The sequence below is a fragment of the Desmodus rotundus genome, chromosome 2 (assembly GCF_022682495.2).
Source record: "Desmodus rotundus isolate HL8 chromosome 2, HLdesRot8A.1, whole genome shotgun sequence".
NCBI lineage: Eukaryota > Metazoa > Chordata > Mammalia > Chiroptera > Phyllostomidae > Desmodus > Desmodus rotundus.
The window spans coordinates 145,470,881-145,542,969 of NC_071388.1; the positions used below are offsets into that span (position 1 = coordinate 145,470,881).

The 72,089-nt window shown below is 37.1% G+C and overlaps 1 long non-coding RNA gene across 1 annotated transcript; it reads right to left on the reverse strand.

Moving 5' to 3' along the window:
* Positions 1 to 20,932: 20,932 nt before the first annotated feature.
* On the reverse strand, positions 20,933 to 43,955 carry LOC112322252 (uncharacterized). The gene is made up of 3 exons (XR_002976617.3): positions 43,833 to 43,955; positions 33,685 to 33,733; positions 20,933 to 26,446 (listed from the first exon to the last, which is right to left on the reverse strand). It is a non-coding gene; the product is annotated as an uncharacterized lncRNA (long non-coding RNA).
* Positions 43,956 to 72,089: the final 28,134 nt, after the last annotated feature.

Sequence of the window (72,089 nt, forward strand, 5' to 3'; positions counted from 1 at the left end):
CTATGGTATATTTACACAGTGGAATTCTATGCAGCAGAGAGAAAGAAGGAGCTTATACCCTTTGCAACAGCATGGATGAAACTGGAGAGCATTATGCTAAGTGAAATAAGCCAGGCGGTGAGGGACAAGTACCATATGATCTCACCTTTAATTGGAACATAATCAATAGAAGAAAAAAGCAAACAAAATATAACCAGAGTCATTGAAGTTAAGAACAATCTAACAATAGCTGGGGGGAGGGGGGGCAGTGGGAAGAGGGGATTACAGGAACTACTATAAAGGACACATGGACAAAACCAAGGGGGAGGGTGGAGGTGGGGGAGGGAGGTGGGTTCAGCTGGGGTGGGGTGGAGGGATGGGGAGAAAAGGCATACAACTGTAATCGAATAACAATAAAAATTAAAAAAATAATAAAAATTAAAAAAAAAGAAATCCTGTCGATTCTGGTTTCCCAAAAGTTAAAAGTTATAAGGAAAACCAAAGAACATAGAGGATTTACTCAGTAAGAGCTGAGCTTAAAAAATAACAGTTCTAGAGATAACATGATGTATTATAATATACACGTAAGTCTACACGCTAAAATACAGTAGGGCAAAAGTAGGTTTACAGTTGTGAGTATACAAAATAGTTTACTATTGTATTGTTATTTATTAATTGTTGTATTATTTTCCATACAAACCACTGTAAACCTACTTTTGCCACACCCTGTATAACATAAAGTGGTAATAAAACCTATAAAAGAGAAGCCTAATGAAAAGAATTAACATGTAATAACACCTTCATTCTTCAACTTAGCTTATCTCCCTCCTACTTATTGTATTTTCTTAAGAGTATGCCATCTAATAATTCTCCTTATAAAGTCCTCTCTGCTAAACTTTTGAGCGAAGTTTTCAACAAAGAATTAGGAATGTCTTCATACCAACTGCTTACAAAGTTTTTAGTGTAAGGCCAAGATTATAGCCAGGAATGTTTTATGAAAGGAAAACATTAAAGGAAAAATAACAGAAAGCTCAAAGAAATCAGTAACTTACAGACCAATGAAAATAGGGAAAGATTTTACAGTAAGAAAAATAACAAACATATATGATGCCCAAATTCATTTACAATTAAATAATTAAATTGGATATTAATTAACAGGATATTAAGGTTATTATTTTTTATCTATCAGGTAGTTTATTTTAAATTTAATGATAACTAGGGTGTGAGGGAATGGAGATTCCCATATTCTATTGATGAGCATATAAATCAGTGTCACCTTTTAAGAGTAATTTGACAATATTCTTAAAATTAAAAAATGTAGGGGGGAAGTAGAAGAAAGTATAGGGGGATAAATGCTGACAAAAGGAGACATGACTTGGGGTGGTAAACACACAATACAATATACAGATGATATATTATTCAATTGCACATCTGAAACCTATGTAACCTTATTAGCCAATGTCGCCCCAATAAATTCAATAAAAAATAAAAATAAGTAATATAAAATTGTATTTACTACTAGATAGGAAATCTACTGTAAGAATTTGCAACATATTTATACAAAAATATACATATAAAGGTGTGCCCAACGGATTATAATATTGCAGCTAATTTTGTAAAATCAAAAAACCAAAAACAGTGAAAACATGTCAATCAGTAAAAGACTGGATACCTAATGTGACACATCCATACAATGAGATACACTTTTTAAAAAAAATCTTTACCCAAGAATATTTTTATTGATTTTAGAGAGAGAGGAAGGGAGAGTGAGAGACTGAGAAACATGGATGTGAGAGAGAACTACTGATCAGTTGCCTGCGGTAGGCGCCCCAACTGAGGATGAAACCCACAGCCTTTTGGAGCACAGGACGATGCTCCAACCAGCTGCCACCATACCAGGGCCAATTGCTTTCTTAAGAGTGAAATTGAAAAACATACATTTATGCAAATTTGCATATTTTATAGTGATTACTGATAAAATTTAAATTTTATTTAAGAAAAGCTCTCTGGTTTACAAAAAATGATAATGCTTGGTTAAATTGAGTAAATAAGTCTTTTTAGAGTAGCAATTTTCAATTTGTAGTGAGAAGGCCAGTTTTCTATTTTTATTTTCATTTCTGAACCATTTTAATTTTCTAAATATACTCTATTATTTAGAATTTTAATAAAACAATGATTATTTAGACATTATTATAGCATTTGTTCCCTTTCCTCCTGAAAAACCTGCATCTAAATGCTTTTTAAGAAAACTAATAAATAGGGGTGGGGAGAAAATGCAGACAACTGTAATTAAACAATAAATATATATGTATACAAAAAAGAAAACTAATAAATATTATATACATACAGAGTATAAATGAAAACCAAAAAGATCATCTATATAATCAAAGATTTAACTGAGAAACATGCACATACAGTTTTTTATGTATGGATGCACACGTCTCTGTGTGTATCCCTCCAACATCTCTGGATCAACACAAATGGAGATATTGATAGAGTATCATCAGTTATCAGTTTTTCCATTAAAAATTGGCTTTAACTGACATGTCTCTTTTTTATCGTGGCATTCAAAATATGTCCCCTTCTCTTTAAATACTTAAGTTAATATTTTTCCACACCCCCCTTCCTCATATAGGAGAGACACAATAGCGCAGTGAGTTAAAAATGCAGGTTCTAGAGTGGGCATCAGCTCCTTAGTAGATACAGGACCTTGGGCAAGTTTTCCTGTGCATTTGTCTCTCTTCTGGAGAGTGAGTAACATTTTCTACCTCTCATTTCGGATGTTGTGAGGATAGCATGGGTTAATATAAGTAAAGCCCTTAGAAGAGCAAATCGTTATACAAGCGTTAGCTAAGATTAGCACTCCCCCTCCAGATGCTCCCAAAGATTCCCAGGGTTGTTTAGTCAGTCCAGTTCAACCTGATCTTGTTACCTATGGAAAGTCTGGTCAGTCCACAAAGAAACCCATTTTCTCAGTGAAGCTGTTGTCACCATCACAGTATCACCAGCAAATATGGTCAGTCTCGGCAAGTAAAGGAACATGTGTTCATCTGATAAATATATGTTGTGTGCTTTCAATGTTCAAACATTCTCCTATGCAATGAGACTGCAGCAGTGAAAAAAACCAAGCGACCACTCATATGGAGTTTACATATATTTTATGAACCAAGCTTAGTCAAACCCCATGATACAGCAGTTGAAAACTGAGGTCACCAAGTAGGTTGATTTATCTCATACGATTCTTAATTTTGAATGCTGTCATAATGGGAAGAGACAGGAAGAAACACTAAATAGTTTTGTGACAGTACTTCCCCCAAGAAATATCTTAAATTACTTTAATTTCTATTGAAAGTGCCTCATGTTAAAAAACCAAGAAAAGATTATTACAGGTGTGACTATGTATATATGTGTGTGTTGTGTGAGAAAATATAGGGTCAGTAGTATGTGTTAGATGAGATTGTACCCGCCAGCAACAAAGTGCAAGAATTTGCCTTTTATTTAGTTTTTCTTTTATTTAGAATTTAAACTTAAGTCTTCTAATTCCATATGTCCACTCCTTGAGGAAAAAGGACATTTAAATGCATTCAGGTAGCAATAGAAATATTTTTTTAATTTATGTATTTTTTATTGTTGTTCAGGTACAGTGTCTCCATTTTCACACCTCCCTCCCCACCCATCACCACTTCGCACCCTTGAAACTACCCCTCTTTCGCTTTGTGCATGTGTCCTTTATACATGTTCTTTGATGACTCTTCCCTCATTACCTCTTTCCCCTATTATTCCCCATTATATCTTTCCCCCCTCCCCTCTGGCTACTGTCAGTTTGTTCTTTATTTCAGTGTCTCTAGTTATATTTTGCTTCCTTGTTTAATCAAGATAAATATTTTGTAATTGACACCAAAGCCTTAAGCCTATACACAAATATATACCTACATAAGGTTTTACCCCAAGAAATATGTCCACTGTACTCTTTGTCCATTGCAGCTATCCTTGAAAAACTGATTCTACATGCCAGTGATGTAATTTCACAGAATTCAAGGAACAACGCTGTTCGGCAAACTCACCTGCACAAGTATAGCCCAGCAAGTTGTTCCATGATTCCATCACCATAGAAAAATGAAGCATACAAAATATCAACGCATAGTTATCCTCATCAAATTTGCCTTCCTTGCAAGGAAAAGTTTCAGTTCTATAAAAGAGAAAATCCCAAGCAATGGGAAAGGGGTGTCCACCTATTTGCTAAATGGAAAATTCTTTATGAACGCAACCAGGCTGATTATTCACATGCTTATATACTTGCAATATTTTCCTAAGTAGGATTACATTTTCTGTTTGAAAAAAAGAGAAACATAGGACTTATTTACCTGGAAAATAGTACATTCTGATTTATCCTACTGCCTCAAATGGGAGTTACTTCAACATGCAGTTGCCTATTCCATACATTTCAAAACAAGTGTTTTTGTACTCTATATCAAATATTTTAGGAATTATCTGTACTTATGGTGAGAAATATTAGCAACTCAAACTCAAATTATGCAAATTTTACTGCTTTTGAATACCAAATTTATATGTCCATATAATATGTATTCATTTATTCAAGATATTATTGAACAGACATGCTAGACACAATTCATATAATAGTGTATAAAACATATGTGAGCCTTACCTTCATGTAGCTTGAAGTATTATAGGGGGGAAAGTAAATACAATAATAAATATTTCATTATAAATTCTAATAGATACAATAAAAATCATAGGGAGCCATGATGGAAGAGGCCCATTTCAGACTATGTGGTCAAAAGATGTTTATAGGAGGAAGACTGTCTGGAAATGAGACCAGAAAGATGAGTGTCTTTTTAGCAAACTGGGGGACAAAGGCATGTATGAAGGCCTCACTGGGAGATTATTTGACATATTTATGGCACTAAGAGGTCAGTAGTAGAAGCTTGGTGAGAAATAGGGAGAAAATTCCAAAAGAAAAGGGCCAGGCAAGTAGCAGCTCCTTGAGGCCAACTGTTTTAATCAGATAAATGACCTTTCCAAGTGTATGATATCAAACCATCACATCCGAGAAAGTTTAGAGGAGGGAAAGAGTAGAAGGGGTACCAATAGGAAACAATATAAACAATGCACAAAATCGCTATTAAAGTCTTGTTTTTTTCTTCTACTGGCAACTTTTCTAGATACCTGTCTTGGATTGTTTTCTGTACAATAAGTGGAAATGAAAATTTATTTTCTTTTGAAACCTTATTCTGAAACTTATACTGTTGCTTTGGAAACCTTATTCTGAATTTCTGTCAACAATAAACAAAACCAGAGTCCATATTTCAAGTATGTTGGTTTATATGGGTTGGCTTGGGACCCTAACTGACATCAATAACCTTTTCATATGGGAGATATGTTTCATTTGAATGTTGGCGGTCATGGCTAACCAGGAACATGTGCTCCATCCAAAAGGGAACTTCGCTCCTCACATTCACCTAATTCTTGTTTTAAAGAAATGAGGATTCAGTCTTGATAAATTTCTAGTTTTCCAAGATAAGATGGAAATCTGAATTATGGTGTGAAAACTTCCAATGTTTTATATTGGCTCAATTAAAAAAAAAAAAACTTTTATGTTAACTTCTAGACCTGGTCTTTAACTAGACTCTTAACCATTATAAGCTTTGCCTGGCTTGTGTGGTGACCTGACTAATGATCTTTTCATAAATATAAGAGGAGAAATTTGATTAAGTAGTTGGTAATCCACAAAGTACCTTTTCTAATATTGAATTAGTTTCCAAGAAATCCTCAACATTTCCCCCCCCAAAAAACTTGACTTTTCTACAAATGAATTCTATGAAAAATTTTGGCAAGTAACCATTCTCAAAAATGCCCACTGTAGCCCTGGCTGGATGGCCCAGCTGTTGGACCATGGTCCCGTACACCAAAAGGTCGCAGGCTCAATTCCTGGTCAGGACACACACCTAGATTTTGTGTTTGATCTTTGCATGGGGCACATTTGGAAGGCAGCTGATGGATGTTTCTGATGTCAATGTTTCTCTCTCTCACTTGCCTCCCTCCCTTCCCTTCCTCTCTCTCTTAAATCAATAAAAACATATCCTCAGTGATTATTAATTTTTTAAATGCCCACTGTACCTAATCACTTGGAATAAATATTAAAATGTTTTGGGATAACCAATCATTCACTTTCTCAACAAATGCAATGGGTGAAGCATTGTGTTTGGCACTGGCACAAATAGGATACAAGATAAAATTCTTTTCCTCGTGAGGCTTGGAGTCAGTGGGTGGTGAAGGTAAGTCAATAGCGTGTTGAGTGCTTTACAATGGGAGAATATAGAGTGCTGTGGAACTAGGTAGAAGGAGCACATACTCCACACTTGGAAGTGAAGGATGGGGGAATGGGCCAGAGAATGTTCCTTTAGAAGTGCTCATAGCGTAAGGATAAGTGTGAATTGCCTAGGTATGCATGAAGAATGAGCATGTTTAAAGGCCCAGTCACTGTATAGAGTATAATATTTTCAACAAGTGTTGAATGGCAAAGAGAAATAGACCAAGAACAAGAAAGAGGAAAGCAGAGCACGTGTCACATGCATAAGTAATAGATTCAAAAGCATGACATTTGAGCAAGTAGCAGCTCTAAAAAAACAGGTTTTGTCATTAAAACCAGGTTTTTCTCTTTTCTCTGCTTTCTAGTTTGTGGGTGTCATTCACTAGGCATAACTTGGTGACTTTTGATAGCCTCAGACCTTCCCTTGAGAGAGTGAGATGCTTAATTTTTATTTTTAGTTTTATGACTTTATTTTAGCATTTTTATTCTGCTCTTATTTGACCTCTTCCTTTTTTCCAATTTATTTTTAAGATGCTATTTATTAATTTTTTATATATTTTTAAGAGTTTTTTCTTTTTTTTCTACCCACCCAATCAAGCCCACCCCTTAGTAGCTGTCAGCCTGCTATCCATGAGTCTGTCTTTATTATGCTTGTTAGTTCATTTTGATCATTAGATTCCACATATAAGTGAAATCATATGGTAATTGTCTTTCTCTAACTGGCTTATTTCACTTAATATAATACTCTCCAGGCTTATCCATGCTGTCACAAAGGGTAAGATTTCCTCCTTTTTTACAGCTTAGTAATATTCCATTATATAAATATGCCATAACTTTTTTTATCCACTCATCTACTGATAGACACTTGGGCTGCTTCCAATCTTGGCTGTTGTAAATAACACTGCGGTGAATATAGGGGTGTATATATTCTTTCAAATTAGTGTTTCAGGTTTCTTTGGGTAAATGTTGAGAAGTGGAATCACTGGGTCATAAGGCAGTTCTGTTTTTAATATTTTGAGGTATCTCCACACTGCTTTTCACAGTGGCTGCATCAGTCTCTATTCCCACCAACAGTGCACCAGGGTTCCCTGTTCTCCACATTCTCTCCAACACTTGTTGTTTGTTGATTTTTTGATGATAGGCATTCTGACAGGTGTGAGATGATATCTCCTTGTGGTTTTAATTTGCATTAAAATGCACTAATTTGCATTAGTGACATTGAGCATCTTTTCATATGTCTATTGGCCATCTGTATGTACTTTTTGGAGAAGTGTCTATTCAGGTCCTTTGCCCATTATTAATTGGCTTGTTTGGAATTTGGGTATTGAGTTCTATATATTCTTTATAAATTATGGATATTAACCCCTTATCAGATGTATCAGTGAATATGTTGTCCCATTCAGTGGATTCTTTTTATTTTGTTGATGATTTCCTTTGCTGTGCAAAAACTTTTTACTTTGATGTAGTACCATTTGTTTATTTTATCTTTTTCTTTTGTTTCCCTTGTCTGAGGAGATATATGAGAAAAAAAATATTGTTACAAGAAATGTTTGAGATTTTACTGCTTGTCTTTTCTTCTAGAGTTTTTATGAGTTTAAGTCTAACATCTACTTCTTTAATCCATTTTTAGTTTATTCTTGTGTATGGTATGAGAAAGTGGTCTAGTTTTATTTTTTTCCAAATTTTTATTGTGATAGAATACACATAACACAAAATTTACCATCTTAACCATTTTAACTGTATAGTTCAGTGGTATTAAACACATTCTTAATGGTGTGCTACCATCACCACCAACCATCTCCAGAACTTTTTTTTTCTTGTAAAACTGAAACTTTATACCCAGTAATTAGTAAATCTGTATCCCCCCTCTTCTCCCATCCCCTAGCAACCACAATTACTTTTTGGTCTATGATATTGACTACTTGAAGTATCTCATAAGTGCAATAACACATTACTTATCTTTTTGTGACCAGCTTAATTGTCCTCCGTGTTCATCCATGTTGTAACATATATCAGAATTACTTTCTTTTTTAAGTCTGAATAATAATTTATTGTATGTACATGCCACCGTTTGCTTATCCATTTATCTATCAATGGGCATTTAGGTTGCTTCCACAGTTCACTTATTGTGACTAATGCTTTCATAAACATGGGTATACAAATATCTTTTCAACACCCTGCTTTCAGTTCTTTGGAGTATAGAAATAGAAGTGGAATTGCTGGATTATATGATAATTATATTTTTAATTTTTTGAGGAACTACCATATCATTTTCCACAGCTATACCACTTTAAAATTTTACATTCCCAAAAACAGTACACAAGTTTCCATTTCCTTCACATTCTCACCAACACTTGTTATTTTTTGGTAAATTTTTTACAGTAACTATCCTAACGGAGTGAGGTGATATCTCACTGTAGTTTTGATTTGCACTCCCCTAATGATTAGTGTTGCTGATCATTTTTTCATGTAGTTTTTGGCCATTTGTATATCTCCTTTGAAGAAATTTCTTTGGAAGTCCTTTGCTCATTTTTTTAATCAGTGTTTTTTGTTGTTGTTATTGAGTTTTAGGAGTTCTCTATATATTATTGGTATTAATTCGTGATCAGGTATGTAATTTGCAAATATTTTCTTCCATTCTGTAGGTTGCCTTTTTACTCTGTTGATAGTATGTATCTTTTAATGCACAATATGTTACAATTTTTATGAAGTCCAATTGTCTAATTTTTCCCTTGTTTGTGTTTTTGGTGTTGTAGATGTTTAATTTTAATGTAAAAAAAGTAACAAATTCTTTTCCAGGATTTTCAAAATATGATTCATTGTCTCCCTGGCTCTGTTTAAGGGTCACACACTTAACTAAAGCAATCTCTGTGTCCAGACCTATTCTTAGAATGTATAGTGAAATAGAAAATACTGGAAAGAAGAAAAGACTTGGGGGTCGGGGGGGAACAGAGAATATCCCTTATCTGAAAAGTTCTGGAATGGTAATGCAATATACAACCCACAAGATTTCACAGACTTTCAAATCAGGTCTTCAGCCTTTCTTTTATATGAGTCTTGTGAACATCTTAGCAAAAAAGACATACTAACAGCAAAGCCATCCTCTGCAGCTACAGCCTGAAATGTACTCACTATGGTACACCTTGCTCAACAGGTCAGTGCGCATGAAGAGGCACTAAAACAAAACACAAACACTTAAGTCATGTTGAAGACTCTTCTAGAACATTCTTTTCACTCCAAGAATTATGTGGTGAAATCAGGATAGTTTCAAAAATTAATTAAGAGACAGATTGAAATGGGGGAAAGAAACCTGTCTTAATCTATTCAGGTTGCTTTGACAGAATACCATTGACTGATTAGCTTATATACAACAGAAATTTATTTCTCACAGATTTAGAGGCTGGGAATTCCAAGATCAAAGTGCCAGCAGATTAGGTGTATTGAGAGGCCCACTTTCTGATGCATGGATAGCCATATTCTTGTTGTGTCCTCACATGGCAGAAAGGACAAAGTAGGTCTTTGGGGTCTTTTTTATAAAGCCGCTAATTGTATTCATGAAGGCTCTACCCTTTCAACCTATTTGCTTCCCAAAGACCCTGTCTCCAAACACCACCAGGTAGAAGATAGGGTTTCAACATATGAATTGTAGGGAGATACATTCAGCCTATAGGAAACATTCAGTCCATAGTAAAACAAAACTAAAAGAATTACACAATTTTGATTGGATAAGTGACTAAAAATATTGACTAATAAAATCTATTAACTCATAAAAGATATAAATAAATATAGATTTAATAAGTACAAGCCATAGGCTTTGTTGAAAAATAGTGTGCAGAAGAGAGAAAATATAAACAATTCTAATTTGAGAGATTAGTTGATGGTAATGACCTTTGAACAATTCAGAACTAATAGAGCATGAGCTATCCATTGAAATTGGAGCCCATTAAAATTAGAGCAAACTAGAAAGGAATTCCATTTACCTCAGTAAATAATAAATATAATGAAATCATTAGAAGTTAAAGTGGTAAATCTGAAAGCCTAAATTAACCCAAAAATATTTTTAAATTATGAATTATAGACCACTAAGTGAGACTGGCATTGCTAGAACATTAAGCGTTTCATAGTAAAATGTGCCCTATTTTATGTCCATCAATGTATTTGTCATTATTTAGCAAGGGAGTGTATTCTATTATAGAACAACTCTTACGGTTGTAAGACCTTCTTTCATTTGAACTAAAACTACTGGTTACTTCCATCCTATCTCAGAATCACTCAGGGGGAAAAAGCCCTCTTTAAAGAGTTATACTCACAATTAAACCCACTATTCTCTATGTGATCTAAGCAATGTAGACTGGAACAGAAAATGGCTTTCTTTGTTTAGGAGACATATGTTCTATTAATGCCCAAAGATCCAAATCCATTAATTTTATTGAAAACTTAATGCTATTGAACTCTGTGCTGGATATTGATTGTTTGAGAACCAGCATTTATATTCACTTCCTTGTATATTCTTTCTTGTATTTTTGAATAATAACTTCTACCCCAACCCTTATCCCACCACCCCCCCAAATATTCAGCTCCTAATATTTGGTACTTGTGACTATTACCTTATAATGCAACAGAAACTTTGTAGATGCTATTAAATTAAGAATATTGATATATCCTGAATTATTCAGGTTGACCCTAAAAGCAATATATTCATACACATCCTTATAAAAAGGATGCTGAGGGAAATTTGAGACACAAGGAGAAAGCAGATTGACAAAAGAAAACAGAAAGAGGGAAAATGCAATGTCATGCAAGGTCTTGAACCAAGAAATAGGGATACCCTCCAGACACTGGAAAACTCACATAAATAGCTTTGCCCCTAGAAGCTCTGCAGGAATCGTGGACCTGCCAACGTGTAGATGTCAGCCCACTGACAACTATTTCAGATACTGGCCTCAAGAACTATAAGAGAATAACGTATATTGTTTTAAACTAAAACATGATTGATAAATTGTTACAGCAGCCACAGGAAACTGAAACACCGTGTTTTAATGAGGGGCACTCCCAGCAGGCACAAGGGATTTGGTGGTGACTTCTAAGATTTCTGTTATATCTCAACCCTTTCATGCTGGAAGCAATTGAGTCCATTAACAGTAGGTATCTGCAACTCCTACAAACTTCTGACATCTTGAAATCTATCAACAGTTTTCCATGAATTCTACAGGATCTTTAGCTTTTCCAACTGATTTTAAGCTTCTGAAACCCTTTCTAAAAACTTATGTTTAATTCATTTTATTGATTATGCTACTACAGTTGTCCCAAATTTCTGCCTTTGCCCTTCTCCACCCAGTACTCCTCCATTCCCTCCAGCAATCTCTCCCTTAGTTCATGTCTATGGGTCATGCATATATGTTCTTTGGCTACTCCGTTTCCTATACTGTTCTTAATATCCCCCTGTCTATTCTGTACCTACCAATTTGTACTTCATAATCCCTGTACATTTTCCCCCATTCTCTCCCTTTCCCCTCCCAACTAATAACCCTCCAAATGATCTCCATATCTATGGTTCTGTTTCTACTCTGCTTGCTTAGTTTGTTTTTAGATTCAATTATTGATAGTCGTGGATTTATTGCAATTTTAATGTTCATAGTTTTGATCTTCTTTTTCTTAGTATGTTCCCTTAACATTTCATATAATACAGGCTTGGTGGTGATGAACTCATTTAACTTTACCTTATCTGGGAAGCACTTTATCTGCCCCTCAATTCTAAATAATAGCTTTGCTGGATAGATTAATCCAGGTTGTAGGTCCTTGCTTTTCCTCACTTTGAATACTTCTTTCCAGTCCCTTCTAGCTTACAAAGTGTCTTTTGAGAAATCAGCTGACAGTCCTATGGGAACTCCTTTGTAGGTAGCTATCTGCTTTTTCTCTTGCTGCTTTTAAGATTCTCTCTTTACCTGTTCTTGCATTTGGGCCATATTCCTTTGTCTCCTCATTTTGGCAGACTCCCTGTGTTTGTTTCTGTGTATTAGGTAGAGCTGCTTTGACTCCTTTGTTGTAATAGCACAGCCTATTGTAGAAAAGTATACTGGTAAGTTGGATGGGTCAGAGCCTTCGGTAGTCACCACCACAGAAGGGCAATGTGAGTCACTGCCCACTGACTTTGTGTGGGGGATGGCTCAAATGGTGGACAATGCTGCTGCCTGGTCTCTGGGGTTTTATCCAGAAGGAGCTGTCTCCCAGCACTTGCTCTGATACCAGTCACTTCAGTTCCTCCCCATTTGCCATTGGTGCACTGCCAGCTGTTGCCCTGGTACTGAAGCCCAGAGAGAGTGAGTCTGCATAAATCCTAAATTCATTGAGGGCCCTTTATTAATCCCACAGTTCTTATGCTGCCCCAACCCCTATTGGTTTTAACAACCAGAAGTTATGGGGACTTATCTTCCTGACACTGAAACCCTGGGCTTAGTGATGTGGTGTGAGGCTAGGATCACTTCTTCCCGAGGTATCCCTCCCAATTTTTATCCACCACTGATGGGTACAGGACCACTGGTTCCACATCTCCATGCCTCTCAGCACCTTGCCAAGCCTCCCCATCTGAATGAATGTGGCTTCTTTAATTCCATGGTTGTTGGACTTCCAAATAGCTCAATTTTCTGATGATTCTGGGTGATATTTGTTTTGTAGTCTACTTGTAATTTTTGCTGTGGTTGTATGAGGAGGCAAGCCATGTTTACCTATGCCTCCATCTTGACTGGCTAGAAAATTATTTTAATAAATAAATAAACCCTTCCTTTTGAAACACCTAGAGCGATATTTTCTTAGCGAAACCTTGACTAATAACATACAAACTCAAAATGTCTGACAACTTACTCAGAATGAAAATAAAATATTTTGTTTCCAAAAGTCTCACAGTTTTTCATTTCTATAATTAAGAGTCATGAGGACTTCTGGCCAAGATGGAGGCATAGGTGGACACACTGTGCCTCTTCGCACAACCAAAAAGGACACCAACAAATTTCAAAACAAAAAAACAACCAGAACTGACAGAAAATTGAACTGTATGGAAGCCCATAAACTAAGGAGTTAAAGAAGAAACATTCATCCAGACCAGTAGGAGGACTGGAGACAGGCAGCCAGGCAGAGAGGATGCCCAGAAAGGCAGCGGCGGGAGGACCAGGGCAGGTGAGGCAGTAGAGCAGGTGAGGAGGACGCTGGAAAAGCAGGGAGTCCCACAGATAAAACAGGAGGAAAAACTGGGAAGTGACCCAAGTTTCCAGCATGGGGAAATAAAGCCTCAAAATCTCTGATTAAAAAACCCTGGGAGCCAGGCAGTAGGAGAAACTCCCAGCCTCACAGGAAAGTTCGTTGGAGAGACCCACAGGGTCTTAGAACGTACACAAACCCACCCACCTGGGAATCAGCACCACATGGGCCCAATTTGCTTGAGGGTAGTGGGGGAGTGACTGAAAACCAGCAGAGAGCAGAGCAAGCACCATTGCTCCCTATCAGACCCCTCCCCCACATACAGCACCACAACACTGCGATGTGGGTTGCCCCACCCTGGTGAACACCTACAGCTCCCCTCCTTACTATGTAGCAGGCACATTGAGACAAAACAAAATGACCCAAATGAAAGAACAGACCAAAGCTCCAGAGGAAATACAAATAGGCAATGAAGAGACAGCCAACCTATCAGATGCAGAGTTCAAAACACTGGTAATCAGGATGCTCACAGAATGGGTTGAGTATGGTCACAAAATAGATGAAAAAATGAAGGCTATGCTAAGTGAAATAAAGGAAGATGTACAGGAAACCAATAGTGATGGGAAGGAAATTGGGACTCAAATCAACATTTTGGACCAAAAGAAAGAAATAAACATCCATCCAGATCAAAACAAAGAAACAAGAATTCAAAAAAAATGAGGAGAGATTTAGGAACCTCCAGGACAAGTTTAAACGTTCCAACATCCAAATCATAAGGGTGCCAGAAGGAGAAGAAGAAGAGCAAGAAATTGAAAATTTATTTGAAAACATAATGAAGGAGAACATCCCTAATCTGGCAAAAGAAACAGACTTTCAGGAAGTCCAGGAAGCCCAGAGAGTCCCAAACAAGTTGGACCCAAGGAAGCACAAACCAAGGCACATCCTAATTGCATTACCCAAGATTAAAGATAAGGACAGAATAGTACAAAAGTAGCAAGAGAAAAGGAGACAGTTACCTACAAAGGAGTGCCCATAAGACTGTCAGCTGATTTCTCCAAAGAAAACTTGCAGGTAAGAAGGGGCTGGAAAGCAGTATTCAAAGTCATGAGAGGCAAGGATCTACATCCAAGATTACTCTATCCAGCAAAGCTATCATTTAGAATGGAAGGGCAGATAAAGTGCTTCCCAGATAAGATCAAGTTAAAGGATTTCATCATCACCAAGCCCTTATTATATGAAATGTTAAAGGGATTTATCTAAGAAAAAGATAAAAAATATAAACAGTAAAATGACAACAAACTCACAACTATCAACAACCAAACCTAAAAATACAAAAACAAACTAAGCAAACAACTAGAACAGGAACAGATTCACAGAAATAGAGATCACATGGAGGGTGAACAGCAGGGAGGTGGAGGGGGGAGAATGGGGGAAAAGGTACAGGGAGTAAGAAGCATAAATGATAAGTTAAAAAGTCAGGGGGAGGTTAAGAATAGTATGGGAAATGGAGAAGCCGAAGAACTTATATGTATGATCCATAGACATGAACTAAGGAGGGTGAAAGGAGGATAGTTTATAGGGTGGAGGGAGCAAATGGGGGGAAAAATGGGACAACTTTAATACTACAATCAATAAAATATATTTAAAAATACTTTTAATATAGAAAAAGAAGATAAGAAAAGCAATTGGATAGAGTTTAATATTCTATAAAAGGGTAAACACAAGATGTCACAGAAATATACAAACACAGCAGGACCAAGGAATGCTTCTTGAAGGAAGTTACATCTAGGCCAAGATCAAAAGCATAAAAGGCACTACTAAGGAATATGTATATAGAAGATGAAACAATCTTTTCCTCAACTTGCTACATCTGCCATATTTCCCTCCTCCTACTTCTATGAATTCCCGTGTGAGTCAAGCCATGTCCTTCTTTTTTCCAAGCCCAGTTACACATAGAAAATTATACAGCTAATAAAAGAAAATATTATAAGGCAATAAGTAGTTCCTGCAGTTAGAAGTTCCTGAAACAAAGATCTAGAAAACAGGGCAATCATTTAAAGGGAGAGTTTGGCATAAAACAGGGGTCACCCCAAATGTGAAAAATGGGTCCCACAACTGTTTTTGCTTTCATTGCTGCTGCTGTTGCTATTGCTGTTATTTGAATTTTATTATTGGCAAGCACAGGATTTTTAACATTTCTGAAGTCAAATGTCTTTATTCAGAATTCTGCTATTTCCCGAAGTCACATTGTTTAGACTGAGTACTTCACACACCTATTTCATTTGCCAGGCCTTTCAAAGTTTTTACTCATGAGTCCTAGTATAAAAGAAAGGATATGTCAACTAAAGACAGACAAACCTGGGTTTAAATCTCAGTTCAGCACTGACTGCAAGCAATCTAGGGCAAGGTACTTAATTTATTCAGTCTTTCTTTATATGTAAAGTCAATATAATAATATCTAACTTAGATAGAAATGATGCTTGTGAAATACCTAGCTCATTAGCTGACCTATTTCTTTCCATCCTTCCTTCCTTCCTTTTCTCTTTTAAGACAATTTTATAATTGAGTTTCAATAATTATGTGCTAGACTTTCAGATACAGATTAAAATATTTTTCCAGCTTGAATATAAACTTATAATTAGCAAAATTTCAAGATTTTAAATTTGAAACAACCTGTGAAATGAATCAAATAAATGGGGACGCTTGGGCCCCTACTTCCATCCTCAGAGAAACATCTCATTTAACATGGTCCTCTTTTTTGAATTATTAATGGTGACAGAAAAATATTCTTCCTGGTTATATCAGTGAACCAAATTTCCTACTTCCTACTTCAAATATTAATTCAAGTTCTAAATAATGATGGTATTATAGGAAAGTAATGGACAAATAGTCTATATAATGAAAATTAAAATGTGAATTAATTTCCAAAGAAAAAATATTTTAAGTAATATTAGTTTTTTTCACTGTTATTGCCTACTGGGGATGAAAAGAACTATTCTCAATCATCTGATGGATTGGTCCCAGAGAAAGCTGTAAGAGCTAATTCACCAATTAAGCTTTGAAAAAAATTCAAGGAACTGAGCGAGCATGTCTAATAAAAGGAACATGGATCCCTGAAGGGAAGTAGAAGGAAGAGAAGGAGAAGGAGGAGGAAAAGCAGAGAGATGACACTAGGGAGCAAATAAAAAAGGCTGTGAGGTCTAGTGAATGAAACATTGCACTGAGTATAGGAGGCAATGGCTCCATTACCACGTGGGGTTGGAGAAGGCATGTGCTGTTCATGTGCCAGGGTCTGAAAAGTAAAACTGAATATAAATGAAGTATCAAGAAATATATAGAGAACTCTGAGATTTTGTTGAGACTATATAAAAGTGACATCATTTTCATTTTCACAATCGGCCTGGTTTTGGAACTACCTTTCTTTGTCACTCACTAGATCACGAGAAACCAGTGGGAAAACACGACCCCTTTTTCTATGTTGTGCCCTGACAGATTTCCTAGCAAAATGTTTCAGACAAACACATGTAATGGGATCAAAAGCCACAGACAATCACATGACTCCTTGCACATCACTGAGTTACATAAAATTTTGTCAATTGTCCATTATTTGGGCAATATGTTTGTTCAGGAAAATTTTTCTTAAGGTTAGTAAATATTTATTTTCTTTAAACAAAATCATAAATGACAAAGAAACAAAGTAGGTCCCAGATTCTGGACTGTGCAGCCAGATAGAGATGGAAAGTTGTTGCGTAGAAGAGCAGAGAGGGGGAGAGAGCTCTGTATGACCTACGACAGTCACAGAAAGATGGGCTGCAGAACCCTTGGAAATGGCATTAAGGCAGCAGAAAGAGGCCACAGTGCCATGATGAGGCTACCAGAAGAGAGCAAATATTGAGGACGGGGCTGTACCATTTATACAAGACTGACAGGGAAACTGAAAATAGTGAATGATGAAAGTAAACTATGAACACCATAGCTATGCAGCATTAGGATAATTTTTCTCCAGTGTGAGGCTGGGGAAAATAGCAACCTGGAGGATTCTTCAGAAACAACTGTTTCAACTCAAGTTACCATGAGATATTCATTTCCCCAGATTAGTTAGGATGCCTGATGAATAATCAGTACCCTTTTCTCCCCATTTGTAGCATTCAACCTCTGGGATGCAGGAAAGGAAGTACATGTGCCAGGTTTTCAAGCAACTTTGACACTTCAGTCTATCAAATGATAGGAAATATTTATTTGAATATATGGAAACATAGCTTTAGTTTGGGGGATTTGTGTTTTGGTTGTTTTTATTTGTTTGTTTTGGTTTGGGAATTTTGTTTATTTTTTTGTTTTTATGTGACTTTACTACAGCAAGAACTCCTTGAGAATTGGGACTTCGGTATGGATGTCTTTTTTTTTTCAATTCTTATCTTGGTTCCTGGCATGCAGAAGATATTCAATATATGCAGATATATAATATGTGTTAGGTGGGTGGATAGGTAGAAAGATGAATAGAGATGAATAGGGTCAGTAGATACTCATGGATGGGCAGTAGCAATGAGAGATACATAGAAATATCCTGTAATTAAGAGAAATATCTTATGTTCTTAAGTTTCCGGGCAAACTTTCTTACTTGAAGCATGGAAATCCCTAACACATTTTTTTTTTATTGAAGGATGGAAAGTCTGGACCAACCCATAGAATACCTAGAGCCAGAGTATGAAAAATACCAGGACCCAATACATCAAAATGAAGGTTCTAAAATATGGTGAGAGGGTACAATCTGTAAAACTGAGCTAAAAAAGTAGAACAGTTCTATCAAGATTAAGTGCAAAGAAATACAGTTAAATAAAGTAAAAATAAAAGGATTGAGACCTTTGATTTGGGTTCCCAATGCCCCTGCCTTCATCAAGAATCAAGTCTTTCTCCCTCACACGAGAAAAACAGAATATTTAGGTTTAGTAATTGCCCTTCTGTGGAAGATGCAAGGTTTAGGTTTTATATCTTAAAAAGATTTAGTCTCACATCAGCTTGGAAAATTTCTTTCTAGAAAAATAAAGTTAACAGGAAACTAAATGTGCAATATCTCATGTGAAAAGAGAACACATATAAATATATTGGCCTTTTAAAGCTGATGAATTAAAATGAGATCAACATTAAACTTTAGGCTTTTTAAAGCACAAAATTATCAAATTTTACCGAAGGAGTGACTGTGTGCAGGGCTTCACATTCACGTTTAAATATACACTGTCACGTGGTCACACCCCACTGAAGATGTCACTTAGATCCATCCTGCTTAATCTTGCTAATTATGGTTACATACCAGAGACAATGAAGGAAGAAAATTATTCTAAAGAGCTAATCAAAATATAAAAGCCACGTGCCATTAAAAATGCAAATTTAACACATAAGTAGCTATTCTTAGAGTTGGAAAAAAATTGTTCTAAAGATAGTCATTTGCTTCACATTTCAAAGAAATATCACCATGACCATTGGAATGTCAGCAGAGAGAAGGCTGACTGTAACATGGAAAGTGGAGCCATTGTTTTCTTCCTTAGACTCGACGAACTTCAGAGTAATCTCTAAAATAATTAGTTGAGTGGATTTATTTCTAATCAGGCTGGCATGAGTTTTTCTTCCTTAAAAATATTGCCATGCCATCCTGAAACTTTTTCAGGAGTTCATGGCTTTCATGCTTATTACAAAGACACACATTTAAGAATCATTTTCTCTTAATAGTAAACATAATCACTTTTTCTTTTATTACAATTATTGAAATATGTTCTTCTATCGGTAAAGATGGCTCAGGAAAATGACTGACCTTTTCAAACAAAATTTATAATTTTAGAAATGTAAAACTTAACATTCTTTATTCCAATATTAAAATACATTTAGGTTGATCCATAAAATACTATGATTTCAACTATTCTTTTTTGAGCATGCAATAGAAAAACATTAACAATGTGTGTGGTTTAGAAAAATTCATTTATAGAGCCGTTTGCTATGTCATGATGTATTTTAAACAAAAGAGGTACAGACAAAGGTATTGATTTTAGGGACTTAACTAAATAAACAGTATGTAAATTGTCTCTTTTTCTATAAAATTAGATCAGGATACACATATTACACTGCCTTTTTCTATAAGAATGACAGCTATTGAATTTGGCAGACATTGGAATTTGGTTAAAGAGTTACAGACCTTTGATCTTTGGATTACAATGAAATGAAAGCATTGTAAAAGGACAGTAGTGGACCAGCCAATTTCTCAAGCATACAGTAGCACCCAGGAGGCGTTATCGCTTAGTGCTGTCAGCAAATCCACACTGCATGCAGTCCCGTCTCCAACTGCCACGTCTTCTGGTAGGTGACGAGGACCGTGATGATAACCTTGTTAGAATACACAGTAACACCTTGAGAACACAATTTGGTGTGTTTCTTCCCTTTTAGTTTCGACCAGATAGTCATGGTGATCCAAGTAATGATATCGTACTCGGCAGAGTACTTCACTCATTTATATATATTTTTTCTTAAGACTCTCCATGGGGTTATTTTTAGAGGGAATGGAGAGAAACCCTAAATTACAGATTCAAATTCATTGGAGTTTTAAGGAAAGCAAATGTCGCTCTATTTTTTCCCTCATTTGTGGGAATTTTTGTTTTGGTTTTTCTTGTCCTTTTTTATGTATAACACTTTCTTAATCAACCTGGCTGCTAAACAAATTAACTTTCATAGTTATACCCAAGGGAGTTGTCCCTCTCAGGTCTTTGTTTCTTAAGCTAAATTCTCCAAGTTACTAGTAATTCCACTATACCTGAGACAACATTTGACCACCATTTTTAAAAAGAGATTTATTGATAACCTTTTGAATAAGAAGAAAGATATTAATTCATTCTTCCCCTATAATTATTATTACTTTTAGCAAGAAGTGTCCTAATAAACTGACAAAAAAGAGTGACTTAGCAAGTTTTCTTAATCTAAAATTATATATTCATAGCAACAAATAGGCAAGTTAGATCTCTCTTAGGTCTTTTTATCCAGCCCACCAGATCTGTGCTTTTTTTTAAACCTTCTTTGTTATGTCACTCTGCAGACAGAGCTCAGGCTGTTTCCTGTCACCCACTGGAGCAAACTGCTCAACAGAAAGCACAGTTGGACAGCCCTTAATTAGTGGTACTTGTGATAGTCAGTGTGTGAGCTTGTGTCAGCATCTCACTTAAACAGGAATAGAGCAGTGAGAATCAGCTGACAGTTTGAAATGCAAGACACCAGGTCTTCCACTTCCACCTACAGTCATACGCTGTAAGCTGCGTGCCTGGGAATGTTATAAAAAATGTTGGAAATAGTGTTCTGTACGTAAATTGGAGTCAAATTACTCCATCACATTTTACAGGGTGTTTATTTCTTTAAGTTAACCAGGTACATATTCTCCAATCAAAACCTAATGTGCAAAAATAAAATAAATCCTGAAATTACTTTTCTGACAATTTTTTAAAATTAACTAGACCTGGCACAATTTTTTTATTTTTAAAAGAAAATAGAGTATAGCACTTTGTGGTTATTTAAAAGGAGCAACAGAATGCAAATAACTTGAAATCAAGCGAACAGTAGCCTTAGAATTTGTATTTTATTTCACATTGGCATTAAATGCCTTAAAATGATCATAATTATGATATCAAAACCATATTTGTAACTTAAACAACAGGAACCAAATTATATGCAGCTAAACTTCATAAGTAACACACGCTTTGCCAACATCTGAGTGGAAGAGATGCCTTATAAACTTAAGCTTTTCATATCCATGAACAATAAAGGAAGATTTGCACCTTGACAAAGCTCTTGTGGGTTGAAAACTTGAACACGGAACTCTATCATCTACTTGCGCCCCTACAGTTAGGTGACTAGCTATTCTGCTATTTTATTATAATTCCATTTCTATAGCCAAAAACAAAATTCGAGACAGAATTTGGTTCATCTCTGTGATAGTGGGGTTTTCTTTGTTACCGAGCAGACACTGTTTAGTCTGGTGAAAAATGAGATCAATATATTCTAAACCTGTAACTTACTATAAATATAACCTCCCCCCAAAGCGTTTTAAATTAATATTTTTCTAGTGGCTAATAGAGTCCCTTTAGGTTAAATGTGAAGGGAGTCTGCCATGTATGTTTTCAGAGAGTAAATAGCCACCACTTTTTTTTTAATTCTCTGGGAAGTAGTTAGTGTACTTTATATGGTAGACATTTTTAGAAAATGCTTTTTGCTTTTTGTTGTTGCAGTTCAGAGGTACGGTGGCATTTCGGGGCTAGAGGCAGTACAGCCTCCTTTATAAGGATGAATGAAGATGAAAAGCAAGACAAATAGAAGCGAGTGAGACACTGCTTTATGTGATTCATGATAGCTTGCCGTAAGCCTGTTAGCCTCTGCCTGGCTCCCTTCTCTGAGAAAATAATGGATAGTTACAATGTGTATAGTGACATTGTCAAACCATCAGGAATTGCTGATTATAGTGCTAAATATTGATCTCTGCTTCACATGTGTCAAAATTCTTTCTTCCCTTAATTAGAACTTCCCTAAGCACCATACAAGAACAAACTGAATATATCAGATCTCTGTGAAAGGGAGTGTGATACTAGAATATAATTGTGACCTCTTGTCTTCTTCTTTTCTCTTGAGTTCTGAGATGACTTCGGCTGTCTCTCCTGCCCTTCCCAGCACATGTGATCATCATGCTCATTTTTCCCAATCTAACCACAGGAAGATTTCTCCCAGCCTCTGCTTTTCATCATTCTGAACCACTAGGGTAGTCGTCAGATGGCAGTGAGACTTAAAGTGCCAGAAGGTGCCTCTTTCTATTTGTTTGTTTCATGGTACACCGCACCAGGCAATGACCTGTGGCAACAATGTCATACAAAACGGAGACAGGTTCACCCAATCAAAGGGAGGTTTAAAATTAATACAGATCCCTTCACTTCTTCTTGCAAGATCTGGGAAGGGCAATTTCAGGGTGCCATAGTCTTCCTGACTATCAGTTGCATTCACTTACACAACATTTTTAAGAAACTTTGGTTATGGAAATAATCCCTCTTTAGCACCATCAACTGAAGCAGGGTAAAGCGCCCTGTTAATCTGATATTACCATTCAATCAGTTTCCACAGTCTGTACTCTAGAAGTAATGGAATATAATGAAAAGTTGTGATATATGGTTTCAATTTGCCCTGCAAACTGAGCACTTAACTCATTTATCTTAGTTTACCTGTAATATAGTGTTGTTTTTAATTTTTTTAAGTTTTATTTATTATTGATTTTTAGAAAGAGAGAGAGAGAAAAAGAAACATCGATTTGCTCTTCCACTTATTTATGCATTCATTGGTTGCTTCTTGTATGCGTCCTGACCTGGGATCGAACCTGCAACCTCAGCATATCAGAACAATCCTCTAACCAACTGAGCTACCCAGCCAGGGTTACATTGTTATTTTTTAAATCATGACACCATGATACATTCACCTTTAGTTTAATGTGCTTGATAAAATCAATATTTCATTAAAAGATTTTCAAAAATTGTTTATTTCAAACACAGAGCCAGACCAGTTTGGCAGGTGGTTTCTTAGAGGCATCATTTTGCCCGACTCAGCAGGTAATGTCTCCATGAGCACCCACTCACCTCACAAATACCTTGTGTGGGGATCTTGGTCTGCCGTTACCTTTCTGGCAAATTGGCAAGGTCCTTATTCATAATATGTGGTTCAGAGGGGCTATAAATAGCAAATTCCAATTTTGACCTTTACATGATAAGTCTGGAAGAGGATGATGAAGGAAAGGTTATTAAGCCTCCCCACTTTTTTTCTAAAAAGTTCAAACAAATCTTTGTCCCCATAGAGAGAAATCTCCAAGTGTCCTTCCTGAATGTAGGCCCCTTCCCATTGCTACCCAAGCCACCTGGCTACATCGCACTACAGGTGATCAGCATCCTTGGTAATGATCAGGTTAGCAAAGTACAGAAGAACAAGAGTTTAAATTGGGCTGGAAAGCCTCAGACTGCAATGGAGAGGTGCCAGAGTTTCTAACATCCTGGTGCACAATGGTGACACTGAACGCTTGTTTTAACGTGGCATAATGTGCGAGTAGAGCTACTTACATGAGAAATGTTAACTAACGGCAACCGGTCGACTTTTTCTTCACTCGCTTGGATGTAGGAAGAAAAATGATCATTGGGCTGCCTGGTAAAAACACACATTACCCATTCTCTTGAAGCCATTCAGCTCACAGAAGCAACACTTTTGCCTGTTTCCCCTTCCATGTTACAAATAAAATATACATTCATCACTATAAATCAATATCAAGCTGTCTTCACAGGCTACATTTATGCCCTTTGGAGATAAATGTAGAATATGATAACTGAAGCCACTGTAACATCTGTAAATAGTCATATAACTATTACACAAGTACCAGGAATATAATGAAATATCAGATTATGTTTGTAAACTTAAATAAGTTTGTTCTATATGACAATAAAAGAAGAAAATGTTCTTTGATAAAACTACACATGATTATGGAATTTTGTTCATTCTACTTTAAGGTGACAACAATTTTGTAAATACCAAAAAATGATGACTAGCATGATGACATTGACAATTACATACAGAGCTTTCCATCAAAAGCAATTACAGGTTGAAACGACTAAATTGCCTTCTTTGGTAATAATTGGATGGAGTAGGATTTGCGAGGGCAGGTGCACATAACACTTTATTAGCCAATGGCATCTAAGGACTCCTAGGTTTTCTTTAATATCACAACTGTGTACAACCAGAAACCTGGAATAAATTAGCCATTCTTCTAGCTAAAAGAAATATTCATGACAATTCACATCTGAGGCAGAAAGGATTTGATCAATAAAAAGCCTACTAGCCTTTCGCACTTATGTTCTTCCCATGAATCTTAACCAAAAGAAGTAATAAATAAGTGGCACATACGAATAGTACCTTTAAATAAGCAAGTGAGCCTTCTTCAGCAATAAGCAACATTCTCTGGATAGCAAAAATAATAACTGGTTTTGCAGCAATGCAGCATGGAAACACGAGGGTATAAGATATACTGTACTTTAAGCTCTGTTTGATGAATCTGAGCACAGTTCCTGGGGGATAGATTACTTTAAACCATGCTCTTTTACTTTCTAATCCTGACTTGATTTGATTTGTACTTTAATACAGCTGCCTGGCAATTCAACAGCAAATAGAGACTATTTATGTAATCAGATTGTAAGTAGTGGGACAAAAAGAAACTCTCTAGAACCTTTTTGGAAAATAGTTTGTTGTACTTTTTATTTATTGAACAGCAGGGCTCCAGGCTTTCCAGTGCTCATTATAATTGGTTTTCTGCTTGAACTTTCAAAAACTGTCATGTCAATACTCAAACAGAATTTTTTTGCTTACTCTGTGGCTGTGGGCTCTATTTTCTCATGTGCAAGTTGACAAAGTTCTTGTAATACCTTAGAGGCAAAGTTCTAGAGTTTCTTTTGCTATTTAAGAAACCCAGGCATCAGAGGTCTTTAGTGTTTTGCACACTTACATCCTAGTTTTGCAATTAAATGCCTTGGACTAAGATATTGCTTCCTTTTATGCCCGCCCCCGCCTGTTCATGTGTCTCCATTGTTCTGTGGGAGGAGTTCCTCTGCATTTGTTCCACCATGCAACCACATGCTCTTAATTCTACTACCTAGCAACACCCCACTTTAAGTAAGGCTGTTTTTCCATTAATGTGTTCGTCATAACATTTCATACTCTAGTTACCACTTATTAAAGAATTTGCCCTTTCCCTAAAGTTCTCTTTCCTGTACCACTACCAAGAGTGCAATGTGAATGTGATACTCACCAGCCCTTTCTTCTCAGAACCACTTATGTACAACAAAAACTTCAAATGAATTAAAGACAAAGGAAAACATTTGTCCACAGTGGAAATTAATTCTTAAATTCCAGACTTGGAAATAACCTCTTTGGGGTAATGTGAATATTTATATTTTTAAAGAGGTTAGCCTTATCATATTCTATTTTTTAACTAGAGCGAGATCACTTGTGAGTTGTTGGTTATTGGTAATAATTTTCTGTGTGGCCAGAAGAGAGAAAAATGCAAAACAAAGGGTTTGTGCTAGAAATTAATACTCTATGTTTTATTTTGTTTTCTATTATTTTTCACTTCTACCTATTTAAAGCAATCACCTCTTACAAACTATGCAATAAGTGGCTGTTATCTCTTAAAGTTAAAAACACAGTACTAAATAAATAAAAAAGTAGCATCAAATTGCATCTAATTTTTGATAACAGCTTTTGAGGTGTCAAAACAACCATTGCTTCAGCTGGACAGCAAAGAATATAGATTCCCCAGTATTTCAGAAAGAAGTTCACTTTTTTTAATGCTGTTGTCAATTACGTGGTCTTTTTTAAAGATTATGTAAGAGAGACATTGTGCTTTTAAACAAATACTGTGCATTTGATTTGGTTCTATTTCATCCTAATTTTGTTGTGGTGCTGGGTAAACATGTGATTATGAAGTTAAAAGCATTTTTCTCTCAAAACCAACCCAGGTGTTGCATTTTCAAAATCCAAATGTTCACTGATAAAGCAGTCATCCATAAACACAAACCTGACTTTAAACTGAATCAAAGAAACGCATCTGCGGGATAAAATGGGCATCGTTGCAATGCTATAGCTGCTGATCGTGTTTGCAGCCGTATTCTCCAGTACGATCCTCATGGAACTGACGGAGTGATCCAAGCTGCAGGTTGCCTTTAAAACACATTTGTGCTCTTTTAACACTTGCACAGAAAAAGCATGGGCACCTCTGGGGCTAGGTGAATCTTAATGCAGTGTGGAATAGATCGGTTCCCTCCAATACCATGCACTTGAAACTTTCACATTCGGCATCCAAAAAAGACTTCCAAAACATCGGTGTGAACTCAGCTGCAGCTAAGAATAAAAGTGCAGTTCAAAATAATTAATGGGACGAGGAATGAAAATTTTCGAGAAGTTCATAAATTAGAGAAATACCTGACAGCGCTTACGTGGAACAGCAGTAGATGCGGAGGTTCTTGCTGGACTCTATTATTTATTTCAAATATTTAACTGGAGTGGATTTGTATATTTATACAATCATATCTGTGATGGTAGTCATGTTTGACTACAGTATGACTTGCAGCTTGATCCTGGAAATATAAGTTTGCTGTGCTATCGTACAGTTTAAGGTGACCATTGGAATCAAATAAAAATAGGAAATGCATTAAATTCTTAGGGTAAAACTCATTCCCTGCATCTCAAACAGGAAATTGCTTGTGTATGCCAGGGTTTTACTTTCATAATTGTATGTCGATGCTGTTCCCTGTGTGAGTGAATATGTAATTCCAGTTATGTGCAAACTGAAAATATCTCTATCTGAATTCTCTGAGAAAATATATTGAAAGACATATACACATTTTATGTATGCATACACATATATTTATACACATATAAACTAACAAATCTGGCTTGCTGATTATTAGCAAAAGGATTCATGTTATGTTTTCCTTATGGAATATGCTCAGCTCTTTAAGGAATTGTATTATTGTATTATCTGTTCTATTATCTATTTTACTCTCAGACTGAGGAGATGGACCAGTGTGTTTGTCTCGCCACAGGAAACAGCTGGACAAGAATTGCTGTACGCTAAACTCAGAAGACAGATCTGATTCTGTGCCTTTAACTCCCAAAACTACATCAAGGCTACTCTTTGAGTCAACTTGGAAATTTATATACTATACACTAACCCTCCTTTAATATCCTCTCTCTCTTTCCTCTGGGCATTTATTGCTGTTCTTTCTAGTTCAGTAACCAGTGAGCAGAAGGTTCATTAAAACTAATTGAATTGGAAACTTGTCTGCCCTGGGAAATATTAACTCTTTGTTGTTATCTGTAGGAAATTCCTTTTGTTATGTTCCTTTGAATTGAATTATTAGACCTTAATGTGACAAACACTGTGTTAAAAGCGATTTCCATCTTTTTGATGATCTAGACAGCAAGTTTCAGGAAAATGTCCTCATATGGAATGGGATTTTACAAAATAAAGCAGCATTTTCTTCAATGACGTAAACAGCAATATTGCACAATGTTCAAAAACTGGAATGATGCTGCCCTGTTAACTCTTGTAGTTCTACTCGCTGCTACACAGACTGGAAATTAAAAAAAAAAAAGATGGAGACAGGGCTTTCTATTATAGCTTATTCTCACTTGGTAAAACAAATAACAAAACTGCAGCTTAGCAAATCAATGTTAGTGGAATATAGATTATCAAAGAACATTAATCCCACAATTACTGCCATTCCATCCATTTGAACAAATGTCAAAATGGAAAAATTATAATTATTCTTAATGATACAGGGAATCTCACTTTAACTTGTCATTTATAATCATTTGGAATTGTGCTGAAAAAAAATACATTTGAAATAAAGGTTTAGAAGACTGTGTGTTTTGGAATTGTTTAGAGCAGGGAAATATTGACAAAATTGGGAACATTTGATAATATCACAGTGGTAGACTTTTGCCAGCTTTAAAAATCAATGGAAAATAACAGGCAACCCACTGTTGCTAATAAAAGTAAATATTTATGACTGATTTGACTGTGCTTCAATACCAGTCAATCACTTTCTAAAGGATCTTTGCAATTCATTAACCTCTTTTTACTGGGCTTGTCCCTGTTGGTATTAGCCATTAAAAAAGAATAAGGGCGGGGGTTTTGATTCTTCTGTTCTCATCATTCATAGCTTATTTGTTCCTTCCCTTCATTCCCACACATTGCCGCTAAATTGATTGTCTGTTTAGTCATATGAATGATGAAGTAGCAGTGCCAGCAAGATTGAAAGCCTCCATTAATTTCTGAGGAAGGTGAGTTCCTCTGCCTCAAACACAACTGAAAACAAACCTACTCCTCATAGTGTCTCCTCTCACTAGCAGTTCTTGCTGTGATGAGGTCCACAGAACTGTCAGGCCTCCAGTTTAGACTTCTCCTTGGGCAAACTTTAAGAAAACAGATATGTATTGATATCATCTCCAAATTATCCGCCTTATTGTGCTTTAGTCTGGCCACAGTTTTTGTATACAAATAAGCCAATATCTGCAAGTTTTCATTGAAAGTAATGCTTAATATGTATTAGTTTTAATGCTATGTAATTCTATCCATTCAGTCATCAGGGTGCTCATAGGTAAATCTTTCATGCAGTGAGAGACATCTTTCTTTATTAAAAGAGCTTTTTAGAGCTCTTCCATACCACGGTTTTACATTTCTGAGATCTCTGTTTAAAAATAATAGCCATATACCTATGAATGGACTTCTTTTACTTCTTAAAATATTCATAAAATCATAACCATCTAAAATTATCTACAGCAACTGTGTTTCCTTACAGAGGTACGATATTCTGTGATGTATCACGGTGCTACTTTAAGGTGCCTTAATTGCTGTTGTAAGTACATATTTTGTCACTGAAAAACGGACTAAGCAGATGTGTAAAACCTGCATAACTTACCAATCTGCATAGGTTAAAGCCACCTGAAATTATAATCCTCTATGGAGATAGGTTTCTTTAACTCTTTCAGTCACATGTGCGTTTTATCTTCCTTATATTCCCATGGGACTGTGTTTATAATGATAGCTAACATTTATTGGGCCATAAGGCTTGTTGGTTGGCAGAAACAGTGTTTTAAAAAAAGGAACTTTAACATAAACTATCATATTTAACCCTCTCAATGACTCCAGGAGGTAGGTCCCATTTTAACTGTAATTTCTCAGATAAAGAAACTGAGGTTCTAGAGATTAAATAATTTTCCCAAGATCACAGTATGTTAAGCAGTAAAAACTGGATTTGCACAGAAGTCTGAGACAAGAGCCTATGTCCTTCATCCTGTACCTCACAGCTAAACAGATCATTTAGCATGGTCCAGCCTGCACAAGAAATAGTTATAGATTTGCTTGTTATCTCCCCACCCCAGATTATAATACCCACAAGGGCAGGGATGCCCTATTCCCATTTGAACCCCAACACTTGTCTGGGCATATTGCATGTAGTGGGTGATTTTGAAAGCCAGAGTGTGCATACTATACAGGGGCAAATTCTAAGTATTTAGAATTCTTAGGGGTTTTTTCCCCTTTGTAATGGCTCCAGGCACTATACAAATAATACTTAATAATAATTAATAATAATAATAATAATAATAATAATAGAGGATAGTTTCAGAGAAAGAAATAGCAATACACATGCACCCACACCAGGACACAAGAGGGAGGTTGTGAGTGTGGCCCACCAACAATACGGGAATAGCAGCAACTTGAAGCCCTGTCCCTAAGCCTATCCCAACTACTTTCACATTTAGGATTATGTCTGTGGCCTGAGGCATAAGATCTGATCTAAATGTACAATTGTTTCTGCATAAAAAGGAAAAGGCCTACATTATTGATTTCATCCAAACAGGCACCTTGGCCTTCCATTTGAATCAACATTTCTGAATGCCTCATCATCAGCACTTTTGAAGTTAATTAGAAATGGGAACATGTTCACTTTTTTTAATCCTAGTAGAATTTGGTCTTTGTCAGTACTAAGTGTGGAAACTTCCTTTTCATGGAGTGACATTTTAAAACACTTTAGTAGCAAAGACCCATCTTCTGTTGTTTTCAGTGTTGGACACATAGAATGTTGTATTCTTATGCTTCTAACAGAGTACAGCAAGATCTTATGTGCAGGAGCTAATCCACAGCATTAGACCTCACATGGCTCCACACACATTACAAGATACTGGATAAAAGATGATGACTTCAAGGAAAGCAATATAAATATAAAGTAACACAAGCACATTTCACTAGTGGCCAGAATAGAAGAGGGACGATCCTTCCTCATAGATATGGACCTAAAGCAGCAAGTTAATGGCCTTATTTGACAAGCTGTATTGGTTTTTTTCATTGTATGAACTTGTCTTTTCAAATAATATCCATTCCATAAAAAAATACTTTCTTAAAGATGACTGCTGAAAATGAGTACCAAAATTGCTCAAAGGATGCAAATGGCAGATGACATGTAAGCATAGCAAGTAAAATAGTTTCTATGTGAAGTGACATCTCCTAAACCACTGCAGTTGGGAAGAGAAAAAGGTGTGAATGGTGAACATGGCAAATGCAAGGGGCCTGAGTGTACTGGTTCTCCATTAAGGATTATGTTAACCAATAGTTTATATACTGGTTTTTAAGAAATAGATCATTAAAAATGTGTATGAACCAATCAATAAATTATAAAGAGTCATGTACTCAGCTGATGTTTAATATTTCCTTTAGTGTTAAATTAGTGTGTGTCATTGTTTTAAGAATGTTTTTAATTACTTATAGAAAATATTTTTAACACTTACTTAAAAAAATAATATTTGACATCTAGGAGGAGATGTGATAAGTTCACAAAAGATACATTATTTTTATTTATTTTAGCACTATAATATGTTATTGGAAAATATATCCATGGATGTATTATTTACCGAAAAAACTAACAAGTTTTTCCACAATAAAATTGTATCAGGACTCTCTTTCACATAGTTAACAAAATAAACTTGAGAAGAAAAATTCAGCAAGTTGCAAAACCTTTACATTGGGAAAAAGAACAAGGAGAAGGGAAATCATAAACAGTGATGCCAACATGTTGATGATAAAAAAAATTCTATTGAGGTTGGCTTGTTCATAAGATTTCCCACATTAGTGGTTTCACAGAAGAGCTGAAGTTTATCTGGCAGGTGGAATCCCCTCAAACCATTTTGCATCAAGCAGTATTACAAAAAACTTGAGGTCATGGTAGTAGCTGTCTTGGGCAAGACTTACAGTGCTTTCCTCTGCCTTCCAGTCTATTCATCCTTTCATAGCGGTCCTGAGAAGACTGACTTACATGCTTACCCTGAGAAGCAAGCAACCTTGACTTTTGCAGGAGTATACCTGACACTTGTCTTCAGACTCCACAATATTCGAATCGCTAAAGTCTCATTAACATTGGCACACAAACTGATTTTCCACTACCTCTTCCTTTTTAGATCTGTACTCTTTAACTGGAAGCCAATTTTTATTTCCATAGCTGAAAATAATTTCCAAATTCATAGAAAATAGCTCTTGTATCCCAAAAGCTTTTTCCTAAGAATTTTTAAAAATGAATGATGAGATGAATTACATATTTAATAATATTTGAATTGTCTTGAAACACACCTGCATGGACACTTGAATACCTGGAAGTGATAGGTGGCACAAATGAAAATTTTGGAGACCTACAGGTGACACCAATTAATAATGATTCTCCTAACATCTGTAACTCAGATGTTTTATATTGAAATCACCAAGACAATTTAAAAGAATATCTTTAGGGAAGTCACCTAACCCCTTTGGATCTTACCCCTTCAGAAGTTTTCTCTTCTGAAACTAAAAAGGTTGAATGATTTGATTGCTTAAATCCCTAACAATCCCAAACACTTTGACATAAATTTCTACAAAGAATGAAGGAGGAGGACTTGAGCTACCAAATGGGCAGGTAAAAAGGGAAGATTGGAAAGGTCAGTGATGACAAAATTCATAATTTGGTGCTAAGACTTGGCCTGGTAAGCAGTGTTGAGAACTGGTAAGTGTTCTGAGTTTATCTTCAAGATTAGGAGACAGAGTCAATCAAAAGGATTAATTTTTGTAAGTTTGAAGGCCCCTAAAGAGTGGCAGAAAATTCAACCCACTGATCTTGAGCCCCCTATTGCCCTGTGATGGTATCTATCTCAGATGAGGGGCCAACTCCGACCTTTTGTAGAGGAATCTTCCCTGCATGCTTCTCTCCTATAGCAGACCTTTGAATTTCAGGAGAAATGGGACCTCTGGCCTTAAAGGGGCCATCCTGAGAGTGCAGCCACGGATTTCTGCAGCATGCATCAACTTCTCACGCAAAGAATAAGCCCCTCGCTAATGCCTCTTTGTACATGGGAGAAGCAAACTTGGTTTGAAATTTTTACAAAGAGTAAATGGGAATCTTACTTTTTCTTAATCCCTCTTATCCCTTTCAACTCATAATATGGAAGTAAGAGCCTTGAGTTTGCCAGGTTCACTCAGGAAGTAATAGAAATATGGTAACACATCAATCCATTATTAGATATGTTGGAGAAATTCGTATGACCTTTAACGCCTAGGAAGCTTTTTTTGCCAAAGCCAATGTCATCTAGAATTTCTCTCTTAAATGAGTTTCATAAAAGTAATCTTGTTCTCCCACCCCTTCCCCTAACCTGCGAGAGACTTTGCTGTTTGGATCATCTATCTAAAATGTTTGGCACTCCCTTCAATTTCCCAGAGAGGAAAGATGGACATTGCAATCAAAATTCCCATTCAGAAGATTTCTTCTTTAATATACCTGGTGGGCTCTAGATAAATTTCTCTCTCACTTTTAAATATATTTATTATCTATTTCTCATCTTTCCAATGCCTAGGTAGAATTATTATATTATTATAATATAATATAATATAATATAATATAAAATAGAATTCTCAAAGTTTATTCATTTATATCCTCTGTGATTAGGAGTAATTATCAATATTTATTCAATGTTAAGACTGGAAAAGGCCTGAGCCATTATAAATTATAATTCCTAATTTTCAGAGGAAGAAACTGAAACTTGAAAAGTTAACTGACATCCAAGTTTGTTAATAACAAAAGACTTGATCATTTGATACTTAGTCCAATGCTGTTTCATTACAACAAACTGCCTTATTTTTAGATGAAATCATAGATTGCCAATGCTAATAGGAACCTTGGAGTTTAATTATGTCATGCTCTCCCACCCCAGGAAGAAAGCTGAGGACTCCCTAGTATACTTTGGACCCCCTTTGCTGTTCACTTGTTCACTAGGCAAGACCTATCTGACTAGAGGAGGAGATACAGACCTTGAGTAAAATATGACATGTGACTAAAGGAGACCTGCTTCATAATCCATATTGGCCCTAACATCACCCTAAAAATGCACCCCTCTGTAGTGTACCTTTCCTTTAAAAGGAGCATTTTATTTAACTGTGGTAATTCTGGCACAGTATGGAACAATGGGGTAGAGATACATAAGGTAAGTGATACCTTAAGATTATTCATAGCATCTCACATAAACCACAACTCATTCCATCTTTGCAAAAGTCCTACCTGAATACAGCCAGTGGTGTCCCAGCCCTGAACCATGACAAAAACAATCCTAAAACAATCAAAATAAATATCATCAATGTTAATATATAAATCGTGACTGCTTGCAGATAAATGTCTAGAGACAAACTTAACTGTTTTTATTAGGTCATAGATAATGCTTCTAAAATACAAATGGTCTACAGTATAAAACTGATTTCTATTAATACATAGTATAAGTCCAGTTTTCTCATTTTCCCCTTTGCGGCTATGTTACTTTCCTCCATTTGCTGAAGAAAGGAATATACATTAATTGCCCATCCACTAAGCTCAGTAGTAAGCCCTGGAATAGAGTTTTGGGAGAAAGCTGTGCTCACCACTATACCACCAACACGGCACCTGGAGTACAGTGTTGAATGAGACAAATATGACCCCTGACATATCTATTATAGGGAGAATTTCAGGGCGAGAAGAAAGTATATTATAGGAGGATGAAATTACTGGGGATACAAGGAAGACCTCTCCAAACACACAACATTTTAACTGAAAATTTGAAAGAATTAATGGGCATTAGCATGCCCCTGAACAGGATGAAAAGTGTTCTGAGCAAATGGAATAGTATGTGCACGAGTCCAGAAATAGAAGGGAATGTGGGGACTGTGGTGTGTTTAAGGAGCTAGAAAAGAACAGTGCAATTTGAGTGTCCATAAAACACCCATGGATTATGATTACTTAGAAGAAATATTTTTTAGGAGAAAGGAACCTAAATGCGCAGTTAGAATCAATTCTGCTGATTGAGCTAAATGAAGCTTTTGGAGTTGCCCGTGCACAAGTGCTGGTGCTCCCTGGGACACAGGTGAGTGCCTTGAGGTAGCAGGGGTACAGCTCAACGAGGCCTGATATGGGAGACTCGCCCTGGCTTGACTTCCTCTAACCCACTGCGGAGGCTTCCTCCCGACTTCCCGCAGCAGGATTGCTCATCCAGTCCCCACAGGTGGGTCTTCAGCAGGTTGGGTTAGGTCTGGCCATTTTGTGCCAACTGCAGAGACTCAGAGGAACCAACCACATTCGTGCCACACCAAGCAGTCAGATTCTGGGCTGTTCGGCTTCTCTTCTCTCTGCCTAACAGTTCTCTCCAAGTCTCTTCTCCTGCCCAAGCAGTCACAGGGATGAGACTAGCAGAAGTCTAAATGAGGACCAGAATGCCAATCTCTGTTTCATGCAGGCACCTCCAATTTCCACAAATAGTTATATTGATGGTCTCTTACTTAACTTGGATGAAGACTATTTCCCTTTCCTCTCTCATGGGAAAAGAAAGGGAATAAAACCCTCAATTCTCCTCCTCAGATTAATGAATGACTCTACTTCCACACATTTCCCCTCTCCCATTACCAAAAGATGAATTTATCAAACATCTGTCCTTTAATCCTCAAACTCTGCAGGCGACAGCACTTAACAATAAGTTGTTGCCCTAAAATCTCTTGTCTCGGGAACTACCGAGACCCATGCTCAGCCATTTTAAAGCAATCTTGATTCCAGAAGATGCTGACCCCTGGAATTAGTTTCCTTTTTAATTCTCCTTCTTCTGCCCCCTCATTTGCCTCTGATGTTTCCTGACTTTGATGTGTCTTCAGGATTCCAATTCTGGCATTCACGCCATTATGCTCCTGGTATCTTCTGTCCTGACACCCTATAATTGAACTTGGCTTAACCCTGCAACTTTTCTCCTGCCTCCCAAGCTTCATGTTGATCTTCTCTTTCCCTGGTACTGGCCCCCAGGGTACCTTTGGTTTACATTATAGCATTAAAGATTTCTAGGAGGAGCAACCGGGGGGGGGGGGGGGCGGGGAATAGAGACAAATGTAATTGAACAATAAAAAAAAATTTTAAGATTTGTAATAGTATTAATCTTTAGGATTAGGCCACAAAAAATTCTCTGAAATTCCCAAAATCACAGCATTTTGTATCTTTCATAATACTTTATGTATTTTTAAATAAAAATGACTATAATAAATAAACAGCAAATCATTTTTCTTATAGAGGTTTTCTATTAAACTTTCAGAGGTTTTATGTTTAAGAATGTAATAATGAATTCATGATGTGTTACTACTATGAAATAATACATACTATAAAATTTGATAACATATAGAAATAACCTAAACATTTGATAATTGAAAACATTAAAATGAATCATTAGTATAAGAATGTCAATTAAAATCATTTAAATAATCAAAAGATAACATCATAAAAATTTAATATTGAAAAATTTGTACCCTTAAAATGAAATTTTAATTACACAAAGCATTAATTACCCTATCCAATAGTCTTGATCTTTGTTCTGTGACAGATATTCCAGTTATAGAAAAGACTCTTTCATTTTGCATTGCTCAAAATGTTTCCAAAAGTACATTCGAGCTGGTGTTAAGGTGCATATTACCTCATATCAACTAATTCTTTTTTTAACAATGAAAATATTTTCTCTGCTTGCTCTGACTTTAAGTTTGCTATTGAACATGATATTGCTTTTGCTAATTTAAATTTTAGATTGGTATTTACTTTCTTTCTGAATGTTGAATTCATTTCTTCTTTTTGTGGTATTTTTTCTGTTAAAGTACTTACAAAGAGCTGTAGCCACCAGTAAATATTCAAACACTGGAAAACTCCATTGAACATTATTTGGTAATATTCAAATAAGGTAACATTCAAATTTCCTATCAAAGTTAACAGCATTACACAGACTCACACGTCAAAATTTCCAATTTAAAGAGTTCTTTTCTTCCAAACCTTGTTATCTCATGGAACACCACTCATAAGACTTGTGTAAAATATACTACGTGCATAAACTCATTTTTTTTACAAGAACGGCTATCACCACAACAGACAGAACCACAAACACACCCTTGTAAACAGGAAGCAACCGCAAGCAAGACTGACTGATTCGATGGTGATCTCCTTGCTCCAGTTCCAGTTTCTGGAACCTTCAACCCCCTTGTCAGTGTCCCCTGCTCTTGCTTTTGACTTAACATCAGGGGACTCCTTCAAACCAATAACTGTTGATGTTGTTTATTAATCTCTAATTCTCACAGGAGAATTATAATGTCTTTTCCCATTTTTCTGCATTCTCAACTGATTTTTCTGAGGACTCAGGATTCAAAAACAAAAATTTTCTAAGAAATGTCAAAAATGAATTTCTTCATGGAAATTAGGTCACATTATGGCCCAAAATATAATCAATATATGTCAAGGATTAAGTGATAAAATAAAATACATTGTTTTGTTTCCTAGTAAATGGTATTTTCTAAGTAGATATAATATTTTATATTGCACATATTTTCACAAATCAGAAAAATAATCCAGTTTCAGATGTGAAAACATACCTCCTAACTTTTTCATGTGGTGGGACACATAGAAAATAATCGTATTTCCAACACATTGCGGGGTACCCAGAGAAAGCTGGCCTGTGGAGCTGGCCTGTGGGGCTGCCCTAAGGAGGCCATGCAGCCTCCCTGGGGGCTGAGGAGATCAAAATCTCAGTTGACCCCTCTGCCATGTGACCTGGGTTTTGCTTACAAGAAGCATGACACTGAGAAGTGTCAGGGACCAGACTAAGAAAAACAAGTCACAGACACACTCGGAACCAAAATCGGAGCCTTAAAAAAGAATTTAACAGCACTGGCAGAAGAAAGGCAGTGATTTCACAAGAGCAGCTCTGATGTAAATGATCCATCCACTTACTTATCCAAATGTATATTACTGAGGTGTTAATGGATTGCAAGGGATTTTCTTTTTGTTTTGTTTTTTTGTATATAAACTCATTATACTGTTGTTAGTAATTTATGATGTTGGTATAACATACCTCTATGTTCAACTGGCCAACTACCAGTAGATATTGCTCAGGACCCAAAGAGGCCCTGGAGAACTAAATGAGTGGCCTGGGCCCTGTGGCTATAGAAAGAAAGAGCTGCAGGTATGTGAATGAAGAGGCAGGGCAGATCCATGGATTCTTTTCTCCTGACTCTGCTCCAACTGCTAAAGCCTGTGGCAGTCCAAAATGAGTTCACTTTTCTTGGTAACCTGAAGCCCAGAGAACAGTAGCCTCAGGATAATCACAGGCATCTGTTTTTCTATGAAATGACTTAACCAACTGCTTGGGTCAACCCTTGGCTCCGAACACAGCAGTTGTCACATACCGCAAGGTGTGCCTTGGGGAATTAAAGTCTCAGGAGCTCATAGTAATTCCTCAGGACATCACCCGGAAGCAGAGAAATCCAAGTATTTGGCACCAATTTACACCCACAAAGAAAATCATCACAAATAAGTTAATACTTCACTAATTGTATTCTCAGCTCTGGGTGTACATTTGAATTTCTGGACAAAAAAAATTAATGCTGATGTCTGGGCCTCATATCCTTTTGCTTCTCAGAGATTTTGATTTACCTAGTTTGGGTGGGATCACAGCATCACAATTTTTTAAAGTACTCCATTGGTTCTACTATACAGCCAGGATTACGAACTGCCAAACTTTATCTGATTGGCTTATTTCACTTAGCATAATATTCTCAAGTCCCTCCATGCTATTGCAAATGGTAAAATTTTCTTCCTTTTTACACCCGAGTAGAATCTCATTGTGTAAATGTCCCATAGTTGTTTTATCCACTCATCCACTGATGAATGCTTGGGCTGCTTCCAGATCTTGGAGATTGTAAATAACACTGCAATGTACATAGGAGTGCATGTATTCTTTCAAAATAGTGTTTCAGGTTTTTTTGGATAAAATCCCAGAAGCAGAATTGCTGGGTCATAAGGCAGTTCCATTTTTCTTTATATGGAATCTAATGAACAAATGAAATAACAAGCAAAATAGAGGTAAACTAAACTTACAGATAGCAGGCTGACAGCTCTGGGTGGTGGGGGGTAGAGGGATCAAGCAAAAAAGAAAAAGGACTCATGGACATGGACAACAGTGTGGGGGTTCTGTGGGGGGGGATGGGTGAAGGTGGAAGAGGATATAAGGGAGATAAACGGTAATGGAAAAATACAATAAAAATAAATTTTTTAAACAAAGAAAAGAAAAAAAAAAACAGAATTGTCAAGCTAAGGCATAGGGTCTTTACAAAAAGATGCTGGCCTTTCCTATTACCCAGGCAGCAAAATATATAATAAGAGTGTTCTATTTTTTATTTGATTCACACCACCCTACTCATAGAAGTACTGATATTAGTCACATATTTAATGCATGTCAACATGTCACACAGTCACATAAAGATGCATCCTCTTCCCTCAAGAAACTAATAATCTAAATAATAGAATTGAATCAATGACAAATTAGAGTCAATAATTGGCTCCAAAATAGGGATTGCTTAGGTTAAATGTCAGAATTTCTAGTCAGCAAGTTTTCAATGATGCCAGAATATATTACAAAAAGAGCCCACGGAAACTTCTTTCCCCAAGTTGTGGTGGTGTACACTTTTTATTTTTACCTAGTTAGAGGGTAGGTCCACATGAAAAAAAAATAAGGGCATAAAAAGTTCAAATATGCAGCACTTCCTAAAATGATTTGGCCATGGAATCTTTCTTTTCGCCTAGAATATCCCAAGAGCTGATCTGTAGATATTCAGAGAAAGGTGTTAAGTCTGTGATGGTGGATAAACTGCCAGACTTCCTTATACCTCCAATTAAGAGGCCCTCTGCCTTCAGAAAGCAGAGTCCCTGAAGTTATGGTTCTATGTGGAACACCAGAAATTGTTGAGATGTTAAATTTCAAGTGACTAGTGCAATTTTGTGCAGAATCAGACCTCATTGCACAAATTCAAGCAAGATCAGCTGATGTAAGTTTAAGGAATATTTATAGAAGAAAACTTGAATTGAGAAAGGCTATCTATACTTATCACTTTTCTGACTACCTATTGATGGGAAAAAAGTCTGGAAATTTACTAAGCGTAAAAGCAAAGGTTTGCTGCCCTGGCTGCTGTAGCTCAGTTGCTTGGAGCATCCTCCCATAAACAGAAAGATTACAGGTTTGATTCCTGGTCAGGGCACATACCTAGGGTGTGGGTTTGATCCCCAGTCAGGTCACCTATGGAAGGCAACCAATCAATGTTTCTCTCTCTTTTCTCTCTCTCTCTCTCTCGCTCTCTCTCTCTCTCCTCTCTCTCCTCCTTCCTTTCTCTCGAATAAATGAAAAAATGCCCTCTGGTGAGGATAAAAATAAAAAGCAGAGGAATGCTGGAAATTTTAAGGTTGACATAGAGCTCTTGGAGAAGAAAACAGAGATCTGGAATGACTCCCCAGGGTTAAGGAATAAAGGGCATAATTTCATACCAGAAGTAAGCTGAGAGCCTTCAAGTGTATTTTCAGTTTTATATATTTGTTTTAAAAAAACTTTATTGACATATTTGAAGAACCCAGGTTTACACAAATGATTTGTATTAAATGATTTGGTCCTAAATAACAGGGCTGTGGAGATAGGGTCAACCTATAGATGCTTTATATAACGGGATGTATGGCTGAAGCAGGAGGGGGACTTGGAAGGTAAAAAAAAGCTTTAATATTTTATGAGGAAAAGTCTGGATCCTGTGAAAGAGCCCGAGCAGAGTCTACAAGGATGATAAAGGTGGAGAGATGCAGGCGGTCAGTCTAGAGCCATGGGTCGGGGGGCGTCTGGTCAGGACGGACTCACTGAGGAGAAGGATGACATGCACTCATGTCCCAGACGCCAGCGTCCGAAGGACTCTCATCTGTACCCGAAGCACCAAGAACAATTGCAGGTTTTATGTAAAATATTACTTTGGAGTTTCAGGGAAAGAGAGGAATATGATGCAAGTTGAAAACTTTCTGCTTCAAACATATTTACTGAAAAGTATATTTATGAACTTTGGTGCTAAAAAGAAAGAATCATTGCTCCGATTGAAATGACTACTTTATTTCACATCACATATGATAATTTTCACTCATCTACACTGTTGCTATCTATATTAGAGCATCAAACAATTAATACCCTTCTCTGGAATCCAGCAGAATTGTGATTAATGGCAAAAATTCAAGATATTTGGACTTGTTAATAAAATTTTCTTTAATTACAGGAAATATCTGTGGAGCCAAATAGAAATTGGAAATCAGCATGTTTCAGATCTATTTCTGAAGCTAAAAAAGCTATGTAAATTTGCATTTCTTAAGATCCTAATCTATAAAATTGTGAGAATCACATATGCCTCCCTCTTACCTGCCTGGGAGGGTGAAAAGTAGGAAGTTATGTCTACAGTGCTCTGTAAGGTTTCTGAAAATCATTGATTCGTTTCTAACAAACTAAAACCAAAACTCTCACCTATATCTGAAACAGACACACACATCCATGTCAACACATATCTTTATGTGTGGAGAGACAATAAGAAGAGGAAGAGGAGAAATAATTTTCCTTCCATAAACTCCTCACCCAAGCTTTAGTTCAGTTCAGTTACAGAAGCTTTCACAAAATGAGGCATCTCGACATTCTCATCATCGCCCTATTAATCTATCTGAAAGGATGTGGAACTGCTGAACTCAGAAGTTCAGGGAATGTTGAGTCTTTTGCTCATCTGGTTCCTACTTACCTTGACAAATAAGAAATACAAGGATCCTACAGAGGACCCAAGGTCACAATAAATGGGACAAGGCTGTTTAATCAATGCCTTTTTCATTTTCCGTACCAATTTGCTCACAGTTCTGATACAGGAGCTATGGTCATCACAATATTAATACGTAGCACCTGTTACAGTAAATCAGGTCTGTGTTGTAAATCCCTCATTGCACATTTCCTTCACAAACATCTACCTGAGGAATTACGCTAGAGCGAATTCATATCAGGACACTAGGAATGCACTGGTGTCACATTTCTAAATGGTGTTATTTTAAAAGGTGTCCTTTCATTTTATTTTGTCCATCATTAATTTTAAGGTGCTTATCTAAGGGGTAAAAGTTTTCAATCTTATATCTTTTAGCCTTATGACACCACTCATCAGTAAACGCTCCCGCTTCTTTGAAATAATGAAATACACTTAATTCAGCTTTGTATCTTGCACTGAGCCCAAGAAAGTGCTTGGCACATAATAGGTAATAAACATAATCTTTAAAAATAACTGTCATTAATGAGCATCTGTAATAGTGTGGGTTCTCCATGAAGCAGACACCGGGGTACTTCAGGAGAAATATCTGTGACAGAATATGAAGAGGCAGCCAAGAAAGGCTGGGAGAGTTTTCAGACCATAATTCAAGTGAAAGAAAGCCACTGAAGGGCTATCTAGGAAAGTGTCCTAGATAGCCCTGCAGTGTAAGGAAGATCCAACGGGACAAGGCTGTTAAGTTGTCCTTGAGCCAAAGCAACCACACTGAGGAGGCCCCTGTTGTCCAGGAGTAAACCTGCCTTACTATCGCTGATGTACCCAGTCATTGGCTGGGAGCAGCCTCATCACCAATACATTGGTGGATTTCAGGTCACAGAATGTGACGCCCTTAGTCAGACCTGCTACCTGGAGCTGGAGGGCTGCAGGTCACCTTTTCATGGCCGCTGTAGCACCTGTCAGATGGCAGGCCCTTGATCAGGTAGTTTACATATAAGTGTCCTTCTGCACCACAACGACCTTGTAAGATAGTATGATCATCCCACTTTCACCTGTGAGCAAATTCACATTCAGCAAGGTTCACCAACTTTCCCAAGAGAATGTTAGCATGGAGCAGAACTAAGATTTAACTCCAGGTCTGTCTGGATCCAAATCTTAGATGTTTATTGAATAAGTTAACTAATGCATAAATAAATAAGAGATTAGCCTAAACATAGATGATTTTTAAAAAGTGCATTGAGCATTTAAAACTGGTATACCAAAAAGTAAAGCAACAAGTCATGTAGCTAGTATGTAATAAAAATGTATTTTTTAAAGATTTTATTTATTTATTTTTTAAAGAAGAGAAGGAAAGGAGAAAGAGAGGGAGAGAAATATCAATGTGTGGTTGCTTCTTGCACAACCCTTGCTGAGGACCTAGCCCACAACCCAGGCATGTGCCCTAGACTGGGAATTGAACCAGTGCCCTTTGGTTCACAGGCCAGCACTCAATCCACTGAGCCACACCAGCCAGGGCTAAAAATGTATTTAAAAAAAAAACTTTCCCTCTGGTTTTTCATTCTACTAAGTTCTAATGTTTTTATGTAGCTTGAGCCTTTATTACACTATTTATTCATATTTCGTGAGGGAAAGTGAAGGTCTACCTCACAAAAACTCAACTTTGCTCACGGTTTCAGTGCTACTTATAAAACTGAATAATTAAAATTATATGCAAATTCACCTGTGTACTTCAAGAAAGGAAGAGTTCCTTACTCTATGACCTATATTTGTTCAGCTCCATGGAAACCATTTCATTCCATTATCCACACACAATTTACATAAAACTAAGGGGAAAAAAGGTAAGAGATATGAAGTGGCACAACCCGAAAGGAAACAATAGGGCAGCCAGCACTCATTACTGAGAAGTGGAGGGGAACCCAGAGGTATTAACTAAGCCTGTGCATGTAAAAAATAATAATAATAATAACAATAATAAATAATCCATTCATCTGTAATCATGAACCTGTCTTTAATAGCATAAGACAGATGGAAAGAAAAATCCACATTTCATTTCAAAACAAGCACTTGGGCAATTTGGGTCTTCTTTATCAAGATACTGAATCTTGTTTCCACAAAAATAAACTGTGTTGAGCTGCAAAATAATAATAGCAATAACATATGAAATTATCTAACTGGTACTTATTCCAACAAAAGAAAATAAGAAAGAAGGAATCATCTAAATTCCTATCAGTCCCCCAACCCTACTGCTGCTTGAAATACTGTAATTGAAGAAAATTCATGGAATACGGTTACTTATTTCAATCGTTCACTACCTTATGCCATAGCAATCTGGCCACTCGGCAACAAGGCTGTACAGGCAGGTAAACCTAGGCTGCCAACCCCTCCCTCACACACACATTTGATTATCTAGCCCGTAAGCACTGATTATATAACACCTTCTCTTTTAAAAAGAATGGTTCTTTGAACAATTTTTTTTTCATGGAGTTTACTGTTCTGAAGCATGAATGAGTACTACGCCTCTTTCTGAACAAGGAAAATGGTTCTGGCAGTGGAAAAATAAAGAATATGTATACAGACCTTGAGAATGTGTGTATTCCACTTGAAGTAAAATGGTCTTGGACTTGGGTATCAGAGTTGAGAGACACAGGCACACCGTGCCCTCAGAGTAAAGCTGATTTAGCGCTGACACTTCCCTATTTGCCAAGCCAGAGCCGTGGCACAAATCACCCTTCTGTAAAGCAGAAGGGAAAAAACTGCTCCATCCAGTTTTTCGGCCTCAGGGCTGAATCAGACACACCTCGGCTTGGCTTCAAGTGCAAACTCTCCCAGGATGTGAACTCCTGTCCGTGACATCAGCAACCTTGTCTAGGACAAGTACATTTTCAAGAAGTGACAGCTTGAGACAAATATTCCAACCCATTTACCAAAAAGCATAGTGAATTAAATATTTCATGTAGTTTACTTAAACAGGGATTTCTTTCCAGATTATATTTCCAGTTTCGTCTCATTAGGAAATTTGATGGGTACGAGGGTACAAAAACTGTTGAAGTAATAATGATTGTTATGTTTTCCAATTGACCTCTATAAGCGCCCACTTTCAAAATAAACTGGCGATGAAGATTGTGTGCGTCTATAAACATTTTCTAGTTTTCGGATTAGTGGATTCTTATGTGCTGATAGGGCACTTACCGAAATCATAATTTATTATAACTGGTAGAAAAATTATCTGATTGTAATTTGAGTATCATTTATTACTTTCATCATTGTTAATTCTCCTGGAAAGACAATAATCGGCTCAGCTGTGGTTTTCATTTCAATGAAGACAACCATCCTAACTAGAGCAAAGAATGGTTTGTTCTTATACTTTGAAAGGAATTGAAATAGTTTCTATGGCAATTGACAACAAATAGTAAGAAAAGTTATCTATCTAAACTTACAAATACTGAAGATCTCTACCAAACTGACATCAATTGCAAATAAAATCTATAACCAAAGGTTTTATAAAGTATTTCACAGCATAATTTCAACAATCGCTCCACATGAGTGAGGAGAGCAAACAGTCTCAGTCAACTCAACTGTTATTTTCCTGATTTCACAGTGGACCAGTTAATCTCCTAAGGACACTTAGGAAGTGTTATTCTCTCCCACCATAGCGAGAAAAGACAACTTTAATGCCAAGTTAAGGAGTTTTCAATTATATTCAGTGTGCAGCAAATGTCCATGGAAACTCAGGGTGTAGCAGATGTCCATTGAAACAATGACATAGAAATCTAATGTGATAAGACTGAAAAACTAAATTGGAAGGAAAAGAATATAGAACAAGGTCCTTCCTGAGGTGAATGGAAATTTCACTGGAATAGTCTTTTCACTCTCCACCCCCAGGATGTCTGTCATGACATGCATTCTGGAAAAAGCAAACATATAGAGTAACCTCAAGAAGGTGATAATTATTGAAGGTGTGAGGTATCAGAGGGCCCTTTGAAGAACATTTTGGCCTACACAGAGGACCAGGTTCCCTCCTCTGAGTTTAACAGAGACACTTATTCCTCTGTCTTTGATGTTTGGGCCAGCACTGCCCTCAATGATCACACTGTGAGGTTCATTTAATAGTCTGACAATAAATTAGGCTATAGAACCACATGCAATAAATATGGGGAGAAGGTAAAAAGACCATTTAGAGAACAGTGGAATAGGACCAAGTTTAATTAAGAAAGCACCAAGAAATGTGAAAAAAAGTAATGGAAGAGACAGTGGATGTAAACTTTTGAGAACATCACAAATGAGGGATTTGGGAATATGATGAGGTTTGGGGAGATGGTTACAGAAGAAATTGCATTTTTGTTTGGAAAATGCTGCACTTAGAGATTTGCAGCAGGCAGTTGACAATGTAAAGCAGAATCTCTAGTAAAATGTAAAGCATGTGGCAATAGCATCACCCACTACCCATGTGGAGGAGAGCGTTGAATGTGCATAATATTGCCAATATGGAGAAGGTTGGAGACGGATGATGACCAAGGACTGAAGCTTGGAAAACTCCTACTTTTAGAAGGTTTGAAGAGGAGAATGAAAAACAGAATGGCTGACAGGTGAATGGAAAATCTAGACTGGTACCTTATAAAACTTTATTTACAAAAGACTAAGGAATTATTGAATGATGAGTTACTGGGGATCGCAGACTTCAAGAAAGGAGTGAGAAAGAAGGAAAGGCAGCTTGAAACTCTGCTTAGAAGATGTGGGGGAAAGGGTAGGGGGATCTTCCACATCCCATCCTGAAGGCTGGGTGAAGACCATTGAAAACAAGTTAATAGTACCAGTGTCCTGGCGGATACACTAAACATGGCACTGGTGACAGAAATAAAGGAGGAAGGGATGGACTTGTTTCTCACAACCAGAAAAGATGGGGGAAAGAATAAGACAAACGTCAAGAGTACAAAACTCAGAGAGCTTGAAGTGGAACGTCTAAAGTAATCTGCAGAGAAAACAGAGTTGGGGAAACGCACAGGGCATAGGCTGGGGTGTTGAAATATGTAAAAAGCTCGGACCATGCACTGTGGGAAGAGGAATACTATAATCACTTTAACTCAGTACTTTGATATCACTACATCTTCCCACCATTAGGAAGGTACTTTCTCCCATGTGATTCCTTCCTTCATTTAAGATCCTAGTTTGCGTTCAAAACCAATGAGTAATTAATATCGTAGATAATAAATTAACCCACAGAAATTGTACTCTGCAACTATATACTAACTTGTGTCCATTTTTCTTCTACAAATTAAGAAATTAAATACTCTAACCAGTTGCTACATTTAAAGTAAAGAAAAATCTAAAGTCTTTACTTCTTACTTTAATTAACCCTGCTACCATTGTATCAGGAAAACCAGTGATGTTCGGCAAATTACATTTGGCCCCTTCAGATTGTTTCTATCATGTCAAACTCTGTTTCGTACAATATACACCTTTGTTTTCTTGCCCTAAATTGTTACATCCTGTTGCTTTACATGAGTTTGCAAGTGCCAAGTTACGCCCTAGAGAGGGATGTTTTTCAATGGTGGGTCTCTGGCACAGTTTCCTAGCAAGAATCTTAGTTCCAGATGAAAGCTCAGATCTAGGAAGTAGGCTTCTACAATGAGCAAATTGCCAAAGAGAACATACTAAGTTAAAAATGGAATTGAGGTGGATTTCAAAGTTCTGGCACATGATTATATAAGCATGTGTGATATTAAATCTTTCTTGGGAAATGTACAATGCAACCACTTTAGCCAGAATTTAAATCCTTAACATTAAAAAGACACCAAATGTTTAGTTAAGAGTGTGCTATAACCTACCTGATGAAAATATTCAGAATAAGAAGGTTCCATTAATATCAAAAAAATCTGGACTGGAATTTCTTTCTTTTTAATTTTTATTGAATTTATTGGGGTGACATTGGTTAATAAAATTATATAGGTTTCAGGTGTACAATTCTACAATGATCTGTATATTGTATTGTGTGTTCACAACTCAAAGACAAATCTCCTTCTGTCACTATTTATCTCCCCTTTACCATCTTCTACACCCCCACCATGGGGATTGACTGGAATTTCTTGAAGGAAAAATCTATCTCCACGTACCCTTGTGGGAAAGCACAGGAACCCCACTAAATCCCTCAGGATATTCAGGGCTATCCAGCACTTTTTTGTTCTCCCATACAAGTACTAACAAGGCCTGACCCTGCTTATCTTCTGAGATAAGATGAGATCTGGCTGTTTGGGCTATAGACTATCCAACATGTCTTTTCTCAAAGAAACCTGCTCTTGGAATTACTACAAGGGCTAGAATGGAGATATTAGTTTCACTCAGTTTCAAGTCACCATATATGTGCCGTATTCATACTAGGAAGGTAGAAAGAATACGGAAGAGTGATCTGACTCAGTCCCACCTTCATGAACAGTTAAACATACCACCAAGGAGACATGTCTCCTTTCCTTTCTCCTCCTTCTTCCTTCTTTCCTCTTCCTCCTCCTCCTTCTGCTGCTGGAGTCTGGTGATGAGAGGCCAGGGATGCTGCTAAACATCCCAAAACAATGTCAGTAGTGTCAAGGTTGAGGACTGTACTGTAGGGAATGACAGAACTACACTCTATGAGCCCAGGTCTTAGGACAACTGCATAGAGCAGAGCCACCCTGCCTGCCTGAACACTGCCGAGGATCATTATCAGAATTGGACATAAATTTCTACTGTGTTAAATCTAAGAAATTTTGAGGCCATTTGTTACCACAAACCAATTCATCCTAAAAAGGAGGCTAAATAACATACAATTTTCGATATACAAATGATCTTGAGCTACGACACAGAATAGGCCTCTATCAACATTTTTCCTATTCCATTTTTGGTTCCTTCCTAGCTATATTGGCATTTTTACACTCTTCTGTGTTGTCACGTGTCTACTTCTACAGGGCGTGCTCACCGCTTCTTTGTGTGGTTCTGCCTGGGTGCATTGCTCCTCATGACACAAAAGCCCTATGAGGACGGGGACAGGCCTCTCTTGCACAACAGGTTATACAGATCTTTGCATTGTGTCTGGCGTGCAATTAGACTGATAAATAGTTGTTGCTTACATAAATGAATTGCAGGAAAGAAGATCTGAATAAGAGAAAACGGGCTACAAAATCAGTCTTAGATAAGCTGTTTCTAGTAAATTAGCTGAAAGTGATCAGGAGTTCACCTTCCAACCACACAAAATTACAAAGGAATGAGTCTTTCTAGAATTTTATTTAGAAGTAATCTTATAGCCACGAGATTATAATCTGTAGGAATACTTTCTTGTTTTTTGAAAAATCAGACATTAAGTGATGAGATCACCTGGTCCCTGTAATTAGGAAAATACCAGCTCTCCTATTTTAAGGAGATATATTGCAAACTCTTACAAATGGAATTGTACTCCTGAACAACAGCAACAATCCTTGACTCTTTCAAATTAGGCGGCAAGTCTGAAAAAGAATGTAATAGTCCATAGTCAAAATCTTTTTATAGCTCTAAACAAGGACTTTCACCTGTGAAAAAGGGGGAGAAATAACATATATGCCACTTTCAGAAGACCTTTAAATGCAATTAAGGAACACACCTATGACTGATGATTGATGGCAGGCGCAATGTGCAGTTAACTGTGGGATAAAACAAACACCTCAACCAGCCCTGTGTACACAGGAGACGTCGGTGAATGGAGTAGGGGGTTTAGACAGTGATTGCTGGAGAACAGTGTAGCCATAGTTAGAGCTCTTTCCTGAGAAATACACACTATCAAGTGTTTCAGATTAGGAAAAGTAATTTTGTTGTTGCTTGCTGACACGGAATCTTAACTTCATGTAGCTTAGTGATTCTTGTACTTTCTCCGGGCCTACATTCCAATACCAAAACGAAACATTGATATACATAAGGTCACCAAAAGAACACCAGTGGGCAGAAGACATTTGAATAATCTCCCATGGCTCAGAATTGAATAGAAACTATACTGCAAACTCCTTTGCTTGTCACTCAAGATCTTCTATAGTCAGAATCCAACCTACCTTGGCTGAATTAGCTTCACAAATTTTTCGCCACAATTAACTCCTTTCTTCACTGGCCTCCAACCACACCTCACAATGTCCTTTGCACAGGTTGCTCTAGAATAGAAAGGCTACTCTTTTCTACTTCCCACAGTAAGAGTCCACAGTCCTTCCTCCCCATACCAATAAAATCTTCATCATCAGAGCCTGAAGCTCTCTCTCTTTCCATCCCCTGAAATTCCATAACAATTAAAAGTTTTCTTTTGTCACATTTCTTGCATTGTCATCTTAAAACCTACGGTCTTAAATAGCACTCCAAAATGCTTCTTCAGTCAGCTCTTCATGGTGTGTGCTTTGTCTCCCCAAATTCTTTATTAGTTGTGAAAGAGCAAGTTCCATGTGCTACTGTGATCTATGTAGCCTGTACACAGAGTGAGTAATCAGTAAATACTGAGAGAATTTATTGGAATTAAAACATTAAAGAGGAAAGATTACAAAAAGGTTTTTCTTTGGTTGGTGTAATTTACGAATAATACAATTTGAAAGAACATGTTTTTAAATCCCTTAGTAGGGAGTTTAAATCCTACTAAGGGATTTAAAATGTGAACTACTACTATTGCTACAATTCTTTTATGTTATCGGTGTACTGCTTTTATTGATAGAAATTATACTTCAAATGAGTATGTTCTGACTGTAAGTAGATAATTTGGTATGGCTTTTATTGTGTTTGTTTAACCAACTTGGTACTACGCCCAGTGGAACAACCAGTAGGATGTGAAGCCTTAATACCTGCTTCCTGAGGCTGATGCAGCTACAACCTTTGTTCCCAAGTGCTTCCTCCACTGCAGAAGTTGGACTAAGTTCTCTCCAGAGTTCCAATGTTGTCTTAAGCCAAAGTCACTTTCAAACACGGCAGTCTTCCTATACTTTATATGAGCCATAAAGTGTTCTGAGTCATGGCCCTTATAAGTAAAATGAATGAATAAATAAACAAATTTTAAAGATATTTAAATTAAAATGAAAGGGCGCATCTAATTTCCTATGCTAATGTCCTATACACAACTCTCAGTTTCAGGTTAGACCACTGAATGGTATATACTTGACCTCCCAATATCCTCAGAAGAAACCTTCTTAATAAAGTATTGAAGACAATAGAGCTCTATACTAGTACCATCAATTAATATTTATATTTGTCTACCTCAGCACAGGTCAAACATTATAAACCTATGATTTACAGTCAGGAGCTAATACTAAGAAAAACTTCACTGAATATAACTCATAGTAGAATGCATTCATTTCAAAATATTTAGGGCCTTTTCATAGTCATCTTGTTTTAAAGAAAGTTTGCCACCTTTTCTTTTCTGATGATCAGAGTTTACCTAGTCTAGGAGTCCTCACTGAATTGTGACTATAAAAATGTAAATCACATAATCCTTTCTCAAGGACACAGAAATGTGGAGGGTAGGAAAATATTTTATTAATAACACAGCAGCCCCTCCGTCTTACCCCACCCCACTGCCGGCTGCCTAGAGAACATGACTGTTCAAAGAGTAGGAGAGTAGAGCATCAGTCTGGCAACTTCTAAAGAAAGAGAACTTGAGGATTAGGACACGTCTGGTTATTGCGAACTTTTACAAAGGAGAAAGCAAATGTTTTCTCCTTTCCATGTTTTCAAGGTAAACTACAGGAGTTCATGTTGCCTTCCTGCTCAATCCACATGTAGGCTGATGATGTATAGAGACAGTGGTGCACCTGAAGGCCCCAGGAAGCTAGAAGGAGACCAGCTTAATCCTTCAAGGGGCACGTACATGAACCTCAGGCCAACAATGTCAGCAAGACCAGACGAAAATTCCCTCCTATATAAAGAACAAACGAAGCTGCACTGCTCTCTTTTTTCTTATATACAAATTTCACTTATATTTATCCCAAACTACATTGTATCTCATATAAAAATAAAAGATATGTGTTAATTTAAATGAAGTCATTTCCAAGGCTAAAAAATCAGATGAAAACAGGGCTGAGCGAATCAAGAGAGTTGCAACTAATCTGAGGTAAATCACAGGAGTCACCTATCTGGGTAGAGATTACAAGCCTCTCAGCCCATGTGTGTGGTAAGAGAATTAAAAGAACGTAGCAAATCCTACATGTCAGGCATTCCATACCAGGTCTAAAAATCAGGAAGTGACTGGGGACTCCATTCGTGAGTAAGCAGCTCCCTTTTGAACATCCTACACCTTCTTCTAAAGCCACACAAATGTTAAAATTCCTTTTTTAGTAGGTGTGATTTCCTAAAATACTGTCTTAAACTTTTTAAGGCATGGTACTTTTAGAATTCTGATAAAACTGCAACCACCTCTTATCAGAACAATTATTAAATGTGCATACATACCATGCTTATATACATTTCCAGTGATACACAAACTCCCTGAAATTCCACATGTGGACCCATAGATCTATGATACCTAGTCAAGAATCTGTCCCTTACACAATTTACGATAGCCAAGTGCTGGAAGCAACCTAAGTGCCCATCAGAAAATGAATGGACCAAAAAACTGTGGCACATTTACACAATGGAATACTATGCAGCAGAAAGAAAGAAGGAGCTCCTACCCTTTGCAACAGCATGGATGGAACTGGAGAGCATTATGCTAAGTGAAATAAGTCAGGGGTGAAAGACAAATACCATATGATCTCATCAGTAAATGGAACCTAATCAACAAAACAAACAAGCAAAATATAACCACAGACATTGAAATTAAGAACAAACTGGGAGTTCTGGTCAACATGGAGACATAGGTAGAGACCCTCCGCTTCCTCGCACAACCAAAAGGAGGACAACCACCAATCTGAAATCAATAAACAACCAAAAGTGCCAGAAAACCAAACTGCATGGAACTCCAACAACCAAGGAATTAAAGAAAAAATCAACCAGAACAACCAGACCGGTAAGGCGGCGGACCCAGCTGGCCAACTCAGAAGAACTGCAGCAATTCGAGGACACTGGGGGCAGGGCTGGCTGCCCAACTCAGCAGGCTGGGAGGGAGGGGCTGACTTAAGGAGACTCAGAGGTGGCTGTAGGCAAAGGCTGGGGTTACTGCGGGAGGAGAAGCTCCCAGTTTCACGGGAGAGTCCGAGAGTTCCTTGAAATGTGCACTAGAGAGGCACATGCAAGCCACACCATTTCCTCTCTGGCCCCTCCCCCACAAGCAGCTCTGCAGTGCAGCAAAGAGGGTTGCCCTGCCCTAGTGAATGCCTAAGGCCCCACCCTCTTACAACCTAGTAGCTGTGCCAAGACAAAGAAATATGACCCAAATGAAAGAACAGAGTAGAGCCTCAGGAAGAGAGCTAAGCAATGAGGAGATAGCCAACCTATCTGATGGAGAATTTAAGGCCCTGGTAATCAAAATGCTCACAGAAGTGATTGAGCTTAGTCGAAAAATGAAAAAACAAGTGAAGGATAACCAAAGTGAAATAAAGCAGGATGTTCAGGGAACCAACAGTGACAGGAAGGAAACCAGGACTCAAGGCAACGATTTAGAACAAAAGGAAAAAATAAACATCCATCCAGATCAAAATGAAGAAATAAGAATTCGAAGAAGTGAAGAGACTCTTACAAACCTCTGGGACAGCCTAAAACATTCTAATATCTGAATTATAGGGGTGCCAGAAGGAGAAGAACAGCAAGAAATTGAAAACTTATTTGAACAAATAATGAAGGAAAACTTCCCCAATCTGGAGAAGGAAATAGACTTCTAGGAAGTTGAGGAAGCCGAGAGAGTCCCAAGGAAGTTGGACCCAAAGAGGAACACACCAAGGCACATCATAATTACATTACCCAAGATTAAAGACAAGGAGAGGATCTTAAAAGCTGCAAGAGAAAAGGAGACAGTTACCTACAGAGGAGTTTCCATAAGACTATGAGCTGATTTCTCAAAAGAAACCTTGCAGGCAAGAAGGGGCTGGAAAGAAGTATTTGAAGTCATGAAAGGCAAGGACCTACATCCAAGATTACTGTATCCAGCAAAGCTATCATTTAGAATGGAAGGGCAGATAAAGTGCTTCCCAGATAAGGTCAAGTTAAAGGATTTCATCATCACCAAGCCATTATTAGATGAAATATTAAAGGGACTTATCTAAGAAAAAGAAGATCAAAAATATGAGCAGTAAAATGACAAAAACTCACAACTATCAACAAATGAACCTAAAAGAAAAGAAAAACCATGGAAACAAAAACTAAGCAAACAGCCAGAACAGGAACAAAATCAGAGAAATGGACATCACACAGAGGGAATTCAGTGGGGAGGGGGAAGGGAGGAATAGGGAAAATGTACAGGAAAGAAGAAGCATGGTTAGTAGGCATAAGGTAGACTGGGAGAGATAAAAAATGGTATGGGAAACACAGGACTCAAAGAACTTATATGTACAACCCATGGACATGAACTATGAGGGGGGGAATGCTGGAGGGTTGGGGGGGGACCAGGGCAGAGGGGGGATAGAGGGGAGAAAATTGGCAAAACTGTAACAGCATAATCAGTAAAAAATATTTTTTAAAAAAGAATAAACATGTACAAAGAAGAAGAAGAAAAAAGAACAAACTGACAGTAACCAGAGGGGAGGTGGGAGGAGATAATGGAGGGAAAGGGGGAAAGAGTTGTCAGGAACATGTATAAAGGACATATGGGCAAAGCCAAAGCGGGGTAGGATCCAGGGTGGGAGGTGGGGATGGCTGCAGTGGGGGAGACTGGTGGGGAGGAAATGGAGACAACTGTACTTGAACAACAATAAAAATAAAAAGAAAGGAGCAACAACAACAACAAAAAACACTTAAAAAAAAAGAACCAGTGCCTTACAGGGTGATAGACATGGAAAATGAAGGACTATAATAGGACTATTGGTCATGAACAGAATAAATTATTCTCTTGAAAGAAAGTAAAGTCTTTAGAGCCTCATGAATTTTCTCCATTTCCCACTTTCACTCATTAGCTTCCTCATTCCTTGAAGTGAAAGTGAAAGACTCAGACACTGCACTTTCCAGGAATTACCTGGAGAAACCACTGCACCTTTATCTGCCAGAGGGGGTCACTATGCAGCTAATTGCTCACTTACAAAAATAAAGCCAACCTTTGTTCTTTTCCATAACTGTGCCCAGAAGAATTACTTTCAAATGCATTTTCCACAGTATAAAGTGTGTCCTAACAAAACACAGTAAACTCAACAGCAATGTGATTACTGTACTTGTAAAACAGTTGGTGTTTTAGCAATATGCCCTTAAAAAAAGTATGCCTGGAAAAATGGATTCTGTTTCAACAGTTAAAAGGACATAATTATTTTTCTGCTGCATAACAATTTTTAAATGTTAATGAGTTAAAATGCAGCACCAAAACAGCTCCCATGCAATAATACAGAGTATCATTTGGTTGCCTGTTTCTCTTCCTTTGTTTTTCCTTCAATGGTTGAATAATAACAATCGGAAAAGACCACAGGTATCCCAAGCAATTACAGCATGACCATCACATGAGACAGCTTGCTCTTCATAAACTGTCTCTGGATTTACACAGTCTAAGGTATCCTGCCCATGGTCTCATTGACACGCTGGGACTGATAAATTTTTGCTGCAGTACTGCATTGTGAAATACTGAATGTTCAGCAGCATCCCTGGCCTCTACCTACTAGAGACAAGGAGCACCCCCCCCCCAAGCCATGACAATCAAAGTGTCTCCAGTTATTGCCATATGTCCTCTGTGGAATAAGATTGTCCCCAGTGAAAATCATTGATGTAGATCGTGGCTATAGAAAAGGAATCACTGGTAAGGCAAAATGCGCTATACCTCTGCACCTAAAATTCCACCTACTAGATAGGGGCTAATTTTCTGGAATTACATTTATTTAATGCTGTGAGCAATGTCAATGGCATGACTCCATCTATTAGAAGAGTTACCAGGTTTATCAAGTACAAATTAATTCAGTTGCAACCTCAACAATTTCATATAGCAAATAAAGAAAACCCTAAAATCTCATGAAATGCTTCCATTCATTTATTCAACAAGTGCCTATTAAGAGCCCAGACAATATCAGTCACTGTGTTAAAAACTGGGTTTCAGAGTTAAACATGACAGAAACATCCAATGCTGATTGGAAAGTCAGATAAGGGAACAGGCAACTATGGTGTACAGTAAGTGGTCACATGGGGAAAGCAGCTGGGACTCCTTAACTAGAGGGGTTTAAAGAGATTCCTAGAAGACATTAGGTCTAAGCTAAGATCTAAAGAATGAACAGAAATGAGGCTAAGGAAAGAAATGGGTGAGGATGTGACTAAGAAGCTAGAACGGCAGGAGAGGTGGCCCTGGGAGGTGGTAAAGCATGAGTGTTTGGGGAAATAGGACTGTTACAACATGGTTAGAGTGTAGTAAATGAGGGAATGTATAAAGAAGTGAGACTAGACAGGAGGGGCTAAGTCATAAAGGAACCACATTAAGGAGTTTGAGGCTTTGCCAAGGCAATGGGAACTCACTAAGTGATTTCAAAGGGGAAAGCAGAATTAATAGATTTTTTTTGGAGATCACCCTCGCCACCGTAGTTGTATAGTCAGGGTTCTCCAAAGAAAGAACCAATAGGAGATATACATGCACATATGTAGTCATACACCACATAATGATGTTTTCGGTTAATGATGGGCTGCATTCACAACAGTGGCTCATAAGATTATGAGGAAGCTAAATGTCCTGTGAGAAATAGAAAGACATGTAGCTGAGGAGGAATTTTCTCTCTCTGATGGGAGCTACACCTGTGGGCTTGGCAATAGGTTCCCTCTCACTCATAGCACCTCAATTTCAAGTGTACAGATCAGATCCCAATCAGGCAGCCACTGACCTGTTCCAGCGCAGAGGAGCCTGTTCTGCCAGCACTACTATTCAGAGGGCTACGGCCCTCCCGGATCCAGCCTGATGGTCTTCAGAGCACATCGCTGTGAATTTTGTGTTGATGCCCTAAGGTCTTGTACAAGGACATAGGCCAAAAGGAGCTACCTTAGCAATTATTAAGTACAATTGTCACTGTAATAAATGCTCTCTGTGGTAGTATGGAGCCTGTCTCTGTACTTTGAAAATATTTAAAGACTGTAAGGACTTAATACATAGCTGTGTTTTATTTCTCCAATCAAGTCAATGCTACAGAGAACCCTTTGTGCCAGATAGTCAATGGAACCAAAAACAAATTTCCAAAGTCAAAATATGAGTCCTCACTTCTACACCCTCTCCATGTTAAATAACTTTTTTTAGTGAATACCACAACGGTCCTTAATTTGACCACTAGTCCAACCTGGAACAGCCAAAACCACATTGCAATGACAATACCCTCTGTCCCTTTATGTCTCCGTCTTGATTCCTTCTTTCTAGGGATCCTCAGGCCACCGTCTACTCCCTCCTGACAGTCACTCTCATGGTGCTCTACGCATTACCTAGCCAGCTTCTCCTCGGCATTGTCAATCAATGCAGCCCACATCCCTGGTCATGGAGCAGCATTGGCAGCTTCGATGCTCTGCTTCGGACTCTATTGGAAGGGAGTGGAAAGAGGGCTTGTAGGACACTGTTTATAAAGGCTACAGTTGTGTACAGTGATGTCTTAGGCCTTCATATTCACTCACCACTCACTGACTGGCTCACCCAGAACATCTTCCAATCCTGAAAGCTCTACTCATGGTAAGTGACCTGTACAGGTGTATCACGTTTAATTTCTTATACCATATTTTTGCCTTTCTCAGAACATATCCCCACCATTAATAATGCATAAATATTTTACCACTGGTTCTTTTAGTAGAGGTTATATATACATGAGAGGCAGAGACAAAGACACATTACTTATAAGGAAATGGCTGACAGAATTGTGGTGGCTGAGAAGTCCCACAATCTATTGGCTGCAAAAAGGAGACTCAGGAAAGCCAGTGATGTAGCTCTAGTCCAAACCTTCAGGCCTGAGGACCAGGAAAACCAATAATGTAGGTCCAGTTTATAGCAGTCAGGAAGGAGGAATTCTCTCTTTCTTCGGAGAGGGCCAGCTTCTCAGGTCTTCAGTCGATTGGATATGACCCACCCGCATCAGGAAGAGCAATCTGCTTTACTCAGTCTATCATCCAAAACATCTTCACAGAGGCACCAGAATGATGTGTGGCCAAATATCTGGCCATCTCATGGTCAAGACAAGTTGATGCATAGACTTAACCATCACAGTGATAAATGTAAAGAAGAAAGACTGGATCCAGAGAGAACACTAGAAAAGTTGATGCAGTGAACTAGGAAAGCCATTATAGGGATGTCTGAACAGCTGGAGATTTAACCACTCATTCTTTTTTTTTTAAGACTTTATTTATTTATTTTTAGACAGAGGGGAAGGGAGGGAGAAAGAGAGGGAGAGAAACATCATTGTGTGGTTGTCTTTCATATGCCCCCTACGGGGGACTTGGTCCACAACCCAGGCACGTGCCCTGACTGGGAATCGAACACGCAACGCTTTGGTTCACAGCTCATGCTCAATCCACTGAGCTACACCAGCCAGGGCTATCCACTGATTTTTTTAATAAAGGCTACAGCTTCCTACATAGTAAAAACTTAAATACATAGTTAATACTTGTCAAATTAATTAATGTGAGTGCATGAAATCAAAAGCATTTTTGAAAAATTTGTTTAATTTAAAAGCTTGGTAGGTTGTTTCATATGCCCATGATAACATGTCTACATATGAGTAATTTCATCAGTCCTATTCAAATCAGAAACCATTAAATGTTACTCTAAACCCTGAATTCTGTTAATAGTCAATATGGATAAAGGTGCAATGAAAAGACATTCTCATATACTCTTGATGAAATTTCTTGATGGCAGTCTGGCCACATGAAAAGCATTAAAAGTATTGGTATTCTTTGGCTTAGTAACTCTCTCAAGTTTTTATTCCAAGAACTGATTATTGCAGTAAAAAAATGAAAGTAGTTTAATTTCTAACATGCAGAAAAGCACTAATTAGTATCCACCAAGAGGAAATCTTACTTTTACTGTCAGTTTGGTGAAATAGACAATGCTTTAAAAAAAATGTTAACAAATTAGAATACAAAACTCTCTATATAATAGAATTCTAAATGTTCATCCATTTCTTTCCAGACTTATCTAAAGTAATTGAGACAAAATCTGAGCTGTGTACAAGTGAGAGAAATAATCTTAATTTATTAAAAATATATATATCCCTGGTTGGTGTGGCTCAGTGGATTGAGTGCCAGCCTCCGAGCCAAAGGGTCACCAGTTTGATTCCCAGTCACAACACATGCCTGGGTTATGGGCCGGGTCCCCAGTTGGGGGTACATGAGAGGCAACCACATATTGATGTTTCTATCACTTTCTTTCTCCTTCCCTTCCCCTCTGTCTAAAAATAAATAAATAAAATCTTCTAAAAATGTATATATACATATATATTGTATGTGTATGTACATATAACTGCAGGTACTTGAAAATTTTTAGGGTATTTTTTTACTGAAATCAGTCAGACTCTATCAGTTAAATAGCCACTCAAAAAATGTTTAAAAGAAGATGAATAAAAGAATGGGTGAATGAATGGCTGAGCCTAATTGCAAATGACCAGATGTCTACATATTAACTGCGAACTCTCTATTTGACTCACCATAGAGGACAGTGACAGAATTCTGAGGACTGTCTTTCCAGAGATACTCTGCATATCTTTACTATTTGAAAAGAGTTTAAGACCTTGGATTTGGAAAGGCAGAACAGTTTACCAGAATTTTTGTTCACAAAGTCACATAATCCAATTCAGTTTGTTTTCAAATTTCTATAAAACTGTGAAGGGCCTCAAAAGGTCCTGCAGGCTGGTCTTCATCCACTGACAGTAACAGCTGAGCATGTGTGTGTGTGAAGGGACAAGTACAGAACCTTCTTTCATTAGTGTTTCCAGGACATCAGAACTTCCATTGTCAATTCTTACTTCAAGTCTATTCCTTCCTGTCTGGTCTTAATAAAGTGTGGAACAGCTGGGTTCCATGCTTCTTATATAATCCTTCAAACACTGTCAGGGAGTTACATATTTACCCTTTAGTTCCCAATTCTCCCCAACCCATGACCTGCATAGTTATTTATCCTCACTGGCCTGACGCCACACTTTCCCCACCAACAGGTCGATTATAGGGCTACTATAGAATTCACTGCTGCGATACGCATTACCTTTACAAAGTCATTCATTGGAGGTTGGCTATGGGATGGAAATAGGTGGAGACACCTACAGCATTTATTTTCTAGAGTATTCTTGCAATGAGAAGGAACAAAATATCTTCAGTGTGCTTGATCATTTGCTTCATATGTTGCTTACAGAGAGTGCCTACAAGATGTTTTCAAGTTGTATTAATTATTGCATTAAATTACTGCTTCATTGCCTAAACAAGGTTCATTCATAAACTAAAAAATTTGTCACAACTTATAAGAAATGCTCACTTTTCTCTCAGGAGTGGATGATCTATTAGAAAGATCTAGCTCATTGAATACCCTATTCAATCAGTAAATTTGTTGATGGGGTATACCTTACTCACAGGAGAAATGATTTAATGTCATTCTTTTATTTTGTTAATATTTTTAACTATGCTTAATATTTATGGTTTATACAATGACAGAGAAATGAGGAAAGAAGTCTGAGGCCTGGGGAGACCCCATGCTATAGTTCCAGTATGTATAACTACAGCACCTAACCAGTCCTAGAGGCATCAATAAGAAACCACCTCTGTTAACTACTCAGTAGTTCTGTTACTGCAATAGTTACTAATAAATATAGGGAACTTATTTCTTCCTCCTTTGGCGTTCTATGGTTTGTTTTGTTTTACTCTGTGTGTGCTGACTGCTAGAATAAAGTGCTATTCAAAAGACAATAGGAATAGCTTCATCTCTCTCTCTCTCTCTCTCTCTCTCTCTCTTTCCCTGCTCACACACACACACAATTACAAGATACAGTTACTGTGGGGTTTCTCTTTTGATGCCAGTTAGAAAGCTTAAACATCATTGCCAGCACAGCTTATCTTCAAAACTGCAGCAAAGAACTATAATAAAAATTTAAATGCTTTCTATTATTAATTGGACATGATTAAAATAAAAAATCCTTGGCAGTATAATTCTAATCTATTCTATGTGATTGATTTTTTAGTTAAATCTGTGTTTATAATCAAGTGCCAAAAAGTACTCCAGATATATAGACATTAGTCTATGTGGTCTTTTATATCATTAATGAAATGTTTAAAATAGTTATCTACAATTAGGTAGGCCTCTGCTTTCCAAATAGATCCAAACACTGAATTCATTTTTAATTAGATATTAAAACTGTGCTTTTTCAATGTCATAGAATATTAATCACAACTCACACACAAAGCACACTTGATCATGCCTAATTGTGAAATTAAAAGAGCTAACTGCCTGTACAAAAATTTCACATCTGTTTTTTCTATTCATCAACATAGCACCTTCTAGAAGTATAAAATTTTGTGAAATAAAATACCTCAGCTGTGAGAGAACATATACAGAAGTACTCTGTGAGAACTAGAAAGCTGAGAGAGCTAGAAGATTCTCTAGGGCTACCAGGGGGCTAAAATCTGTAGATGGGAGACTGGGAGAAAGTAGGAGTCCCTTTGTCCAGGAAATGTGCTATCTAAAAGCTCTCAGTCCACTGCACTCATGAAGAGTGATCAATACAAACTTGTTAATCACAGAATCCCCAGTGATCACTGCCACAATATATTTTATTATATATGGTTGACTAAAAATGGATGAGCTGCTTATATTCTTCAATCATGATGTATAAACTTTTTTAAACCTGGGTTTAATAGATATTTTTATGGTTCCCTTTGGATAAAGATTTTCTTTTTTCAGCTTGTCTTTTTTTTTTCCTTTTGACAGCTATATTCCCCAAAGGCACAAATGAGAATAGGATTTAATAGATGAGAAATCATATTCCCTTTATCAAACATCTCACCTCTTGACATCACTAGCAATTGGATAAACATGGGGGATAGTCCTATTGAACTGATTCCAACTTTGGCTGGACAATTACAATTCACCTGCTACATTTCTGAAGCAAAATGGTACTGCTGTCACTGGAGGCTTTAAAATGCTGAACATGGTTGATAGATACTCTTATCAAATGGGACATTACAATCAATATTTATGAAAGCCCATGCTTTTCATAGGGTAATATTTCTTTCCTTCAAGCAAATTGTGTAAGCTTAAAGGAGGGTGACACATTTTAATCAGTTTAATTGAATTAATTTTTTCAGTTCTCATTCATTTCAAATAAGACATGCACCAACACCTTTTTTAATTTTATATCTATTATCAAGTTGTTGACTGTGTCTCAAGTGAAATATCTTTGTCGAAACCATTTTTTGCATATGCTAGTGACTGCACACTAATAAAGTTTAAAAGTTAATTGTTGGGAACCACCCTGCCTGGTTTCAGAAACTGTAACCCCCCATGGCTAAGGCTGAGTGAGAGACCTTGGGACCCTAACCCACTAAGGAGACAAAACTTATCTCCCTGGCAGCAGCACCACCTCTGCCCACTTTACTTCACCCTGCCTGGCCCCCAGTGCATGACTGGTTAGCCAATGGTGGGTAAGATCCCTCAAGAGAGGAACAACCTAAGACAGGCACAGTTGTGAGGGGGCCCTCGGGAAAGGACTTGGGGGGCTATAGAGAGAGGGAGTGATGAACCCTGGCCCCTTGGCTTTGACATGGCCTGAGTCCTCATTCTGTCTGCAAGAAATCTCCTAATCCCTTGGCTGCCTTTCTTCCCCTGCTCGACCTAAGCCTTAAACAATGCTGGAGGTGGGTGCAGCCCTATGCTGGAAAGGGCAGGTTGCCCGGGGTGATCAGGCCTAAGAAAGAATGCATAAAATCCTGTGAAACCTGCTTTGCTAATACGCTCAGTTTAAATGTAAGGGTCCAAACATGAAATGAGTTTGTTTCCCCAAAGTTTTATGGTCCTCTGGCTATCTGACCCTGACTCAAATTAAGCCCTCAGAGTTCTTTGAATGTTTCTATTTGGTTATTGCTGCCTGACAATGATTGATGAGCTTTCCATATACATCCTGTATTCCTATGCAAATTCAGCAAATAAAAGCCTATCAAGGCAAGGGTTGGGGCACTCTCCCCTCGAGATAGTGGCTGTGCTGTCCCTTTTCCTCCAAGGGCCTTGGTAGTCCATGTGAATTTGTCTCGTCTCAGCCACAACCCACGGACACTGCTTGCCAGTGTCCGCATCAGTTAATGTCACTCCAAATATATTTAGGTTTTCACTATTTCATTTATCACATATTGTAATGGTTAAAAAATCAAATTCCACATTATGATTTGTTTTTAAAGACTAAATGAATGCCTAGTCCTGTTCAAGGAAGAGAAGGGAGTGTCTGTTTGTGTTTGCAGCGCAACCAAATGCTACACCTCTAACTCAAGGAGTTTGCCTCCAGGAAAAGAAGTAGGTCTTCACTTTTGAAACTATAAAGAACATGCCCTACAATAGCAGGAGAAGGAGAAGTGTGGAAAACAGAGCAATTTTTCCTTGCCCAGGTGATATGGGGTGAACAGAAATGCAGCTTCCCTCCTGCTAACTCAGCAGCCGCTGTGTGTGAGAGTCGCTTGTGATGTGGTTGTAACAGCTACAGCAAATGGTCAGAGTCCTGCTGAAGTTATTTCAATATTTTAAATACAAGACTTTAGACAGAAAACAGTATCACAGGCAAATGAATTTTTCTTCACTAACTCACGAATTCACTTGTTTTCCACTCCATCTGATTTGAGAAGTACTCAAATCATATTCATAAATCATACTCATAACTTGACATCCCGTTAGGTGGAGTTTGGGTGAGGAAAAATTACTTTAAGTAGATTGCAATGTCTGGCATGAGGAAAGAAAAAAACCTCTCCTTGTACTTTTTAGAGGACTTGACTCCACATCAACAAGCAAAACCACATCCATACTTTCATAGGCAAAATGTAGCACATGCAGACTCTTGAGCAATGTACATAGAGAGAACCTTCTTGACCCATTTTTTCCACTTTGACAAGCTATGAGAATGCCATTAGCATACCTTTCCTTTTAAAAATTTATATTTTAAAAATGTAATTCAAATTGCATAAATGTCCTTTAAATAAAAACACTAATGTTTTGTGATAACTTGCTATATTCTTTAACTCTTCTCTTAGCATTTCTATTTTCTTCCTCTCAACTCTTACCATAGACCTCTCCTGGATTAATACTCCCGAACATGCCAAAGGTCACCTATGTTCAACTGTGCAGTGTCTTGTAGCGACTATTCATTGTGAATTGAGTGATCTTGTTTAAAATACATGAATAGTTATTTGTCCCAAATGTACATACAATGTATCCATTTAAAATGCTTGAATATCTTGCTAATAATTTCTTCAACACTAGCCTGAGTGTGCAAGAACATTGGAAGACAATATACTGAGGAATACTATGGACAATACATCTCTAGACAATTCAATACAAAGCAAAACCAAGCTCCTCTCACAAAGATGTCTGGTCCTCCGAAATCACTGAATAACCTGTTTCTTTCTTGAATCACAAACATAATCTAAAGCCAACAGGGCACTAGTGCCTAAAGAGTTAGTGTAAATGCAAGGGTATACCCTGGGATTTCTTCTCTGGGGCTGGTACTATGCTGAAAGAAACCAAAATTGCACACACCCATTAGTCAAGGAAACACCTCTGTTCTATTCAATTTGAAAGGTTCTTATTTTGAGACTACATAGGACTGACTAATCACATATTTGGGCTTCTCAAATATGCAGGTCAAAAGGATCATTTATGTTCTAAAGAAACACTTAGATGTTCTGAATCACTTAGATTCAGAATAATCATCTATCCAGAAATGGTGAGTTTTTTTAAAGACTCTAAGGTGGCAAAGAATATTTTATACTCCATTTTTTTTCTTACTTTATTACTTTTTATTCTAGCACTGTGGAATTCAAGCAGAGAAATGAGATTGAAATAGAAAATAATCATACTGATACATAGAACGGCAAGTCACATGAAAACTAATTCAGAAAAATTATTTCATTTTAAAAATAATAACATTTATTGGACAGTCATCATTAACAATAGCTGGGAAATAAATGGATTTAATGTAAATGGACATACTATACTATATGCACACTGTACTTTTTTAGCTAATGAAGTCCAATAAAATACTTGTTGAGTTATACAAAAAGGCAATCTGGGCCCAAGATCTAGATTAGAAGAATGGCATTGCCCCTTTTCTCTTAGAAGAAAGGGGTAAAGGGAGAGAGGAAGGAAAGGACAAAAAGAGAGAGAGAAAGAAAAGTATAGCTGCTCTCTGTCATTGTGTATCTCTGTCACTAAAAATGCTTTGTGGTCAATGTAATTTTAAAAGAATAATTGGTCTCATGAGAGGTGGGTTTGTGTTTCTTTACTCCCTCTTCACATGTAGCCTACAGAGGAGACGGCATCATTTACTGTGAAGGGTGGCCCTCACCCTACCCTGGATCCCAAAGTCAAGATTTGGCTTTCTTTTTAATGTATTACAAAACCCTGCAGCTACTGACTCTGTTTGTGAAAAGTATCTTTAGCTGAACTTTCCATTATAGCCTGTTAAATAAAATAGCTATGCACTGCTTGCTGATAAATTTCATGGCGGGACATTCTCCGGACATCAGTGCTGAGCATCAGCCTCAGCAGAATCCTACCATTTTCAACTACGAAAAGGCTAGTCCGAAAGATGAATGATGTCTATTGTTTGGGTCTCAAAACTTATTGATCCAAAAATAAAAAAGGAATGTTTTCATGACAGCCTGCCCCACACTCTCTCCATAACCTGCTTAGCCTATTATATAATTTAATGTATTTTTAAGTCCAGAGAGTAGAAGTGTGGGTGATATAGTACAGAAGATACAAGAAGAAATTCCAACTTAGGTAATGCGCTCATGCTGGACAAAAAATTGAAATAAGCAAAATTCTCTTGCTTACATCTCCTTTTGTTCTCCTTTTCCACCTCTTAATTTTTCCAAACCAGTTCCTCCATTACTTAGATTCAAGCTCAACCTTCACTAAACACCTCACCCCAACAGCTCCCTGTAAGCTAATCCTCTGTCCCCAAGAGGCCTCAGATCCAAACTTCCCAAACACCTTCCCACTTCAGATAAAATACTCACTGGCTCCCTGCAGCACCCTTCAACTGGATTTTAGGGAGAAAACTAAAATAACAAACTTATTAGTTCTAATAATGCATGAATAATTTTCATACTCTTAAATGTCCATGAATAACTTTTAACAGTTCTCTTTGTGTTTGAATATTTTTTTTTTAGATTTCCATCTTGATTTAGCCACAGTGTTTTTGAGTACATCTTTTTTTTTTTTTTCTATTTTTTTATTGTTGTTCCAGTACAGTTGTCTCCATTTTCCCCTTACTGCTCCTCCCTGCCCCACCCATCCCCACCTCCCACCCTCGATCTTTTTTTTTTTTTTTTATTGTTATTTAATTACAGTTGTATGCCTTTTCTCCCCATCCCTTCACCCCACCCCAGGTGAACCCACTTCCCTCCCCCCTCTCCACCCTCCCCCTTGGATTTGTTCATGTGTCCTTTATAGTAGTTCCTGTAATCCCCTCTACCCACTGTCCCCGCCCCCACCCCCCCACCCCCCGCCCTTGCTATTGTTACATTGTTCTTAACTTCAATGTCTCTGGTTATATTTTGTTTGCTTTTTCCTTCTATTGCTTATGTTCCAGTTAAAGGTGAGATCATATGGTATTTGTCCCTCACTTCCTGGCTTATTTCACTTAGCATAATGCTCTCCAGTTTCATCCATGCTGTTGCAAAGGGTATAAGCTCCTTCTTTCTCTCTGCTGCGTAGAATTCCATTGTGTAAATATACCATAGTTTTTGGATCCACTCGTTTGCTGATGGGCACTTCGGTTGCTTCCAGTACTTGGCTATTGTAAATTGTGCTGCTATGAACATTGGGGTGCACAGATTCTTTTGGATTGGTGTTTCAGTGTTCTTAGGGTATAATCCCAGCAGCGGAATTACTGGGTCAAAGGGCAGTTCCATTTTTAGTTTTCTGAGGAAATTCCATATTGTTTTCCACAGTGGCCTCACCAGTCTGCATTCCCACCAACAGTGCACGAGGGTTCCCTTTTCTCCGCATCCTCTCCAACATTTGTTTGTGGATTTGTTTATGTTGGCCATTCTGACTGGTGTGAGATGATACCTCATTGTGGTTTTAATTTGCATCTCTCTGATGGCTAGTGATGCTGAGCATCTTTTCATATATCTCTGGGCCTTCTGTATGTCTTCCTTGGAGAAGTGTCTGTTCAAGTCCTTTGCCCATTTTTTAATTGGGTTGTTTGTCTTCCTGGAGTGGAGTCGTGTGAGTTCTTTATATATTTTGGAGATCAGGCCCTTGTCTGAGGTATCATTGGCAAATATGTTTTCCCATATTGTTGGTTCTCTTTGTAATTTGGTGCTGTTTTCTTTAGCCATGCAGAAGCTTTTTATTTTGATGAGGTCCCATTTGTTTATTCTTTCCTTTATGTTTCTTGCTTTAGGGGATGTGTCTGTGAGGATGTTGCTGCGTGGAATGTCTGAGATTTTCCTGCCAATGTTTTCCTCAAGGACTTTTATGGTGTTACGGCTTATATTTAAGTCTTTTATCCATCTTGAGTTTATTTTCGTGTATGGCGTAAGTTGGTGATCGAGTTTCATTTTTTTGCACGTAGCTGTCCAGATCTCCCAACACCATCTGTTGAAGAGACTGTTTTTGCTCCATTTTATGCTCCTGTCTCCTTTGTCAAATATTAATTGATCGTATAGATTTGAGTTTATTTCTGGGCTCTCTATTCTGTTCCATTGGTCTATGTGCCTGTTTTTATGCCAGTACCAGGCTGTTTTGATTACCGTGGCCTTGTAATACAGTTTGATATCAGGTATTGTGATACCTCCTGCTTTGTCCTTCTTTCTCAAAATTGCTGCTGCTATTCGAGGTCGTTTATGGTTCCATATGAATTTCTGCAATGTTTGTTCTATATCTGTGAAATATGTCATGGGTACTCTAATAGGGATTGCATTGAATCTATAAATTGCTTTGGGTAGTATGGCCATTTTGATGATGTTAATTCTTCCAATCCATGAACATGGTACATGCTTCCATTTGTTGGTATCTTCCTTAATTTCTTTCTTCAGTGTTGTGTAGTTTTCTGAGTACAGGTCTTTTACCTCCTTGGTTAGGTTTATTCCTAGGTACTTTATTTTTCTTGTTGCTATATTGAATGGGATTTTTTTCCTGATTTCTGTTTCTGCAGTTTCGTTGTTGGTGTACAGGAATGCCTTTGATTTCTGGGTATTGACTCTGTATCCAGCTATTTTGCCAAATTCATTTATTAGGTCGAGTAGTTTTTGAGTGGAGTCTATAGGGTTTTCCATGTACACTATCATGTCGTCTGCAAACAGTGACAGTTTCATTTCCTCCTTTCCAATTTGGATGCCTTTTATTGCTTTTTCTTGTCTGATTGCTGTGGCTAGGACTTCCAATACTATGTTGAATAGGAGTGGTGAGAGAGGGCATCCTTGTCTTTACATATAGTTTTTAGTAGTTTTGTGGGCATTACACTATATAGACATAACTCTCACAGTCTTGGTATTGCTATTTTTATCACTACAAGTAATATGTAGAAATCTTCCTTTTATGTCCCTTTGCGCTCTCCTATTCATAATGTAATTGTCTTAAATATTTCCTCCAGACGCACTGAGAGCCACATCAGACAATGAGAAGCGCCAAATATAATTTGGAAAACTCAAGAGGAATATCAATTATACTGACTCATATTTTTACATTTTCCATTGTCTTTTCTTCCTCCCTGAAATTCCAAGGTACCTTCTTGTAACATTCCCTTCTGTTTAGAAAACTTCTTTTGGTCATTATTTTGTGGTAGTTCTGCTGGTGACAAATTCTTGTGGTTTCCTCCATCCGAAAATGGCTTAATTTCCCTTTATTCCTGGAGGATATGTTCAACATACACAGAATTCTGAGTTGACAGTTATTTTCTCTCAGCACTTGAAATATGTGACACTTTCTCTGGCTTCCCTGGTTTCTGACGAGAAATCCTCTGTCATTCGAATTCTTTTTCTCTACAGGTAAGGTGTCATTTAACTCTCACTGCTTTTACAGGTTTTCCTTGATCTTTAGTTTTCAAGAGTTTGATCATGATTTTTCTTGGCCAAGATTTATTTGGGTTATGTTTAGGGTTTGTTCTACTTCTTGAATATCTAGGTTTTTATCTAGTGTCAAATTTAAGGAATTTTCAACCATTATTTCTTCTAGCACCTTTCCGACTCTACATTCTTTCTCCTCTCTTGAAATTCTAAGGACACAAACATTGGATCTTTTGTAATAGTCCCAAGTATACCTGCAGCTCTGTTTATTTTCCCCATTTTCTTTCAGGTTGGGTAGCTTCTATTGTTCTTTATCTTCATCGTAACTTCTTCTTTCTCCTTTCCTCTTTGTGCTGCTATTAAGCCCATCCAGTAAATTTTTGTCTGTTGTTTTTGTTTGGTTGGTTTTGGAGGGTCGCTCTATTTTTAATTTTAAAATTTCAACTTGTCTCCATATTTTTTGTTCTTAGGCTGAGACATCTTATTCTTTCATTTTTATCTAACCTGTTTATAATTGTTCTTTGAGGCACTTTTATAATTGCTATTTTAAAATCTGCATAATTCCAACATCTGTGTCATCTCAATCCTGGCATCTGTTGATTGGTTTTATATATATATAACCTTCTTTTATATATATATATAAAACCTTCTTTTTTATATATATAAATATAAATATTTATATATAAATATATATATATAACCATATATATATATATATAAAACCTTTTATATATATATATAAAACCTTCTCATATCTGGGAGCTGATGAAACTCCCACTTTCCACTGAGTAAAGAGGGATGGGGTGCCCCTATTGGATAAGTAGTCATGCAAGTCCAGGTCCCTCTAAGTCTTGTCTGATTCCACCTCCTGATTTCTTTATATATTTGGGAGATCAAACCATTGTCTGAGGTATCATTGGCAAATATGTTTGCCCATATGCTTGGTTCCCTTTTCATTTTGTTGATGTTTTCTTTAGCCATGCAGAAGTCTTTAATTTGATGTAGTCCCATTTGTTTATTCTTTCCTTTATGTCCCTTGCCCTAAGGGACATATTGGTGAAAATATTGCTGTGTGGAATATCTGAGATTTTCCTCCTTATGTTCTCCTCTAGGACTTTTATGTTGTCATGACTTAATATTTAAGTCTTTTATCTATCTTGAGTTTATTTTTGTGTATGGTGTAAGTTGGTGAGCGAGTTTCATTTTTTTGCATGTACCAGTCCAGATCTCTCAACACCATTTGTTGAAGAGGCTGTTTTTATTCCATTTTATGCTTCTGCCCCCTTTGTTGAATATAAACTGACCATAGAGAGTTGGGTTTATTTCTGGGCTCTCTGTTCTGTTCCATTGATCTATATAGACTCCACAAAAAAACTACTCAATGTAATGAATTTGGCAAATCAGTGGGATACAAAGTCAATATTCTGAAATTGAATGCATTTTTGTACCCCAAAAATGAAACATCAGAAACAGAAATCAGGAAAAATATCCTATTTGATGTAGCAACAAGAAAAATAAAGTACCTAGGAATAAACCTAACCAAGGAGGTAAAAGACCCATACTCAGAAAACTACACAACTCTGAAGAAATTAAGGAAGACACAAACAAATGGAAGCATGTACCATGCTCCTGGATTGGAAGAATTAACATCATCAAAATGTCCATATACCCAAAGCAATTTATAGTTTCAATGCAATCCTTATTAAATTACTAATAACATACTTCACAGACATAAAACAAACATTTCAAAAAATTATATGGAACCATAAATGACCCTGAATAGCTGCAGCAATTTTGAGAAAGAAGAACAAAGTAGGAGGGATCACAATTCCTGATATCAAACGGTGTTACAAGGCCACTGAAATCAAAACAGCCTGGTACTGCCAAGATGTCTTTTTAACCTAGGAGTTTATAGGAAACAATTCTTTACTTGTGGAAATTAATTAATTAATTGATTGGTAGATAGATAATAAAATGTGTCTACTATTTAAAAATTACAGTATTAAATTGAGTCTGTAAAATCTACACAGTTATTTCACTCTACATTATTAGAAGGGAGAGGGAGTGAAATGATTAGCTCTTAAGCCCTTTTCTGCAAGTGTTTCTCACAAACAGAAGTCCAAAATTAAAAAGACCAAAAAAGAATCATTTCTGACCTTTGCTTCTCTTCTCTTCCCAAACCAGTACTTACTTTTTAAACCCTAATTTGAAAATAAATGGGAAGAAGACAAAGTGGAAGCAGAAACAGTATTTGCAAAATCTCTGGAAGCACAACTGTACTTTGCATAACACTGTCTGTAACCCTTGGAACATTCAAAAGAACCAATCACACAATTATCAACATGTTTTTTCAAAGAGCAAATGCCATGAGAAACTTAATGTCACCTTTATAAATGTATATCATTTAGAGCGACATCATGAGAAGTATGCTGTGGTGCTCAAACAATTCAGAGAGCCAAATACCTTTTCCTCTCTAAATCACCCTCTTGGTTATGCACCCACTTCACAGGCATAATACAGGGCAATGAAGTGATCCTAACGTAAGAGAATTAATTATACTGCATTGCCCAGAAAGAGAAAAAATCGTATCATACCAAGTGTGGAAGGTTTGCAGTCTATTTTATGCTACTCATTTTTTATTTTTTAATTACATTTGACATATAATATTATATTAGTTTCAAGTGTACACCCCAGTGACTGTATAACTTCTAAGTGATCACCTCAGTAAATCCCCTACCCATCTGACACCAAACACAATTATTAGAATATTACTGACTATATTCCCTATGCTGTACTTTACATCCCTATGACTATTCCATCATAACCAATTTGTACTTCTTAATTTCTTCACCTTTTTCACCCATCCCCCTAATACCTCTCCCATGAAAATGCTGTCTGTATATGTGAATGAGACTGTCTCTGTTCTTCTTGTTCAATTAGTTTGATTTTTTTAGATGCAATTGTTGACAGATATGCATTTAGTCTTTATCCCTTCAAGTACTAGACCAAAGTAAAAATGGAGGGTATTTTAAAAAGTAAAACTCTAAATATTTTTTATCCTGGGCTTAATTTTTGGAAATCTTAGATTTAATCATGTTAATTGACCTATTTACATTTAAAATATAATTCTGAGAGATAAGTTAGTCTAATCTTTTATTTTACAAATGAGGAAACAGATGATTTCTCACAAAAAATATTCAGAAATTTTCCTTTTTATGTTCTATCATCAATAAAATATAAATATCTGTGCATGCTTTTTCTGTGCACCTAAGGAATGGACAGGAGGGGACAGAATCTTCTTTGAGATAGTAAAACTGCAATATATTGTATTTCAGGGATGTTTCTTGAGTTGCCTTCTGTCAAATCTCACAACCTGGTCATTCAAACCACAGCTTCCTTTTGCTCTTTCAGAGAAAGAGAAGACTATGCTTGAAAGTGCTTCTGACTCAGGAGTTTGTGGGATCTTGCACAAGCAGCAAGCAGCTCAAGCCTCAATGTCTTCATCTTATCTTAGGCAAATAATACATACTATATAGAAAAATTGTGAAAATAAAATTGCAATAATAATTATAATTTAAAGCATACATTCTATAT